The sequence below is a fragment of the Helianthus annuus genome, chromosome 7, assembly GCF_002127325.2.
Source record: "Helianthus annuus cultivar XRQ/B chromosome 7, HanXRQr2.0-SUNRISE, whole genome shotgun sequence".
NCBI lineage: Eukaryota > Viridiplantae > Streptophyta > Magnoliopsida > Asterales > Asteraceae > Helianthus > Helianthus annuus.
Genome location: NC_035439.2, coordinates 41,601,255 through 41,673,343, shown reverse-complemented (window position 1 = coordinate 41,673,343; position 72,089 = coordinate 41,601,255).

The window sequence follows — 72,089 nt, the reverse complement described above, 5'->3', positions numbered from 1 at the left end:
ATTATCCTTGTGTGATTTTTGACCAAAACACTATTTATACAAGTGTGTGTGGTTCTATTTTAGGCAAATCACCTAACTACTAGCTTGTTACCCCTTTAGAAATAGAAGTAAATTTAGCCTAAATAATCGCCCTTGAATTGTGCTGAGTTTCCATATTTGCCATAACGTCCATCTTTGATTATGCATGTGCGAGATTATCGTGACAGATTCCTTGTTTACGTTGCTAAGACCGGATCCAACTCGTAATTCCTGCAAGATAATATTAAGTCCAAAGAGAACAGTCATTAGTATGAGGATCCTTGGAATGATCCGTGATCCTGATCCTGGAGCTCCTCTGAGGATCACTATCTGCCAAAGAAACAAGGATCACTTGTTAGGATCACATGTTAGGATCATATGTAAGGATCATAGGTCATAAAAATCCAGCCCTAACAAGGCCATTGTAAACAATGTGGCAAAAAGTTTTGAAAATAGAAAACCGATTAACGATTTTACAAAGATTTTTAGTATAAGTAGCACCACTTGCCCACGGTGGGCGCCAAATTGTTTTGGTCAAAAATTACCGAAGCAATTTAGTGATCAAATTAGTTAAGTGAGGTAGTGTGCTAATATTACGTGTGAAAAATGTGTTAACCAAATTATTTATGAAAACAGTTTCAGGATACGGCTCGGGATATCGAACTGTATCCACAATCAAACAATGAGCAAAAAGGTAAAAGTTGACACGTGATGTACGAGGAAAGCCCTTGATCAATCTAGATCACCGGCATAAAACCTCGGGAGCTGACAATCGCAACTGCCTTGTTCTTCTATTGCTTCAAATATCAGGATACAGTGCAGGATGTGGTGCGGATCGACTGCGTGTTACAATGTAGTTCGAATACAAGCGTTGTGTGTAGTGTTTGCGATGAGCTAGAGAGAAAGTGTTCGAAAATGTGTAAGTTGAGTGCCTTAATCTGACCGCCCCCATCTATTTATAGTAAAACGAATGCAACTAACTATCCTATATAACCGGGATCCAACGAACATTCCTTAGCCGAACGTTGTAGACCTAGTCTTTCGGGTTCAACGTCTCTCTTGTAACTGGTTTGCCCGAGTCTTAAGGAGAAGAGTTCCACTCGACCGTTAGAGACTTGCACCTTCTAATCTGCACATGGTTAAATTAGTCACTACCAGGATATCGTATCAGGATGTTACCAATATCCTGATCCGGTATCCTGATTACAAATAAACAATCACAATCAGAATATTAGTCAGGATATATGTTCAGAAAATGGCCCATAACATGTGTGTTTTGTGTAAAGGATGATACTTAGGGGTGTTTAGTGGTAATAGTGAAAATAAAACAAAACCCCTTAACCCAAATCATTCTCACCAATTTCAATCATACGTCACTTCAAATCATTCTCTCTACAATCATTTCTCTCATCATTCTTGGCTACACAAGTTCTCTTGCATCAATCTTGACCTTCCAATCCATCTAGAATCAATCCAAGGTAAATGTTTAATGATTTTTGTTGTTAATCATTGGTTATTTGATTCTTGGAAACCCTAGTTCTCCAAACAATGGTTCTGTGTTTATTGATCCTTCTGATTGTTGTGAAATAGTTTATGAACAGTTGTGTAATCACTTGCCTGATGTTAAGATGCCTGATATGTTAGAATTGTGTGATTGTTGATTAGATTACAGCATTGCCGATGTATGAAAATTAGGGTTTTTGATCGTAAACGTAACTGTTCCATTGAAATTCTGTAAAATGGGTTTTGGAATTCACGCATGTGATAACTCGGAGATTGTGTCAGGGTTTTGTGAAGTCACAAAATCCGAGTTTTAGGAAGATGCACTGTCCGAATTTTGTAATGCTTGTAAAGGTCCGAATTTTGTAAAGCACACAAACACAAGGTCTGAGTTTTGATGATTTCTCATGAGGTCCGACTTTTGATTATTACATGGTCCGAATTTCTGTTTAGATGGTAATGGTCCGAATTTTTGCTAAGTATGGGTGGTCCGAACTTTTATAAGGGATGCTTGGTTGGTCCGAATTTTCAAAAGGGGAGTGTTTGGTCCGAAGTTTTAGAAGGGGAATGATTTGGTCCGAATTTTTGTAACATGACACATGATTGACTTTTGTTGATGCTATTAGGGTCTGAGTTTCATTGATATTGCCCTGTCCGAGTTTTGTGGTGATGTGTAGTCCGAATTTCATGTATATATAAGTGTCTGAGTTTATTGCAAACACCAGTGTGTTAGAGCCTAATGTTAACACTAGGGATTTAAGTTTACTTATGATGCCAAGTTTAAAACCCTGAATGAGGAACACCATGCTACTGTATGGTACTGTATATCACTGTATGTTACTGTATGTTACTGGATGATACTGTATGTATTGTATGTATGAACAATCTATGTCATGTCATTCTGTACTCGATTATCACACGGAACACAGTTGTTTGGACATCAAGGAATTGTAAACCCTAATTGAACGTAAACACTTACATTGAGTTTATGTGCAATGTAACTTAGGTCGTGTGTAACGGACCTAACCATTAATTAACACAAGAAGCAATAACATACCGAGCAAACCAAGGTGAGTTCACACTCTTACCAAGGCACGGGATTCCCGGTGGGAAGGGAATGGGATTGAAGGAAAAGGATTGATGAGTTATTTGGATTTACACTGTTACTAGACTATCTACCATCGTCCTCGGTTGCGAAGGACCCTTACGTAAAACCTACGTAATACTTGTGCTTACTACTGTCCTCAGGATTCGAGGGACACTTACGTAAAACCTACATAAACTCATACATACTACTGTCCTAGGGTTATGAAGGACACTTACGTAAAACCTACGTAAACCCCTGCGTACCACTGTCCTTGGGATCAGAAGGACACTTACGTAAAACCTACGTAAACCTCGTACGTACTACTGTTCTCGGGTTAAGAAGAACACTTATGGTTACCTCTAGTCTAGTACATACACACATGGGAAGCCCCCACTAAATGAACATACAATTGACTTAGTTAATACCGCATGGTGATGCAACGAACTTATATTGCAAACATACTTACTGTGAACTCGCTCAACTAGTTGTTGACTCTCTGTTACATGCCTTGCAGGTCGTTAGGTAGACATGGAGCTTGCACTGGGAGGCGCGATCGTTGTGGACAAGGATCGTGAATGCTTTGATTAGACATTTGACATTTCATACTTTACTTATGTTTGGGCTTTTACTCATATGCTTCTGCTAAACGTTGAATTTATATTTATGTTTTGAACACCTTTCATATGGATTGGTTTGGTTAAATTACATTTACTTTTACTATTTACGTTGTTCTATATGATTGGTGGCTTGATCCTGGTCAGTCACGCTCCCAAGCGGTGATACTCCGGGGTGGATTTTGGGGGTGTAACAATCCAAGTTTTTGAATCACCCGTGTCCAAAACCGATCAATTCTATTCCAATAAGTGACAATGTCACAAATTTTAACAAAGTCAAAATTAAAGATTGCGATGAGAAATCTGATGATGAAAATGAAAAAATTGAGAAAAAGAAATTATTTTTGGAATTAAAAGAAAAGTATCAGAAAACTAATTTACATTCTACAGAAAAAGGTGAATGTTCAAAACAGAAACCTTTGGAAAAGAATGTAAATCAAAAACCAAAAGAGAAAAATTTGAAAAATGTTCAAAAAGAAAATAAAAGTTCATCAGATCAATCTTCCAATTGCAATCAAAAACCACAAAAAATAAAAAATCAAAACTCAAAAATAGTTGGTAATGAGTGGTGCAGGTTTGACCACAGTGCTTCAAAGCCAAATCCAGCTTTCAGGAGGAGTGATGATTACCACAAAGCCAGACAATGCTATGATCTGAGCATCTGGTGTGAAAGTGGTGAATGGTATGATAACAGAATGTGTTACACTTGTGGTGTGAAAGGACACATTGTTGTTAACTGCCAGAGTTGGAGTTATGAGATGAGAAGATGCTATAACTGCCAAATCAGAGGACATATTGCCAGAGATTGCCCAATGAGATCAAAGGGAAGATCGAGGGCTGAACCTCAGAAAATGGCAAAGAAACCAGTCAATGTCAAGCCCAAAGAACAGAAAGTTCAAGAACAGAAAGTTATAGAAAAGAAAGTTAAGCTTTCTCAAGGGCAAAAAGACAGACTGAGGAAAAAGAGGAAGAAAGCGAGAGAGTATCTCGAAAGGATTTTGTCCTCGGGTATATCAGGAAAATCAAACAGCAGTTCTGATAAATCGTCTTGCTATTCAAATAATGACAAGTCTAGCAAAACGAATTCATCAGATACAAATCTGAGGACAGAAGAGAGAAAGAAGAAAAAGAAAGTTGCTGGCGATGAATCTGTTTCTTCAGAAACAAAGGAGCCACATGTCGGCGATAAATCTGACTCATTAAATTCAGACAAGCCACATTCAGGCAATGAATCTGGTGTGGTAAAGCCAGAAGAGCCATGTGTTAAGGTAAAATTGGAGAAGTCTAGTTTAACAATGGATGATGCAAATTTTCCACCATTGTTGAACAAGAATTCAAAATCACCCAAGGACCGTCAGGCTTGGGTGAATCTGTTTAAATGAAAATCCTGACTTGCGGGGTTCTCAGGCTGGTAAGTGTGGAACATGAATCGACATCTTTCTTGAGAAATTCACAGGTTGGTAACTGTGATATTTCGATCGACAAGTGGTTAATCAAGGACATTAAATTGTACTTGATTTTCTACAAGTGGTGTTGAGGTTTAAAACCGGAAATGATAAATCTTTCATGTGTTTAAAGAGAACAAAGTGATGAAGTGACCCCGAACCTACAAATGGTTGGTAAACAAACTAATTTTTTCCGAAAAAAACCATTTTGATTAAAACAAACGTAAGTGTTTTGAAATCATAATGGGAAAATAGTTTTTTGTGAGGGGGAGTTCTGATTGTTTACGCCAAATGGATGGAGAATTGAAGTGATTCTCATCAAGTTGTTAAGTTTGTACAGGTTGTTTCAAATTTTCCTAGAAAATCAAAATTGAAACATATTTTGATTTTAGGGGGAGTAAAAATTTTAAAAAAAAATTAGAAAATTTGAAAATTTCAAAAATAGTGAAAAATTAAAAAATGAGTTTTGTTGATACAAGATGAAATGATAGGAAATCAGTAGACTATCACAGCATGCTAAAGAAATGTAATGACAAAAAGTGATAAATGATCTCACTAAAGATGTGACGATAGGCTCAGCTAGACTAGTAGATTTACGATAACGATACAAACATAAATGAAAAAGCCTAGTTCTAGTGGAAAACATGATTGAAAGCATAGTACTTAGTTTTGTCCTTCTTGATTGTGTGCCTGCTCAGTAATTGCTGAATGCCAAAAAGCATAAAAACTAGTTAAGTTTGTGAGTTTTCACAACTTTACTGAAAATGACACGGTGATTGTGTATTTCATTTTGCAAAGATTTAAACTTGTTTTATTTCTTTATTTTGCTTAAGCATTGGACATCCTCTGCGTATACGTGAGTATCGACCTGGATGTTAGTGCCTAAACGTTCTGCTTTATTTTCTTTGGTGTTTCGTTTAAGCTGGATCACCTCTGCGTATACGTGAGTATCGAACTGGTGGTTAAAGCCTAAACAATTTCAACTTGTTTTGAGTTTCTTCATTTTGTTTAAACATTGGACTTTCTCTGCGTATACGGAAGTATCGACCTGATTGTTAATGTTTAAACATTCTGCGTTGTTTTCACACAAATCACAGTTGATCAAAGTTTAAAGGCATTACTTGAGTCAGTGTATTGCATGATGAGGGGATATGCTGAGATTGTGGGGTCCATAAGAACTTAGTGCATAATTAATATACCTTAACGTATCGGTAAGCATTTCGAAAGTTTTAAGATTGAGTTTAAGTGGACAACAATATCATCAATCTATGTGAATCATTTAGAACTTAAAACGATTAAAAGCTTAATGGTGCTAGTGATGTGTCTCAAAACTGATATAATCCTCTTTCACAAGCTCACAAAAATAATGTGTGTACATATTTCATTTCTGCATTTAAATTTCTGTTATATTTTGAAAAATCCAAAAAGATTTTCGACAACTGATGATGAAGAGCTGATTTTCAAAATTCAAAGGCTAAACATGACGAACTGAGGGTTTGGAAAAGAGTGTTTGTGTTGAAAATTTGAAATGTTTAAGATGATTCATTAGTTTGAATCAGAATTTAGAATGTTTCAAATTTTTGATAAGAATTTAAATGAGAAAATGTGTTTATAAGTGTTTGAGATGTGTGTAGGTGAAAGAAAGGTTTCTGATCCTGTTACTACGGAGAGCCAGGATGCAATTCAGAACCTGTGGAGAGCTTAATCAGAGATAAAGCCAGGGATTGATCTCAAGGTGATAGCAAATTCCAGACAGCGATCCCAGCATGGTGAAAGGGGGAGTCTGACGAGGTTAGAGCCGAAGAGAAAATCCTGGTACATGTTAAGAAAGAAAGAAGACCGATCAAGATTGAAGAATCATCATGTTGTAGACTCTCACTGAAGATTCCGTCAACATTCAAGGGGGAGTCTGTTGGTGCAGTTGTCTGTCGACTTCATCTTCGTTCGAGTCTTAGATTAGAACTGATTGTATAGTGCACGAAAAACGAGAAATATGATATTATAGGTAATTCCGCTTGAAATGACATTGAGTCATTTCAAGCGAAATCAGATGATCCATTTCAAGCGAAATCTAGAGATTGAGTTAAGATGGTGATTCCGCTTGAGATGTGATTCCGCTTGAGCATGTTTAAGTGGAATCACATGCCTATATATATCTTCCTAAGTGAAATCAGTTGTACAGTTCTTGTATTCGACGGCGAAGCCTTGTCAAAGTGTCTCCAGCTAGTAAACTATTATCAGATCAATAAACTGAGACAAATTAGTGATTTCTAGTGTTATCCAAGCTAAACAAAGACAGAATCAATGAATTCCGCCTCTGATTCTGTCTGAGCACTCTTCTGATCGACTTGTTAGGTCGTTTCACGATCCGACAAGGGTTAGACCACCGCCCGTATTTGATCCCTCCCGTCTTCCGTTTCCCGCCCGTTTTAAGCAGCAGCAATGCGCTAGGGAATACGAGAAATTTCTTGAAATGTTCACCCAATTAAAAGTCAATCTTCCGTTCATCGAGGCCCTGAAATCCATGCCCAAATACGCCAAGTTCCTTAAGGATTTTCTCAAGCGTAAGGATAGGTTAGGTGAGTGTTCTAATACTCCATTGAATGGAGATTGTTCTGCGGTGATCTTAAACAAACTTCCTGAGAAACTCACTGATCCGGGCATATTCACGATCCCATGTTTGTTTGGTGGTTATGTTAAAAACCACGCGTTGGTAGACCTTGGTGCTAGTATTAATTTGATGCCATATTCATTTTATGAAAAACTAGGCCTTGGTGATTTGAAGCCAACTCGTATGACCCTCTCGTTAGCAGATAAGACAGTTAAGTACCCTAGGGGGATTGTAGAGAATTTGTTAGTGAAAGTGGACAAGTTTGTCTTCCCGGCGGATTTTGTAGTGCTAGATATGAAGGCCAATGAAAATCTGCCGTTGATTTTAGGGCGCCCGTTCTTGAACACTGCTAAAGCGCTTATAGATGTCTTCTTAGGCACAATCACACTTAGAGCGGGCGACGAATCGGTAGTTTTCAAGGTAACGAATGCAAGAGGGTCGAGTGATAGAGTCGAGGCGGTAGCGTTAGTGGGGGAGAGTGAGAGGGTTGAGAGTGATGAAGAAGAGGTGGTGTGTGATCCAAGTCTAGAGAAGGTGATAAAACCCAAGTGTGGGGATCCACCTGATAGGAGAGTAGAGGAATTAGAAGAGAGAATGCTGAGATTAGAGTCTAAGATAGAGACACTGAGTAAGGCTCAGTGTGGGGATAGGTTTAGCTATGAAACATCTAGATTCAAACCACCCGATGATGAGTTGAGAGGTTGTGAGAGAAATAAGAGTGTTTGGGGCGATATGGGCAATAATAGGTATAATGGTGCTACAGCCCGTGAGTGCGTGTTTGGAGGTGAGCAGCATCTCTATGATCCCCCATAAGTAATGTGAAAAGTTGCTACCCATTTGTAGAGTTTGTATTTTGAGTCTTTTACTTTGTACCATGAGTCTAAAGTAGTAGTTTCTGAGTCGTTTTTAGAATTGGTACTGCTTTGAGTTTTGTTTTGATGTGTTTGTGCAGGTTTGGATTGTACCACCCGTACTCAATCTCCATTCGGGTGCTTTCGGAACTGCCATATTGATAAACCCAAGCAGACTAGGCAACGATCGTGAACGAAATGCTATACGATCATTCGTTGGATTCAAGATTCGTACGGTTGGCAGTGACTTTTGTCCTATCCAGCTAAGTCTTTTCCAACTCTTTCAGTATTTTATTTCTTGCTTTTTTATTGTTAGTTTCCGTCTCTGCATTAGGGACAATGCAATCCTTAAGTGTGGGGATGGAAAACTATCGTTTAGGTCTTAGTTAGTAGAGTCTTGAGTCATAAAATATAAAAAAATACAAAAAAGTTAAAAATTTCAAAAATCCAAAAAAATTGAAAAAATTAGAAAATGCCTTTTGAAATAAGAAGTTTGCAAACTAAAAAACGGAAAATGATAGAAAAGTCGGGTTTTTGGTCGGGTTCAAATAATAATAATATGAGAATAAATAATCGAGCTTGTGTCTAGTTTGGGATGTGCGGGTAGGCTCGATTCGGTTCTAGGTTCCTTTGATCTTAATTATACCTAATTGTTGGTCTACTAGTGGGTTCTCATCTAGGGAAAGTGGGGAAATTGAAACCGTCAATAATAGTATAAGGGATGCCGTTATAAGCTAAGATCGTTAGAGTTTCTTGTCATTATCTCGTTGGAAAGGAAAGATGAAACAAAAAAAGAGCTAGAAACTAAATGAAAGTAGCCATTTCTATGTAGTCTCGGTTGGGGATAGTGACTCTACAGCCGGATTACCACTAGATTGTGTGAAATCGACCTTGCAAAGAAAATAAAAAAAGTACCGAAGCCTAAGTAATCCGAGTTGGGGATAGTGACTCTATAACCGGATTGCCTCTTGGTTAGGGAAAGCAACGTCTATGCTTAAAAAAAAAAGAAAAAAAAATGAAAAAGTGATGAAAAGAAAAAAATGAGGAAAAAAAATGGAAAGAATAGATTTGATTTTAAACTCTCTTGATATTGGTATAAGGAGGTTAGGAAATAACCCAGTGGTTGTTCCTTTTGTCCTATAAGCTTGAAGGGGGATTAGGTGTACTTGCGATTCTTAGCGTGAGACCCTAGGTGGATTGACCATAATTGAACTAAATTGCATGATAAGAGATTGGAACCGGGTTTTGGTTTAACAGGATCAAAATACTTGCAATCGCGACTAACACAAGTTTCAGTTTTTAATAAGAAATCTAAGCTTTTTGTTCCGAATGATTATCCCAGCTATGATTCCGTTTGCATAATTCTTTTTCGAGGACGAAAAAAGGTTAAGTGTGGGGATATTTGATGTAGGGTAAAATACACATTTTTGTCCCGTGTAAAGTGTATAATTATTGTATAGGTTTTATTTGTTTTTATTTAGTTTAAGTATTATATTACATTATATTGTGTTTTGGCAGGTCCTGGTGCAAATGAAAAAAAAAGAGTAGTATGGAAATAACCAGCCAATTGGGCAGAGTGGGGTGCCAGAGACCGAAGTAAAATTGCCGCTATTTTTCTTGATTGGGCCGAACCCGCTATTTCTATAGAATAAGATGCTGATGTCATATTATTATATTTAAAAAGAAAAAGAAAGAAAGAAAAGGGATTATTTGCCAAAAGGCATTAGACGTGAGGGATTTTGGGCGCAAGAGTCAAAAAAGGAATTGATATATTATTGTTATTTTTTTTATATCTATGGTTGGGCCTGGGCTGCCAAGAGTGGGGGGCCGAATAAAAATAAGAGAAGACAACAACCTTGGACGAATCAACATCAGACGTAAGTGGGCTGGCCCATGCAAATTATAAAGAGAAGACGGCTATTATTTTGAGGAGATACGCACGACTGGGGACGAACATTTGACGAACTTTGGGCATCTTGGAGGCTGTTTTGAAGCTTGTTGAAGGTTCGGGTTGCTAGGAATCGTCGGGGAACACTCGGGAGCACTCGGGATCGAAGTTTACGGGTTCTATCATCTTGTTTCTTTGTTTTTCGTTTGTTTTTGATTGCTCAATGATGAATTCAGATTTGATCATGATTGTTGCTATTATGTTAGACATGATTATCGGCTAGAAACTTTAAACTACCTAGGCTTTACAATGGTTTAACAAAGATTGGATTTTTATTTGTTTATGATATTGGTTATGGGTTATCTTGAATTGTAAACGGCTTTGGAATCTTTGATTTGGTGTATATGCGTGCTTGTGATTGTTTGATTGTTTGATTATTTTTTCGTTCGATTCTTGGTGACGGTCTTTATCACATAATAGAGTCGGGCTAGGGTTTTAGGTTTTGGTGAGTGTCTATATCACATAATAAACCTTTAATTATTCAGGGTTAATTGGCCATCAAACCTTAGAAACAATATTCGGTAATCTTGTAAAATCAAGTGCTCTACTAATTCTTGTCGCTGTGAGGCTCGAGATTATTAATAGGTCTTGGTTTGGTAAATAGCTAGGATTATCGGTCTTAGTTCCTTAACCATTCTCTTGTCTATTAAACCAAATTAAAATCCGTAGTTGCCTTAGACTTTCACGCTGTAAGGTAGATTGTCATATTAGGGCACTTTCAAGATATTAGAGGACTGTGAGGAAATCTAATAACCGGTAGGATTAACAGCCTAGGTAGTGCCACAAGAATCGCCTCGAGAGGGTTTGAGGGGCATAGTTGGTATCTTAATAGGTTTAGTATCATAAGATCTCGGTTCCATACCATGTCAGCTTGGAATAGAAATCCATTTCAAGTTAAACAGGAGTCTAGCCTAGGTAGCTTTCATCATCTCTTGAGTTCAGTCGTCGTTCGAGTTTGCGTCTAGTTCGTCTAGTTAGTATAATTTGAATTATATTTTTAGGATATTTAGAACCCCCCCATCAAATAAACAATTAGTTAAAGTTCGTGTCAGTCTAAGTCTAGATAGAGTCATTAGCGTAATTTAGTAGAGTCTCTTGGGTTCCATACTCGGACTTCCTTAGGCTATATTGCATCGATCGGTACACTTGCCGGTCGTGTGGTTTAGGTTTTAGAGAGTCTTAGTTTTATAAATTTAAAACTTAGAGAGTCTAGTTTAGGGTTTAATTTAGTTAATTTAGTTAAACCACTTTTAGCACATCAAGTTTTTGACTGCTGATGGCTTTCTTTTCATTTTGTTCATATTCACACACGTGTAACTGTTTGTGCTATTCTTTTGTGTTATTGATGCCAAGTCTTTATCATATCATAATCCGATGTTCCATATATTCTATTTTATGTTATTATAGAGCCACATATACAAGATTTTCAGGAATCGGTTCGTAGTACTTTTTATGATTCACCGAATGGCACTAGATATTGGATACCCAATGTAATGGAAGCGTATAGGCCTGTTTTGGGTACGGTATTTGCTAAAGAGGAAGATGCAGCTTCCATGTATCAGTCATATGCTGAGAAAGCTGGGTTTGATATTCGGTTGTCGACAACTAAGAAATCAAAAACTGTTACACTTAGGTATATTGTTTGTAGTAGATCGGGAAAGCCCAATTGCCAAAATGTTGATTCAATGGTTTTGAAGTCATCTTCCAAGTTGCCTCGTAGCATTAATTACAAGGTCTCAGACTGCAAAGCTAAAATAAAAGGTTAAAGTTTTCAAGGGTTATCCTTGTTTACGGTTATATGAATTTGTTGAGTTTCATAATCACCAGTTAGTTTCAATTGAGAACATGGATTTGACACGCAAGAGGCGGCAATTAGAATTTAGCGACCAAGATTTCATTCATAGGCTAAGTTTAGCTAAAGGATGGTCCGTCAACTGCCTTTAAGATGCAAACTGTTTCGAAAAGGGGACAACACAACGTCCGTGGTACCATGATGGAATATAAAAATTTCAGCAAAGATTTTAGAGCTTTCATTGGTAAAAGAGATGCTCAAATGGTGGTAAATATGATGGATAAATGTAAAGTTAATTTAGAAAATTTCTATTGCCAGTACATAATTTGTCGTGGAGAGCTTAGGTCCTTATTTTGGGCAGATAAGGTTATGAAGTGCAATTACAGAGTTTTTGGCGAAGTGTTAGCTTTTGGTGCCACCTACAGTACTAACCAGTAAGAATTTGTTTGTTTTTTTTCATTTTCAGTTGTGTATTTTTTTATTTTTTATTTATCATTATGTTGTAGGTATAATATGATTTTTGTTCCTTTTACGGGGGTTGATCACCATAAGAATTGCGTAACATTTGCGGCTGCTCTTCTTTATGATGAAACTATTGAGTCGTTCACGTGGATGTTGGAACAATTTCTTGAAGCACATGGTAAGTGTTTCTATTTTACACATGTGTAACTTTTCTTCACAAAGTTTATGTTTTACACCACAAGAATAGCGTAACTTTGTTTTATAAATTCTCATGTAAACAACCGAGGCTAGTGTTAACCGACCAAGACCCGACAATGAAATAAGCCATAGCTAAAGTTTTTAATGAATTTGTCCATCGTCTTTGTATGTGGCATATTATGGATAAACTTCCTCAAAAGGTACATTTAATTTAAAAATAATTAATCTTGTCAGTTTTACACATGTGTATTTATGTTTTTCTAGTTTCTGCTTTTTTATTAAACGTGTGTAATAATGGTATTTTATTTTTAAAAATTGTATCTACAGATTGATGGGGATGTGTTACAGAATACCAACTTGAGGGTACATATACATAAGTTGGTCTAGAATGTTTTTATCACTCCTGCCACGTTTGAGAAGCGATGGGAGTTATTGTTGAATGATTGCAACTTGCAGCATCACAAGTGGTTGTCTGATATGTTTTCTATTAGAGATCAGTGGGTCGCAGGTTATTTTAGGGACATACCAATGTGTTGTTTAATGAAAACAACGTCTAGATGCGAAAGTTCAAACGCACTTTTTAAGGTATACTCTAGTGCATCGAATACTTTGGCTCAGATTATGTTGTGTTTTGACATAGCAATTGATGGTCAACGCTACCGGCAACGGGTTTTTGAGCATAAAACCGATTCAACATTTGTCGTCTTATCCACTCCGTTACCTATAGAAGCACATGCAGCACTTGTATACACCAGAAGCATTTTTAAGGAGGTCCAAAAGGAGATATCTAAAGCCTTATTATCATGTATGAATGGTAGACCTGATGTCGTTGATGGTTATGAACATTATACGGTTTCTCACTTTGAAAAAGGGACCGTTATTGGTGATTACACGGTAATTTTGTTTGTTTCATATTTTTATTTCTGCTTTATCCTTCATTTGTTTAGATATATACCATTATCAATGCGTCATAATAGAGAGTTATTATATTTGTAGGTTAAGATCAATATGAGTGATAACTCAGTTACATGCTCATGTATGTTATTTACATGCATTGGATATCCATGTCGTCATGTTTTTTTCTGCATACCGATTTCGAGGCATAAACAAAATTCCTGCCAAGTATATAGCACCAAGGTGGAAAAAAGATGCATTGCCTAAGAAAGTGTTCAACCTTGAATTCCGTTATGGTGTTGACAACTCAGAAAGCTTTAAGCTTAGGTCAGAGGCGCTGAATTTAGCTCAGCAATGTGGTGATCGATTACGGGGTGATTCAGTAAAGCTTACTTGGTTTTTGGAACAAATCAAGGCTATTAAGAACAAAATTTTTGAAGAGGTCCCAAGTGATCCAAGTTCTAAGAATAAAGGTGGCGTATTTGAAGAATTGGTTGGAGAATCACAACCTTATAGTGTTTCTTTTGTGGCTCCCCAAGGTATTAGGAATAAAGGATGTGGGACATCTCGTCGTTTGATTGGCCCGGGAGAGAAAGCCAAGGTTAAGAGCAAGAAGAAAAAAAAGGAATCGCAAATTGTGTGGAAAACGTGCCTACCATGATTCTCGTAACTGTCCTACAAAAAAAAAAGAAAAACAAAAACGTAAACAAAGTCACAGTGACGAAGATAATGATGAAGAAAATGATGAAGATAGCGATGAAGATAGTGATGTAGATAGCGATGAAGATAGCGATGAAGATAGCCACGAAGATAGTGATGGTGAATGAAGTTTTTCTTTTATTTTCTTTTGGTTTTGATGTTGGATTTTAGAGTTTTATATTTTTTATTTCAATATTTTAATATACACATGTGTAAGTTTCTGTTTTACACATGTGTAAGTGTTCAGTTCGACTTTTTTTGTTTATGATTTACATATGTTAAGGGTTTTTACATATGTGTAAGTTTCTTGTTCATACAATGCCTGCAAACATGACACCCCTAGTTACCGACACTAGTCCTTCAGCCGAGTCGTTGCTTGGGTCAGCTGTGGTCCACAGAATCTGACCATTGTTTGCATCTAAAGCCACCCAACCAGTTGCGGTTGTGGTCCGGTTAGATGGTGCGAGCGTGAACGACATAAGAGTCGAATGTAATTCTCTTGGTGTGATTAGGTTTGGTTCGGTTCGGTTATTCTAGTCGAATTATAGAATTAAGTTTTTACAACTATAATAATAAAACAAGTTATATCAGTGACTTTTTATTTGTCTAATCACTAGTTCAAAACTTTCACCAGAATGAGTAAGAAACTATCAGTTCAACTGGAATAGGGGGTACTGATCAGTTCAAGTACAATTACAAATCATCAAGAAGAAACTATCAGTTCAACTGAAATAGGGGGTACTAGATTCCTACGGTTCAAAAACCTAAAAACAGATCAGCATAGCCAAAGAAAGTTGTTTGGTATGACCGATAACCTAAAAACCTAAAACAAACGGTTCAAAATATCAACTAGTTTTCTAGATCACAATATCTCTATGAAGATTTGCTTTCGAAAGCAAAATCTTTGCAGCGTACTTTTGTCTAAGCAAGCTAATTTGTGCGTCCTGTTTCTTGCTTTTTTCTGTTTTGAATCCACATTCCCGGTTCTTGACACCGCTTTCCTTGTATGCCTCCATATGTCTCATAACAAATACTCCGCAGTCTATGCTGTTTTTCTTTGTTTTCCAATTCAGCTTCAGTTTTTGTGGTTCCACGGATTTCATTTGTTTCCATTTTGCATTACGCATTGCTTTTAGGTAGGCTACAAACATGTGCTTCTGTTTCAACAAAGAGAATTTGTAAGTTTTATTATTTATATCTTTGACAAATCAGAAAAACTAATTCTGTTCACACAAATATCCGTTCAATTCACAGAAACAAATCATAAAACTAATTCAATTAAAGCCCGGACTACTTCTTTCATCAAACAGAAACTACATGACATGAATCTGTATCTGAACCAAAGATCTAACATTAAGTATTCGGAAAAATCATAAACTAATTCAATTAAAGCCCTAACTACTTCTTTCATTAAACAAAAACTACATGACAGTAATCTGTATTCACTATTAGAGATAAAACACAACTGAGTATCGATTCAAATATATTGAACTTAAATATTAATCACAAATTTCAAGCAAGATATTTATCATAAATAGCTACAATCAAATCCGAATAGTATGCATGTTACCAGATTCACAACTTAGAATCACATATTTTAGATAAACTCGTTCGATTCATAGAAAAACTCGTAACTCTTTTTATTTACAGAAATACACGTTCAATTCAGAGAAATACCAATTAGACTATAAACGGATAAAAGTTCTATTTTACACATGTAAATAAGACTTACCACTTTCAGCACGGTATCTTTTTTATTGTAGTCATCATTATCTTGCAGACCAACAAAGCTTTTGGTTTCATCAATGTTGTCAATAACTTCAATTGCTGGATTTTTCAAACCGAAACATATAAGGTAGTAGTGGCCATTCTCAGCAATCGAAATTAACACCACTCTAAAAGCCTTTAAATTCGGTTTATCTTCTGATCCTTTTAACAACTCCTTAATGCTTGATGCAATCACATCCAGTCGTCCAGCTTCATCCATTTTTTTGTGTTCAAGAATACCTATAGTCTATGTCGACAAAAGTATTATTATTCTAAACTATTTTCTTGGTTTAAGATAACGTTATACAAAACGAGTAAAAACGTTTAACTTACCATTACATTTGTATCACAAAAAAGTCTCTTATCTGAACCTGGGCTTCGTAATTTTTCATCATGATTTAAAACTGCAGCCCAGCAGTCTATGACATTGCTTAGCAATATCTGACCTGGTTCTAAAGATCTTAACAAAAACTTTTTTGTTGCAATTCTAGAAGCACTCTCGAACACATCATCCCTGTCATAGCATATCCATCAAAAAAGTATACATAAAGCTTTAATATAATTGATTAAAATTGATTATGCATACCCGAAATCACTTTCAATCTCCATTGCTTCCTGACATAATTTGGATGCATCTTTTTCCATATTGTTGGTGCACTACATTTGTTGATTTCGTCTTGGATCGAGTCTTTCATTGTATTGTATAGATTAGGGCGCGTTTTATGAGAAAACTGGAGAGTTTATGTATTTTAGAGAGTAGGTCCGCTTATGTGTCATGTTCGTATATGGGAACCTGTTAGGTTCGCTTATTTGAGCATGTACGAATATGGGAACCTATTAGGTTCGCTTATTTGAACATGTACGAATATGGGAACCTGTTAGGTTCGCTTATTCGTACATGTACGAATATGGGAACCTACCAATAGTATAAATACCCATAAGCGGATCTCATTTGTAACTTTCCGGATTTCCATACCGAGGTGCTGCCTATGTGAGAATTGAATGTAAACGTTGTCAAATCAATCAAAAAAGTGATTTAAGAGAATATCTAGCTGTTTCTACGTCAAGTACTTGTTTTCCGCACCTGTATCTGATCAAAACTCCTCTGATAGACTCGTTCGGGTCAAAACACGATCCTACAAGTGGTATCAGAGCTTCAGGAGGAGGAGTTCTACAAAAATTTGTTGGATTTCATCACAAATTCTTACTTCTACACCTTCTTTCTTCATCAGAACGAGATTTTACGGTCGGATTTCGCTCAAAATTTCACAGATTGTGTGTTACTGATCATTGTCAAATCCCTGAAAGTTTGAGCTTAAAATTCACATTCAAAATGGGTCAAATTAGCTTCCGAGTTAGATCCGCTTTTATGGCATCATATAGGTTCGCTTTTTAGGTTCGCTTTTAAGATCGGTTTTGTCAAAGGTTCGTTCTAAAGATCTGCTTTTAGGGACTTATTGTGTATAGGTCCGCTCCAAAATTCAAAGAGGTTCTCTCCAAAGAGTTTGTTTGGTTCGCTTCATTGTTACATCATTTGATAGATCCGCTCATAAGACACCAGGTCCGCTCCAAATAGCATCCGCTCCAAATAGCATGTAGGTCCGTTCCATATAAACACATGGTCCGCTCATAAGACAACAGCTAGGTTCGCTTTTATAACCATCAGTAGATCCGTTTTTTGGTCATCATTAATCCAAGATTCGCTTTTATGACCATGTGATTCAATTGTCTGTGTCAAATGAAAGGTCCATTGGGAGTTGTTTAATAATGACAAGTCTGCCAGCCCTTATATCAGAACACATGTTATCGGCCCAATGAGTATTAAACATTTCTTGGATTTGTCTGCTTGTGTGTCTCGGGTATACAAATTGAACATAGTTTTCGGGTATTGTATGATGACAGTTTAGTGAGTGTCGGCCACATTTAAAAAATATATCGGTCATATTTTTTTACATATGAACAAAGTTGCGGCTCAATCAAGGTGTGTTTAACAAAAACAATTGTCGACCACAGTTAATAGAAGGTGCGGCCCAATCCTTCGTCAGTTAGTGTTTGAAGCCCATGTGAAAGTTGTCAGTCACATAATTGCAGTTGTTAGCTGTAATTGAATTTGCATGTGATTGTTGTTCCTTAAAAAAAACACGATATAAACTGCTTTGAGGATATTGGTCCAATCCCATGTCAACTTTTGTAGCCCAATCATTGATTGTCAGTTAGTTGAACAAAGTCAATTGGTTATATGGTTGGTCCTATAAAAATAAAGGGTGGCAGGCCACTTCATGACATCGGTCCAATCATTTTTTTTCAAACTGTTGATTGCATGTGAAAAGGTTCATCAGCTCAACCATTGGTGTTAGTTAACGGCCCAATCACAGTTTGAGGTTTAAAACTCATTTAAAGGTCACGGCCCGTGTAGTGTGTCTTTAGTTATCAGCCCGTCACATGGCCCAATCTATCACGATTTAAGTTTGTCGGCCCTTGTAACTTTGATTGTATCGATCAATGAGATTTTACAAGTTAAAAAAAATTTGTCGGACATGTGATTTGGGATTGATTTTATAAGGCGGCCTAATTGTATTCTATTGGGTATTCGATCTAAAAGTTTGGTTCAATCAACAATCAGTTTGCATATGGGTTTGAAATACAATACAATTCAAAGGTCCAAGTCTCATGGTTTGATCGTTCAAAAGTCGTTTGAAAAGGTCGCTTGAATTCAGTTTAGATTGCTTGAAACTGTACCAGTTCGTACAGTTTGGAGTTCACAGGTTGTCAAAAGTCCAGCAGGTCGTTCGAAAGTTCATCAGATCGCACATTGTGTCAGGTCGTTTGAAATTGATCCGAATCATAGCAGTTCTAACAGTTTGCCAATTTCAATCTTCAATCTGCACAGAATATTCATCAGTTCAAGTGATTCAGTTGATTTGATATTTTTTTTTCTAAAACTGATTGTGTTTTGTTTGTTTGTTTGTGTACATCAGGTAATTCGAGATCGTCAGGAAATTCGAGATCGTCAGGTGATACAAGTGTGAAACATGGATACTGAGTTTTACAACGCGTTTGCTACAACCCCTGCTAGTCCATCCGACATTGCTAAGAACATGACAATGGAGAATTAAACCGGAACAATGCAAAAACCCCCGAAACTTATGGGAATTGAAGATTATCACGGATGGAAGAAACGTTTCGAGAATTGGGTGCAGGCGAATCATCTAAAAGCTTGGGAGAGCATCGAAACTGAATATGTTAGACCACAAAACGCTATGAGAGTTGATAAAATCATTTCTGAGTTCACTGATCAAGTGAGAGAGAGTTATAAAGCAGAAAAAATGATGATTAATTTGCTACAACAAGCTGTTAAGGAGGATATATTTGTGTTGCTTCAACACGATGAAAATGCTTATTCTATCTGGGAAGCTCTTAAAAAGAAATTTGAGGGAAGTACTGAAATGCTACAAAGTAAAGCAGCTTTGTTGAAAAAGGAGTTTGAGTTGTTTACGTGTATGCCTGGTGAGACGACCAAGACTCTTATTGAGAGATACTGTCATCTTGTTCGCACCATGTCACAGTTAAAGATTACAAAAACTCCAGCTGAATGGGTTGAAAAGCTTGCTGGTGCATTACCGCAAAAGGAATGGGGCACATATCTGATGATATTGAAGAATTCCGGACAGTTCAGCAGGCTATTAATTGCACAGTTTATCGAGAAGCTAGAGGCACAAGATCTAGAGCAGCAGAAAATTGCTACAATGAACAGTTCAACTCATCAGCAAGATATCAAACTGTACTATAAAGGAAATGTTCAAACTGCTGAAGCCAGTCCAAAGATACAAACTGCATTTAGTGCTGGAAATCAGTCTCCGCCTAGCAGTTAAGGATCAGTCAACACTAGTGGATTCTCAACGGTAAATCCTCCAAGTGTTCAAAGTGCATCTGCTGGAAATGGGCATTCGATTCAGTGTAATGTAGCTCTACATCTTCAAAATGGTCAAAATTATTCTGAAGAAGTTGTAAAGCATCATATGGGATTACTGGTCACTGCATTAGAGTCTTATGAAGGGTTGATTGCCGGAAGAATTGGTAATCCGATGCTCACAAAGGAAGATTATGACCAGATTGATGCAGAGGATCTAGAATTGATGGACATCAAGTGGGCCTTGGCGAGTGTTTTGAGGAGAGCAGAAAAGTTTAGATTTATTACAGGGAGAACTGATTTCTTGGATGCAAATCTTTCTAATCTTGGATTTGATAAATCTAAAGTTGTTTGTTTTCGTTGCAGGGAGAAAGGCCACTTTAAAAGAGAGTGCAAGAATCAGGAGCCGAGAGGAGAAAAGGAATCGTCTGGGAAAGATGATTATTATAGGAAAACCATTTATCAGCAAATCACTCATCAACCGCATCAACAAAAAGAACCTCAAACGGCACATGGAAGAATGATCGAGGATGCAAACAGGAAAGCTTATTATGGCATCATTGATCAAGATGATGAGAAAATGGCTGAAGGTTTTAGCTGGGACAAGTTTATTCCAACTGATTCAAATGTTCATGCTTTCATTGCACATATTATTCGAAAGCCAGAAATGCTGAAGGAATGGATGGAAGTGTTATCTGATGAAGAGAAGAGTGAAGATGAAGGAGCTGTTTCTTCTGAAAACAGTTCATCAGAAACAAGTGATGATGAAGAAATGGAATAGATAAATTTGGGAAAAACTCATTTATCTTCTGACACTTTTGAATTTTATTTTGCAGAAAAATTGAAGAAATTGAAAGAGAGGAAAGCTGCAAAGGAAATGAAAGAAGTCAAAGTGATTGAGAAGATTGTGGAAGTTGAAATCGAGAAGATCGTTGAAGTCACAAAACCTTGTCTTACATGTTTAGAGTCTTGTAAACAATGTATAGAAAAAGATGAGAGGTTTAGTGAGTTAGAAAAGTTGAAAGAACAAATGTTGTTTGATGTAAAGAATTTGAAAAAGTCATATGATGTATTGAACAGGCATGTGAATAGTCTGGAGAAGACTAACTCTGAAAGAGAGAAAGCTTTGAAGATGATGAATGCTACAATGATGACAAAACGGAAAGAGATCAACATGTACATAGAAGAATGTGCAAAGAGGAAGAAAGAGTTGGAGAATGAAGCAGCTGAGAATGAAAGAATCAGAAGATTGCTCCAAAGTTACAAAGGTTGTGACTACGTAATGGATAGAATTTATCCAACAGTTGAAGGTTTTGAGGCATTTAAAGATGAACAGCCAAAGAAGAAGAAGGATACTGGTAAGAAACAGGGTGTCTGTTATAATAAGTGTCCGCCTCCGATTTGGGAAGAGTACTCGCCTAGAAAACCTAATGAGGAAGAACTAAAACAGGCGGTCAATATAAAGCTAGAATCCGAGATAACCGATGTTTTACCAGACAATATTGACGTCACGTTCACAGCGTCCGACACAGATCATGAGTCCGAACTGATAAAACGAGTGGTCGATCAGGTGTTGGATAAGGATGAGGAGTCAGAGTCAAAGTCCGAGTCCGAAAGTTCGTGTCAGTCAGTCAGGAGTTCGAGTTCGTCTGAAAAGAGTTCTAAATCATCGGGAAAACGGGTTTACAGTAAAGAGTTTTTATTGTCAAAATCCAATTTGAATGATGAAACATTTGAAGTTGTGTATACTTTGAATGGTTCTGACAAATTATATTTTGATAAAGAGTTTCCAATAAGAGGTGTTAAAAATGAATTGATTAAAAAGGTTTTCAAACTAACAGAAATTAATATTTCTGAAATAAAAGATTTAAATCTTAATGGTAAACCTAAACTTTACACCTCAAGAGTTCAATAAAGGTTAAAGAAGAAAAAGGGTTACAATTCTGGTTCGGGTTTTCAAAAGAAACCAAACCAAAATTGTAGCTACAAAAAGAAAGGACTTGGTTTTACTCCACCAGAAAACTATAAAAATGAAAAAATTTCTAAAACAAATACAAAATTTGTTTCAGGTACAAGCTCAGAAGAGGAAGCAAAAAGCCCATTCTGGAAACAATCTAACCAAGAATTTCTAGCCGAGAAGAGAAAGAATGGAGCTTACGTGAAGAAAGAAACCAGAACCTGTTTCCGATGCAATGAAGCTGGTCACACTTCATGGAACTGTCCGAAAGCGACAAACACAAAACAGGGAGTTTCTGGAAAACTGAAAGAAGTTATTGTTGATAAAACCGAATCACCAACTGAAAAATTTAAAGTTTTCAAAAATTCAACATTTGAAGTTGGTGAGTGTTCGAAGAGATTTTACAGGCGAAGTGTAAAACTTGACAATCAAAAATGGGTTGTTAAGAAAAATGAAGTAAAATCTGGTGATGAATCTGATTCCACAAAATCAGAGGAGCCACAGTTTGATGAGAGTGATGAAAACTCAGTTCCTTCAATGGATGACGACAACTTTCCACCATTGAGGACTGAGAATTTTAAAAGAAAAGTTGGAAAGAATGAAATCTCAAATCAGGGTTATTCTGAAAAGGATAATTTTGATGTTGAGAAAGCATTTAATGGGAAAGTAAGGAAGATTTTCGGAAAGATGGTTGATGGGAAGGTGAAAGGGGTAAAAGACTTCTACGCTACAAAGAAAGGAACTTACACCCCAACAAAATCTGAATTGAAATCACCCAAGGCTGGTCAGGCTTGGGTGGACATTTTCTTTGCTTGAAAAACCTGATTTGCCGGAGATCCCAAGTTTGTAATCGTGGATCAGAAATCGGCATCATTCATGTATTATGAGTTTGTATGAAAAATTCTTAAAATCGTTAAAACTTTACAGGTTGAATGACTACGCCGGAGCTTCCAGGTTAGTAAGTGCGAAGCAGGAATCGGCATTCTGATTGGTAAAATGGTTTGTGTAGAGGTTTTATTCCTACAAGTGATATTGTGTGGTTATTTTTACAAGTGGTACTTAATTGCTTAATGGTAAATCAGGGACATTAATTTGTACTTGATTTACTATCTCATAATAACACAAAGAACAAGATGATGAACCATATCCCCAATTCTAACAAAGTGATAAACCTACAAATGGTTTTTATCTTAACAAACTCATTTTCCGGAAAAATCATTTTGATTAAAACAAACTTAAGTGTTTTGAAATCTAAATGAGAAAATAGTTTGTGAAAGGGGGAGTTCAGATTGTTTATGCCTAGTGAATGGCGAATTGAGGCGATTTGATATCGGTTGTCATGTTTCTGTACAGTTTGTTTTGAATTTTCTTCAAGTGGGTCAAGAGTTTTAGATAGTTTTCAAATTTTTCGTTAATGTGTTTGCATTTTAGGGGGAGTAGAAATTTTCAGAAAATCCAAAAACATTAGAAAATTTGAAAAAGCCAAAAACATGATAAAATCAAAAATGAGTTTCGTTGAAAAAAGAGGAAATGATAGTACATCAGTGAGCTGTCACAACATGCTAAAGAATTGGAAAGATAATATGTGATAAACAATCTCACTAAGGATATGCCAGTAGGTTTTTGCACGCTTAGTAAATTGTGACGAGATATAAACCAAAATTTCAAACTTGCTTATTCTGTGGGTTAACAAAACTGCTTGGATATAAAGGTAACCCCTGAAATCTTGTTTGAAAGGTCCCTTATTCTGAGATACTAGGTCTTTATGCTCTGTGATATCTGGGGTATTATCCCGGGACTTCTGCTGTATGGAAGTACTGACCTAGTCCCCGGATAATGCTTTCTGCAAAAGCTTGAAACATAGCTTCGCCCTCAGCATGCTGATGAAACAATAAAATTGATAGTCGCTGCTGGTGAAATAAAAAGATCCTCTAAAGGGGACACACCCAAAAGTCGAAGCCGTCATCTCTCTGCGTATACGAAAGTATCGACCTGAGCTCTCACGACCCTTGCATTTAACCCCTGAACAGATATCATCTGTGGTATACTCACCTGTAAGACTAAATATTGGGATCTGGATACGGGAGTATATTCAAGTAGTGGGACACACGGATAAGTTTAAGTTCTTAAAACATTAATATCGTATCTCGGAACAGTTGAACTTTGTGTGAAAATTTTAGTGGACAAATATACTGACAATCTAGGTGAATTGTCTAGAACTTAAAATGAAATGAAGCTTAACGGTGTTGGTGACTTGTCTCATAAACTGATATGATCCTCTTACCCGAACTCACAAAAATATTGTCTGTAAATATTTTCTTTACTGCATTACATTTTCTTTATTTCAAAATCCAAAAAGATTTTCAGTGTGTTTTAGCATAAAGTTTCAGAAAACTCAAAAAGATTTTCGACAACTGATATTGGAAAGCAGATTTTCAAAATTCCAAGTGCTAAACATGATGAGCAATATTTGAGGGGGAGTGTTTGTTTGGAATTAAATGTTTTCATAATCTAACCTTTCAAGTGGTTCATCAAAATCTGTGTTTTTGTTTTGAAAGTGAGTCTATGTTAGTGCATGTGTTTATGTTTGAAATATGTATGTGAGGGAAATTTACTTTGAGGTAGAGTTTTTGCAGGATAAGATGAGAAGCTGTTAGATGAAAAGCCAGACAACGATCCTAAAGTTGATGATGCTGATGAACTGAAGAACTGCCAGCATATCGCAAGGGGGAGTCTGAAGACCTGCAAGAGAAGATTGAGAGAGAGAAGCCCAGAGACTGATCAAGACTGAAGATGTAAAGACATAACATTGTTGTGACTCGATAGACGACTCCATCAACATCTGAGGGGGAGTCTGTTGGTGCACTACATCTGTTGATTTCGTCTTGGATCGAGTCTTTCATTGTATTGTATAGATTAGGGCGCGTTTTACGAGAAAACTGGAGAGTTTATGTATTTTAGAGAGTAGGTCTGCTTATGTGTCATGTTCGTATATGGGAACCTGTTAGGTTCGCTTATTTGAACATGTACGAATATGGGAACCTGTTAGGTTCGCTTATTTGAACATGTACGAATATGGGAACCTGTTAGGTTCGCTTATTCGTACATGTACGAATATGGGAACCTACCAATAGTATAAATACCCATAAGCGGATCTCATTTGTAACTTTTCGGATTTCCATACCGAGGTGCTGCCTATGTGAGAATTGAATGTAAACGTTGTCAAATCAATCAGAAAAGTGATTTAAGAGAATATCTAGCTGTTTCTACGTCAGGTACTTGTTATCCGCACCTGTATCTGATCAAAACTCCTCTGATAGACTCGTTCGGGTCAAAACACGATCATACACATATCACCATCAGATTCCTTTTCAGAGTTGTCTTCTTGAATCCTATATCCAAAGTTTCATAATGTGATGTTAAAACTTGTATAAAATATTCAATCTAGCGTATTTTAGAACTGATAAAATGCTTACAGTTGTTGTTTCTCTGAACCTTCCATCAAATAATCCTAGATCTTCAACTCATCTTTGTTTAACGGTTTGCAAATGTCAACTACTCTTAGTAAATACAGAGATTTGGATGCATATGTTGGATGTTTGATTCTATGCGGTCTCTCCATTACATCCTCCGCATTTTGATTTTCAGCATCCACTTCTTCATATGGAACTTGTATAGGGTTGATTCCTAAACTGAAACTCGGTTGACTCAATACTATCTGATTTGACTTGCTTTTGTCTTCTGTTCCATCGAGATCAACCTTTTGCATAGGTGTATGAGCTTGTATAGGGCTAATTCCTAAACTGAAACTCGGTTGACCCGATACTATCTGATTTGACTTGCTTTTGTCTTCTTTTCCATCGAGATCAACCTTTTATATAGGTGTTTGAGCTTCAGTTTCTTTTGGTACAGCTACTTCAAGAGGTTGATCATTTGTTGTTGTTGTTTGTGGTGTCGGCGGTATTGTTTCATCTTCTTTTTGATTGAAAAGCTTTTTGAGCTTTTCGTTGTAACTTTCTACAAAATTTTTTACTCCCTCCCTTTCTGGGAAGCTTGCCAACAACTTTTCTACTGCTTTCTCGAAATTCTCCTTGTGCGTTTTAATCCAATAGTAATGTGTACCAACCTCTCTAAAGTGTGCCTGGTCAAAGTGATAAATGGCAAAAGTATTTAAGTCATTTCTTTTACATGCCATTATAAAGAGAAGAAAAAACATCTGTTTTACACATGTGTAAATTCTCAGTTTCTGTTTTACACATGTGTAAGTTTCTGTTTTACACATGTGTAAGTGTGTAAATAAGAAACATAAACAAATAAAAAATAACTATGAGTGGAATCAAACTAAAATTATTTGGAATTAAGGCAAAATTATCCGGTTCTGGCTCAAACCACCTCTTAAATATGAAGTCACGAACTGGTTTGGCAGCTGGGTTGGGCCCAAACCGGTTTGGGCCAAACCAGCTTTTTCAGTAAGTCAGGTCCGGGTCGGTCCTCAGGCTAGACGACTTGTAGTGTAGAAATGTTGTACTAAATATAGGATTTTTAGAAGTGTGAATGAAATGAGAAGAGCTATGTGATTTAACTACTTTATACGGTTTTGTCAAAAATCTAAAAGTTACCCTAAAATAACTCAAACTTCCTATCTTAACTTATGTATAATTGACATAACTACAGGATATCACGCAGTTTACATTAAAATTACATAAAAATGAAGACTGGAAAATCAAAAAATTCAAGGGATCCGGACATAGTTGCGCGAATTGTTTGAAATTTTTTGGTTTTACAAAGGCACATCCTATTCCTATAAACTCAAGGCATATCGATCCTCAGGCTAGACGACTCAACAACAACATAGAAGTAGCTAATTCCTTAAACATGTGAAACTGAGGAAACAACATTTGTTGCAGATCGCCACATTCTTCATCTCCGAGAATGCAAACAAAATAATTAACAATGATGTAAAATGAACTAGTTTTTTTAGAAAATATTGTTTATTACAGTTTGGTTTTTAAACCGGTTTGAAGTGATGGAAACCCGGGCTAGTAACAACCAGTTAAAACCGGTTTGGGCCAAAAAAACCTGTTTAACCGTTTTTTTTTTTTTTTTTTTTTTGCAACCGGTTTAGGTTTTAAACCTCTTTCAAAGATCTAAAATAGGAACTGGCCTACAAAGGCCTACAAAATGCTGGGTCGGGTTAAGTCCGGGTTTAAAAAAACCTAATTCGTTATTTCTTCAGGTTTCAAACCACAAACCGGTTGTTTTTTGCCCATGTCTAATTCTGGTCATTTAATCAGAGATTTCGGCACACCTGATTATCTGACACTACAACTTTAAACAACAAAATGTACATTTCATTTATCACTCAGTTGTGCCAAATACCTCCAAGCTGCTTGGATCTGTCAAACCTGGTCCACTTTCTTCACTTTCTGTTTTCTCGGAGTTGGTTTCTTCACTTGGCTCAGCATCAGAACTTTCTTCAGCAACAAATAACCCCCTGAAATCTCCTCTTCCAAACCCCCCTTGTTCAATCTCCATGTCTTCTCTCAGCTGCTGTCACACCCCAACCGAAGGCGGAAACCTCGCGGCATGGCACTGAGCGAAACAGATTGTCCAGGAGAAATCCATAACAACTAAATTTATCAAATATTTAAGTTAAGTCCCATACCATAACATACTTAGCAAATCAGGTAATACAGACATAATATCTCACAGACAAAATAAATTGTTTCGACAACTCAGATTTCAAATAAAAATAAATTGTTTGTTCATTTCTAGACTCATCCTAACTTGATTCCTCATAGCAAGCATCCTAGCAGATAGCATCCTAAACACCTGTCACATACGTTGAAATACGGGTCAATACACATAGTGTAAAGGTAAGCATACAAGTTTGATAATAATAGTAATAGAGTGTGAAATAGTTTACGCATAACCAGCATGTAACATGTACAAAGTGAAAGCAAGTAGGTTATCGACAGAGAAATATGCACAGACGTGACTGCGAGTTGTAGAATGCGCAACACATATCCCCACTGGGACACGTGAAGTAAAGCCCTTAATAACCCCTGTCCACGACAGGTGCTGAGTCCAAACTATAGTACTATCGTTGCTAAGGTGTCAGGCAACAATCGCTGTGTTAACATAACATACTAGCATTCATCGGATAACACATAACATGCAATAATCGGTCAGCGTGTAAATAGTGTTTGCGTTGTGTGTAGATTGTGATTTTGAATAAGTAACGTATGTAACACCAAAAAGTGCATAAAGCAAAAAGGGATCGAGTATACTCACAGATTGTGTTTAACAAGTAAACACGCTCTTGGATTGAAGGGAGCGCTGAGAGAGATTAGCATGAACAGTTAACGATAGCATAAACGATAAGCGGCGCGTAAAATGGTGCAAAGTGATAAGTGTCGGATGGTAATCCGATCGGGTGCCAATCCGATCGGATAGCCAGTCGATCGGATGTCAATCCGTTCGGATGATCATCCGATCGGACGGCCATTCGATTGGATTGACACCTCGTTTGGTGAAGACGTGTTTGTGTATGATGGTTTGTCTTTTGAAGTTTTCGTTATAGCATTTTGAAAACAGAGAAGTATCTCTACCCCTTCAGGTCGATCGATTGAATGACAGTTCGATCGGGTGACGATCCGTTCGGCGAGGTATTTCTCAGAGAACAAGTTCACAGCAGTGTTGTCACTCGATCGGATGGTCTACCGATCGGGTGGCAATTCGTTAGAACGGGTAGTGCATTGAACATGTTGAAAATTGTTTAGTGTTTAAGTTCCAAACATGACTTAGTCGGATGGTCGTTCGATCAGATGACTATCCGATCGGACGACAATCCTTTCGACGTTCAAAACTTTGAATAATCAATTAAAAAGTTTAAGTGTGGGACCAAGTGTTAGCCGATCGGGAGGCTGTCCGATCGGATGGCAATCCGATCGGACGGCAATCTGTCCTAACAACTTGATCGTCTTGACACTTGATTGTTTTTGAAAGTTCTGCAGTTTTGATCGAGACGGTGTGATAACGTGCTGAACAACAGAAACCTCGTTAAGACTCAAGTGACCCGATCGGATGGAATCACCCTAGTCTGATCAGTTAACTGTTCGAGACGGTGGTTCACATTCAACACGAAATCGGTTGTCTCTTGGATAGAATTCAGATCTTGAACCGACACATCACTAAGAATGAGTAGAAGATCAGAACGAGCTCCGATTCTATCGGTTTTGAGTGCATTGAGTGTAAAAGAGTTGAAAGAAGGTTAGAAAACCATCTTTCAATCCTTTTCACCATGAATATGTTCAGATCTATGCAAGATCCTTGTTTATTCATGTGGGAATCGTTCAGATCTAAGTTGTTCTTGGTCGATTGAAGCCAAAACATGAAGTTCATAAGAACTCCTTGATGAAATCACCCTAGAACACCTCAAATCCACTGATTTCATGGTTAAAAGTTAAGATTCAAAAGAGAGAAAGATGAAGGAGTGTGTGTAGATCATAGAAGTACAAGATTTAGGTTGAAAACTTACAAGAATCGCGAGAAATCGAGAGAAAGGAGAGCTTGAGTGTGGATGGGTCGAGTGAGAGCTATCACATCACAAATGATGTGACAGGTTGGTATTTATAGGGTTTCCCAAAAAGGAAAGTGTAATGGGTCGAGTGGGTCACCGATCGGATGGCTGTCCGATCGGTTGGCCATCCGATCGAATGGTCACTCGATGGAGTGGCTCCGACGATTGAGTTTCAGTGTTTTGATTCACGTGTAGAGCGTTGCGATGCGTTGCGGGTGAGCGGTGCGATACTATTACCCATTAGTTACACAATTAATCCCAACTACTATATCTAACATACAATCACTATAATTAACTTGTGTTTAGCGTCTGCGTTTTGATTGCGATAGAATTGTGATTGCGTTTCGATTAATCACCACAATATAAACATAAGTAGACATGCACAAGTAACACCTAAATAACACACACACGTAAAACAATATTCAGAATCTATAATTCAAGGCGCGAATGCGATTGCGATGCGATAAGCGATAAAGCGGTTAAACCATGTGATAAATAGCGATAAATCTCGATTAATAACAAGTACTCACATAATACAACTAATGCGATAAAATAAATAGATTATTAACAAGTCAAAGAAGTCGTTAAGGAGTTGAGCAAGGAGTGACAAATCGCAATTAGCAATCTTTTCTTCCTTTGACTTCAATCTTGACTTTGACTTTGAATTTCGAAACACGGGGTGTTACAGCCTCCCCTACTTAAGGGAATTTCGACCTGAAATTAGGCTTTAGCTATAACAAACAACTGTGGGTACTTCGCTTTCATGTCGCTTTTGAGTTCCCAGGTGAACTCTGCGCCTCGTTTGCCTTTCCATCGGACCTTCACAATGGGAATGTGTGAGCGCCTGAGCTGCTTGGTTTCTCGGTTCATGATTTCGACAGGCTTCTCCACGAAATGTAATGTTTCGTTCACTTGAAGATCCTCTAACGAACTTGTAAATCATGCTCAGCCAGGCACTTTCTAAGGTTCGATACATGGAAAGTCGGGTGGACGTTAAGTTCCTCCGGTAGTTCGAGTCTGTAGGCCACTTTTCCGATCCTTTCCAGAATCTTAAAGGTCCAACATATCGAGGCGCGAGCTTTCCTCTCTTACCGAATCTGACCACACCCTTCCAAGGTGATACCTTTAGGAGTATATGGTCGCAAACGTCAAACTCAAGGGGCTTGCGTCGTCTATCGTCGTAACTTTTCTAACGACTCCGAGCTTTCAGCAGGTTGTCTCGAATTTGGAGGTTTTTGTCAGTCGTCTCTTGCAGTAGCTCAGGACCGGTTAGCTGCGCATCTCCGATCTCATGCCACACAATCGGCGATCGACATTTTCTTCCGTACAATGCCTCAAATGGTGCCATTTGTATACTAGAATGATAACTGTTATTGTACGAGAATTCGACTAAAGGTAGGTATGCGTCCCAATTACCACCGAAATCTATGACACACGAACGAAGCATGTCTTCAAGGGTACGAATCGTTCTTTCAGTCTGACCGTCGGTTTGGGGATGGAATGCGGTACTTAGATTAAGCGTAGTACCGAGAGGAGATTGAAACGTTTCCCAAAGACGCGAGGTAAACCGACCATCACGGTCAGAGATGATGTCGCGAGGCGTCCCATGTCCACAAATGATCTCGTTGGTGTAGATTCGGGCTAATTTTTCTAGCTTGTAGTCTTCTTGAATTGGCAGAAAATGAGCAGATTTAGTCAAACGGTCAACGACAACCCAGATGCTATCGTGACCTGAGATTGTACGCGGGAGTTTTGTAATAAAGTCCATGGCTATGCTCTCCCATTTCCACATGGGAATCTCGGGTTGGACGAGTAAGCCAGAGGGTCTTTGGTGCTCGGCCTTGACTTTCGAGCAAGTCAGGCACCTTGAAACATAGAGAGCGATATCTTTATTCATGCCCGGCCACCAGTACTTGTAGCGAAGGTCCTGGAACATTTTATCGACACCAGGATGAATAGAATATCGAGACTTGTGGGCTTCGTCAATAAGAATCTGTCGTAAATCGGTCCGCTTAGGGATCTAGATTCGGTCCAGATAATGGAATATCCCATTCGACTTATTCACTAGCTGGGCTCCATCGTGGAGAATCCTTTCCTTCTTCAAAGTGCGCTCGGTAAAGCAAGCATGTTGGGCTTCGCGGATTAGAGTTTCGAGATGATGCTGGGGTTGAACATTACGAACGCTATGCAAATAGCTTCGTCTGCTGAGTGCGTCGGCAATGACATTTGCTTTGCCAGGATGATAACGAATCTCATAGTCGTAATCGTTGAGAAGTTCCACCCATCGGCGTTGACGCATATTAAGTTCTTTCTGGCTGAAGATGTGTTGTAGGCTCCTATGGTCGGTGAAGGCCGTACACTTTGTACCATAAAGGTAGTGTCGCCAAATCTTCAATGCAAAAACAACCGCGCCTAGCTCGAGGTCGTGGATTGTATAGTTCTTCTAGTGGATCTTGAGCTGATGAGATGCGTAAGCGATAACCTTGTCCCGCTGCATGAGAACACAACCAAGACCAAGGTTTGAGGCATCACAATAGACAACGAAATCATCATTTCCGTTGGGTAAAGAAAGAACGGGAGCATTGCAGAACATGAGTTTGAGAGTTTGGAAGGCAGACTCTTGTTCAGTTCCCCAAACAAAAGGCCTGTCTTTATGCGTGAGAGAAGTAAGCAGCACGACGATTTTAGAGAATCCTTCGATAAATCGACGATAATAGCCCGCTAGTCCGAGGAAAGAACGTGTGACAACCCGAAATCTCAAGGTCCTTTTCTACGTATAACTTGCTGTTACAATTCGTTTTATATCGTAACTTGAGTGTGTTATGTGAATGATTGCAATATTTAATATGTCTGGGCTTATAATTGAGTTGTTAAATGTTTCGGAGTATCATGGTTAGGCTTTGCAATAATTGGTTGCACACACTCGAATCGCGCACTTAGCACACTTAGTTTGCGGGCCAGACACACTTCCTTCCTCTCCTTCCTACTTCTCGGCCCAAAGATCTTGAGCCCAAAAAGGAGGGGTCCGGCCCAGCTATGTTAAACGCATGCAAACCCTTATACGTGTATAACTTACTTTTATCACAAAACCACAAATCCCCTAACCCAACCCCTCATGTCTCTCAACGACCTACATCTCGGAGCTCTCTCCATCCATCTTTTCCGCGTCGACACTACATTAGCTGGTATGATTGATTTACGATGTGATTAGTTTCTTTGATAGACATAACTTTGTGCTAGTGATGTCATGAATATGATTGAATTGATCTTTGTGAGTACATGATCATAACAAACTGTGTGATGGATCTAGACGGATATTTAGCGACCAATTGATTACCTAGGTCTGTTTGTAAGTAGACTTTTGATAACCAACGAGAATGGATTGGCCGTTTCTTTGTGGCCGTGATGACACAAGAGGGTTTGTATGCCACAAGGATGATATTTCGAGTAGTTTAGTAGGAAAAGGGATTCCCGGATCTAGTGTAATGTCATACATGAAAGAAATAACTTACTGATTGATGTGAATTGCCGATTAAGGTGTATATTATGTTATTTGTTTGATGTTGACAACATGATTCATAATCAGTGATGACAGTGAATTAGGGCTGCATAGCTAAGAATATATGTGTGCTTGATATCGATGTGTGTGCATGTAGTCAATGTGTGATTCATAATCAATCTTGATGTAACAGTAGTGGATATCCTAATCAATTTTGATGCTAATCAGTTTTAGTGGCCCAATAGAATTGAAGGTACATGGTTGGATAAAGCTTGATAACTTTGAACAAGAAAAATGGCGGCCCATGTGTTGAGTCTTGATCTAATCAAAGTGGATATCCTAATAATATTGTCAGTGATAGATGTTATGGGATGCCAATAGTTGTTGGTATGACATAATACACACATAATTGTTATATAATTGGTAGCAAGCTTTAGTCCATGGATTAGTTATGTATGATAATGAACAAGAATTGAAAGTATTATATTATTTGATTTGATTGATATTAATTTTGATGATAATTGATGGTATGTTAATATTTAGTGGGCCGATAATAACTTTGAGTGGGCCGCACATGGTGCTTATTAAATTGTTAGAATCTAATGTTTGTGTATAGAGCATAATTTATAAAATCGGTGGTCAACACCTACGTTTACTAAGTGAGAGTTTAGGAAAGGTTTGGATATTAATAAAGGTTATGCATGTGCATGTGGTAGGCATTGATGTTTACAAAAACAAATATAAAATATATGTGAATTGTAGTGATCAGTATAACAACTTGAAATGATTGTGTAAATTTTGAATGGTGTCACATTGGGGAGCACATAAGGATTTGAATTCGTTGACTAATATCAGCCGAACTTATGTTCCTTTTAAGGAAGTGATGTCATAAATCAATTTAGTTTACATGATGTGGATTGAATTAAATACATGTATGCTAGTCAGAATTTGTTTAGTATGAGTATGAATGATAGGATTAACTTATTAAGAGAAGTGATTATTCATTTACAATATATGTAACAATGTGGGCCTATTATTGTAGGTCCCCTATCCCGTGCGGATCGTAACAGAATCGTCGATCTAACCTAGAGTGCGGAATCCTCTAGATCAGATTTCACAGAAAACGAGTAGAACAAGAATCAAGAACACGATACACTTTCAATCCGGTCTTCTATTGATTATCCAACACGAAGTTTACAATCAATTCAAGACCCACTAGAAATCTCTCAGCCAATCTCTGTAGATTTCTCTAACTCTCTTTCAATTCCTCTTTTTGTGTAACCTAAACCCTAATGCTAAGCCTTGTTTATATAGGACAAGGTTAGCACATGGGCTTTGGTCTGGGCCAGGCCATTCTCCAAGCCCATAACACTAAATAACTCCCTAACCAATACTGCTAAGCCCGATACAAAATATCCAAAGACTAAATAAACAAACTATTAAGCTATTAACACAAAACATGCACCAACAAACTCCCCCTTGACAATAGCTTATTAGTGTAACTTTGTCTTTAAACATCTTGCAGTCTTTTGGTCTTTGGATAGCGTCAGCTACACAGTTTTTGACATCAACAAACTCCCCCTTAGCTGATGCTTCCAATCTCCAAAACTTTCATTCATTGTAGATCAGCGAACTAGCAATCTTTGGTTAAACAAGTATTCAAGTCTTCCATATCTCTCTCTTTCTCTTTCTGCAATGTAGTAGAAGGATCCTACCATGCATCTTCACACATTCTTCACTTTACTCTCAATCTGCACTTAACTTGTATTTTGCACTTCATTTTGATTACTGCATCAATCTGTTTAGAAACACAAGCAAGTATCTCGAAAAACCATTAGCCTTTTTCACATTTAAAGATAAACCAATATTTTATCTTAGATTGCAAAAACAACTACCTGTCAGTTCAAAATGGGAGATCTTTTAAAAAGAAATCTTTTTGGTATTTTTGATATTTTTCAACACACACTAAACTTACTAAACTAAACTCAAAAATATTTATAATTACTTCTTTTTGTGAGAATCATGTGCAAGAAGATCATATCAGCAAAATCAAACTGTTTCACACCATTAGATAATTCTTTATGTAATTTTCCGTGAAAAGCAGTTCAAGACGATTACTAGTATTGTTGTCCACTTAAACAAAATGCATGAACATTTCAAGTACAATTACCATATGATACGTTAAGGTAATATTATTATACTGAAATATGAGCGTGTCCCACTTCAGGATGTACCCCCGCGATCAAGGTATGCACAAAGATTCATCGTAGTAGGTGAGTATACTGAATTCATCCATTTTGTATTTCAACGATAGATAATTGGTGAACAGGTCAGTACTTCCGTACAGCAGAGAGACCAAAATATCTTATCGAGGGCTAAGACAGATACCATTTTTGGTACGAATTGTGCATTTTGCACTTATTGAATGACTCTCTATGAGAGCTTTTTCATTCTCATGGTTTTGGCATTTTTAGCTCTTTTAAGATATCCTGGGTGTGTCTAGGTCAGCATGTATCTGGATGCAGCAGAAGGACACCCCTGATATCCCCGGATGAAATAACAGTATAAAGACCCAAAACTTCAGATTTTGGCAATCTATCAACGCAAGATTTAAGGTCATTAAACCATACACCACTGATGTGTTCCCCACTCATACTCAGTGCATTTAGGTTTATATCACTTTGGTAAGTTGATTATTTCATGCTTTTGCCTACTGGTACATCATATGATGAAGCTGCTATCACACTTAAGCAATTTAATTCAGTTTCAGTGTGACAGTCTAACTTGCAGATGTACTATCATTTCTTCTTTTTCACACCATGAACTCATTTTTGATTTTCTATTTTTTATGTTTTTCATTTTTAAAATTTTACAACTTACTCCCCCTAAACTCACGCACTATCTAAACTCTTTTTTTTGGCTTAGAGGAATTTCTCCCCCTAAATTTTTGTTTTTATGGAGTAAGTTTTAAAAACACAAATTTTAAACAGAAACAGACTCCCCACTTTAAATCTAACAAAAGTTTTTAACACATCAAAACAATCACAAAAGTAAATAGTTCGTTACCCATGTTAACCGACTATTCACCTCAGTTGCTTTACAGGAATAACCACTGTCGAACACATCAACAGTCCTTCTTGGTCATCCTGCATTCACTCAACAACTCAGTTAGTTTTGAGAACCGAAGCCCTGATGGTCTTGGGCTTTCCATATTCATCCAATACAGGAACATCCATCCAATATCCATCACTCCTTAATGGAGTCTTGGATTGCTTATCTTGATACCTCCTTCTCCCATTATTATACCATGAATTCTGGAAAAATTTTGGATGTTGTTGAACATTTGAGTTACTAAAACTCCTATGTTCGTTTCTTCCTTGAAAATTTCGATTACTAGAACTCTGGTATCGATTTTGATATCCAAAATTTCTATTTTGACTTTGAAAACGATTTGATTTACCATTATATTGACTAAATTGTGGAGAAATACTTCTTGGTCTATCAAATCTTTTCGAAGTTGAAGGTTTAGATTGAAATTCAGGTTTCTTTGTCTGACAACTAGTTTTTACACTCTTGTTTAACTCAACCTGATTTCCATCCTTAACCTCATCAACCTTTTGTTTACCTTTCTTCAAAGGACAACAGCTCGCCACATGTCCTTTGTTGTGACATTTAAAACAGGATATTTTCTTATAAGTTTTCTTTTTGTTTGATCCCTTTTTAAATGAGTTGGTCTTTTTGTCTTCAGTATCCTCATCCACTTTATGAGGTGTACTGTTAGACCCAACGGATTCTTTCAAAGAAACTGGACTATTTGGCAAGTCCACAGCTATCGGATCCACTACTACTTGTTCAGTGGTTACAAAATCAGTTAGCTCATCTTCAGTTGGTAAAAATGAGTAGTCTTGATTTCCAGAAGATGAAGCTTTAGTATACCCCACCCCTGTTTTATCGTTACTCCTTTTCAAACCTTTTTGAATTTGAGTCCTGACCAACGAAGAATTCCCAAAATTGTGTAACTTCCCCTGAAGTTCTACAATTTTGGCTTGTGCATCAGCCAATTTTGTGCACTTTTCTGAAAGCTCATTAGTCTTTTCTTTCACAGTTTCACGAGCCAAATCAATGACTTGTAACAGTTCATTGACTTTGCTTGTTAGACTGCTAATTTCCTGTTCATTTGATTTGAGTTTATCTAAACAATCTGACTCTCGTTTAATCAAAAGAACATTTGACTCTTTCAATTTTTGCAATTCAGCTAACTGAAATTTGTTTTGCTCCGATAGTTTGTTAACTTTACCTTGTAGCTCAGTGCAATTTGGACATGTATGACTTACAGATTCTGATGATACCTTTACCTCTACTGTAAGTCCATTCACATCAGCCAAGCTCTTTGAAACTTCTGCACCCTGTTTTTCAGCATTCTCCATCTTCTCTTCTACCTCAGCAGCTATCTCTCCAATCTTCACAGCTTCAAACTCAGCTACCATTGCTTGATCACAAGTATTCACTTTTGAAGAGATCTAATAACGTTTTTCCAAAGCTTCCCACAGATCTCTAGAATTCCCATAGTTCTTGAAGGTATGCTTTATGCCTTCAGGTAGGGATTTCTTGATCACTACTAAAGCTCTCTTCTCAGCATCAACCACTTGTCTCTCAGATTCATCCATCTTCTCATAAGAAATCACTTTAACTCTTCCTTCAACACGACGTGTATGAGCAACATATCCATCTATCATACAGCTCCACATTCTCGTATTTCACTTTTCACAAATTCCTCAAACTTCTCTTTCCAGTCAGCATATTCTTTGACGTTTTTAAGCTTAGGCCAGTTTTTAACAACCTCACTTCCATTATTCATCTTAGCCATCACGCAGCGTAAAAGTTTAAACGGATTCTGGTAACCTGTGTCAAAATCCAAATCTAACTTCTTTACTGGTCCTTTTCAAGCTTTTACCGTAAGCGAACTGATAAAACCGTACAAATATTTTCTGAAATCTATTTTTACCAAATTATATCGTTAGATTCGTCTCGAAACTACGATTCCAATGATATATAATGTCAAAAACCTATTTCGGGATTTTCTGAAATCTGTTTTTTTTTTTGTCCTAAAAATCCAAGGATTCCAACGGTGCAAACGGTTTACTGAGATGAGTTACGGATAATTTTCTAAACGTGAAACTGTGAAATTTTTCTTATGCAAGCCAAGAAAAATTCTACCTTGTCCGAAATGGTTCCTTTTCGTCCGAAATGAACAAGTCTGATCCGAAATGATGTTCTCTAATCCGAAATCAACACCCTCAGATCCGAAATGGACAAAGCTGATCCGAAATGAGTACCCTTTATCCGAAATCCCTTTTAATTGATCCGAAATGCAACTATCTGGTCCGAAATACACTGTTTTATTCCGAAATGCAACGTTATCTATCCGAAATGGATCCAAAAAACCTTGATTTCTATCCGAAATGGTCCGAAATTTATGCTGTTTTGTCCGAAATCCAAGCTGTTAGTCCGAAATGACAGATTTTGGTCCGAAATCCAAGTCTTCTGATCAGTAATGATCCGAAATGCTTGATTTTTATCTGAAATCCAAGCTTTTTGATCAGTAATGGTCCGAAATGCTTGAATTTTATCTGAAATCAGCAGCAGAATTCAAGAACAGCCTAAAAAACGCATCCAAAAACCCGGATTTTCTGCAGAAACGATTCTGAACCAAGAAAATCAAGAGCCTAATGCTCTGATACCAAATGTAGGTCCCCTATCCCGTGCGGATCGTAACAGAATCGTCGATCTAACCTAGAGTGCGGAATCCTCTAGATCAGATTTCATAGAAAATGAGTAGAACAAGAATCAAGAACACGATACACTTTCAATCCGGTCTTCTATTGATTATCCAACACGAAGTTTACAATCAATTCAAGACCCACTAGAAATCTCTCAGCCAATCTCTGTAGATTTCTCTAACTCTCTTTCAATTCCTTTTTTTGTGTAACCTAAACCCTAATGCTAAGCCTTGTTTATATAGGACAAGGTTAGCACATGGGCTTTGGTCTGGGCCAGGCCATTCTCCAAGCCCATAACACTAAATAACTCCCTAACCAATACTGCTAAGCCCGATACAAAATCCAAAGACTAAATAAACAAACTATTAAGCTATTGACACAAAACATGCACCAACAATTATCTCGAATTATAAGAGAAATTCGTTGTGTGTTTTGTGTTACTGTGTACCAAAATTTATTAAGCTGATTCCATTAGACATTGGGTTGTTTGGACGTTTAGGGTATTGCTTAACCCTTCATGCACACTTACTTACATTTATTATACCTTAGGTCGTGAGTAACGGACCTAACAATTAATTAACGATAGAAGTACGTTATCATACCGAGCAAACTAATGTGAGTTCATTCCTCTTGAGCATGCGTCCCGGTGGTTGGGACAGTCAGTGGGTATCCCGGGGTGTCACACCCCAACCGATGGCGGAATCATCGGGGCGTGGCACTGAGCAAAACAGATTGTCCAGAAGTTTCCATAACAACTATCTATGTAATCCAGTTAAAGATACGTCCCATGCCGTATCCCGAATAAACAAATACATTATTACAGATAACATCCAAACAAGTAATTCTGTTCCGAAAACTCAGATTTAATTTAATGCAAGACATAAATATTGTTCAAATGCCCCTAAAGACCCAGCCTGACAAGATCTACAGACAACTATGCTCTAGTTGCTTTTTGCTTTTTCCTGACAGACAACTATTTGTTGGGGGGCCTCTAGAGCTTTATTCTAGCTTCGCTTTCCTAGAAAGCAAACATCTTAAACACCTGTCACATACGTTAAAATAAAGTCAATACATATAATGTAAAGGTGAGCATACAAGTTTGATATAGCATATAGAGTTCGAATAGTTTACGCATAACCAGCACGTACATAGAGGAAAACGAAGCATGTTAATTATCGACATGGACCTATCGATACCAATGACTGCGGGTTGACCGTCCGAGACGGTTCGCAATACATGATTACCACCGTAATCCATGCAAGTAATTGTCCTTAAAAACCCCCGTGTGAACGGGTGCTGAGTCCAAACTATAGTGAGCATAACGATGAATACACGAATAATGGAAACAAGTGTAAGGGATCGAGTATACTCACAGCGATTGGTTGATGGATTGAAGGGAGCGCTTGAGAGTAGGGTTAGCCTGAACAGTTCGATAGCATAACGATGAATACACGAATAATGGAAACAAGTGTAAGTGGGTCGAACAGCCTGGTCGATCGAACGGCAGGTTCGATCGAGTGGGTTGTTTGTTCGGCTGGACAATCCGTTCGGACAGCCTGCTCGATCGGTCGGCAAGCTCGATCGGCTGGACTGTTCGAGTGGATTGTTTATTCCTTTGGGTGGGATGTGTTTGTGTATGATGGTTTGAACTTTTGAAGTTTTTGTTGTAGCATTTGAGAACAATGAAGTGTTCTTACCTTTCAGGTCGATCGATCGAACGGTCTGTTCGATCAGTCGGCTAATCCGATCGGCTAGGAACTTCAGTAGTAGTCCTCATCAGGTTGTCACTCGATCGAGCAGCATATCCGATCGAACAGCCTGTTCGTTCTGATAACATGTTCGATCGGGTGGCACCCCAATGCGTCGAACGAGTTGAAAATCGATTAAGTGTTGAAGCATAGTATCTCATGATCCGAGGAGTAATGTTACCAAACAGCTCGTTCGATTGAACATCGCCTCGTTCAATACCATACTTCATGAATTTGTCAAAGTGTGGGTCCACATGCTAGCCGATCGGCTGGCCTGGTCGATCGGCTGACAGGTCCGATCGGTTGGGCTGTTGGTTCGGTCAGCATCCTGACCTGGTCGGCCTGTTCGTCTAACACTTGGCTGTTCTGATTATTTGACGTTATATGGAGGCAGTTTGTCAACGAGTTGAACTATGACACTTTCGTTCTTACTTGTTTCTCCTGCTCGGACAGGAATCACCCAAGTCCGGCCGGTGAACGATTCAGAACGTCGGTTTAACGTTTAACCCGAAGTCGGTGAACCTCGTAGATAGAACCCGAATCTTGAACCACACAACCATTGGAATGATCGGTGAGTTGGCTCAAGCTCCGTTTTTACCGGTTTGAAGGCATTGAGTGTAAAAGAGTTGAAAGAAAGCTGGAAATCCTCCTTTCAATCCTTTACATCATGTGAATGTTCAGATCTCTGATAGTTCTTGACTTGTTTATGTGGAAATCGGTTAGATCCGAGCTATTCATGGTGGATTGAGGCCAAAACATGGTGTTCTTGAAAAACACCATGATGACATCATCCTTGAATGCTTAGATCTTAATGATTTCACGGTTAGAAATCAAGATTTGAAAGATAGAAAGGTGTAGGAGCATGTTTTGATTAAGAAAGTACAAGATTTAGGCTGGAAACTTACCGAAATTGGAAGAAATCTGAGGAAAAAGGGGGAGCACGAGCTGGTCGGTCAGAACTTTCCAAAAGTGGTAAAGAGTGACAATGACAGCCCTATTTATAGGCTCCAAAAGAGGAAAGGGCTGGCCGATCGGCCAGGCATCCCGATCGGACAGCCTGCTCGATCGGAGAATCTGTCCGATCGGCTGGGTTGTTCGATCGGCTGACAGCCTGATCGATCAACAACCTGGTTCAAGTGTTCGGTGCGACGATTTTCGATATTTCGATTTCGATTGAAGACGAGACGAGCACGATAGAGTTTCCTACCCAAATTACTTTTTGTCCCAACTACTATATCTAACATACAATCTCCTATGATTCACCCTATCCTTACGTTACCATTCGTCGTAGTTCGATTTCGATTGTATTCGCTTTGAGTTTCGAGTTTCGATTCGAGTTTCGATTGAGTAACACACCAAACATGAATTAAACACGCACAGGTAACACATAAGGCACACACACACACGTATACAACAACCAAAGTTCGCATAATTCGAGATTCGAGTTCGATGATAGTTAGATCGGTTTGATTATAGATTACTTAAATTTATCGCATTGTTATTTCCTACTATTCGCAGTCGTAAATTGGTTCGCGTTGATAAAACATTGGGTTACTTCAATTCTTCCTGATTACAACACTTACTCCACATAATACAGCTAAAACTGAAAATAGACTATCTATAGTCAAAGAAAGTCAAAGTTGACTTTGACATTCGAAAACACGGGGTGTTACAGCCTCCCCTTGTTTAGGGAATTTCGTCCAGAAATTAGGCTCGAAGCTGCACAGCACCGTGAATTACCAATTTGACGCTTCAGATCTTTATTTGAACAACTGCAGGTACTTGGCCTTCATGTCACTTTCGAGTTCCCAAGTGAACTCCGCGCCTCGTTTGCCTTCCCATCGGACCTTCACGATAGGGATTCGAGTGCGCCTGAGTTGCTTGGTTTGGCGATCCATGATTTCGACAGGCTTTTCCACGTAGTGTAGCGTTTCGTTGACCTGAAGATCGTCGAGAGGTACAATCAAATCATGATCAGCCAGGCATTTTCGGAGGTTTGACACATGGAAAGTCGGGTGGACGTTACTGAGTTCCTCCGGTAGTTCGAGTTTGTAGGAGACTTTTCCGATTCTTTCCAGAATGTTAAAAGGTCCAACATATCGAGGCGCCAGTTTCCCTTTCTTGCCGAATCTGACTACACCCTTCCAAGGGGATACCATTAGGAGTACGTAGTCGCCAACGTCAAATTCAAGGGGCTTGCGTTTTCTATCGGCGTAACTTTTCTGTCTATCCCTGGCCTTTGCCAAGTTGTCGCGGATCTAGAGGATTTTGTCAGTTGTTTCTTGTAGTATCTTGTGACCGGTTAATTGTGAATGACCGATCTTGTGCCACACAATAGGCGAACGACATCTTCTTCCATACAGGGCCTCGAATGGTGCCATTTGTATGCTGGCATGATAGTTGTTGTTGTACGAGAATTCGACTAGCGGCAGGTGTTTGTTCCAACTACCACCGAAATCTATAACACACGCGCGGAGCATGTCTTCAAGAGTACGGATCGTTCTTTCAGTCTGTCCGTCAGTTTGAGGATGGAATGCAGTACTTAGATTAAGCGACGTACCAACGGCCGCTTGAAACGTTTCCCACAGTCGCGAAGTAAACCGAGCGTCACGGTCTGAAATGATGTCACGAGGCGTACCATGATTACAAATGATCTCGTCGGTGTAGGTTTGGGCTAGTCGTTCTACCTTGTAGTCTTCCCATATTGGCAGAAAGTGGGCTGATTTGGTCAGGCGATCTACTATAACCCAAATGCTGTCGTGACCTGATGGCGTGGGCGGAAGTTTGGTTATGAAATCCATAGCTATGCTCTCCCACTTCCATATAGGAATTGGAGGTTGTTCGAGTAAGCCGGAAGGTCGTTGATGTTCAGCCTTGACTCTTGCACAAGTCAGGCAACCTCCAACATAGAGAGCGATATCCCGTTTCATACCCGGCCACTGGTACTTGTAACGAAGATCTTGGTACATTTTATCGGCGCCGGGATGAATAGAGTATCGGGACTTGTGGGCTTCATTCATTATATTCTTTCATAATTCGGTCCGCTTAGGGATCCAGATTCGGTCCAGATAATAGAAGATCCCATCTGCTTTGCTTATAAGCTGAGCTCCATCGTGGTAGATTCTTTCCTTCTTCAAAGTGCGTTCGTTAAAACAAGCATGCTGAGCTTCGCGGATAAGAGCTTCGAGGTTGTGTTGGGCTTGGGTATTGCGAATACTAAGCAAATAACTCCGTCTGCTGAGTGCGTCAGCAACAACATTTGCCTTGCCTGGGTGATAACGAATCTCACAGTCGTAATCGTTAAGAAGTTCTACCCATCGGCGTTGACGCATGTTAAGTTATATCTGATTAAAGATGTGTTGTAAACTCCCGTGATCGGTGAAGATCGTACATTTGGTACCATACAGGTAGTGTCGCCAAATCTTCAATGCAAAAACAACTGCGCCTAGCTCGAGATCGTGGGTTGTATAGTTCTTCTCGTGGATTTTGAGCTGACGAGATGCGTAAGCTATAACCTTCTCTCGTTGCATGAGGACATAGCCAAGACCAAGGTTAGAAGCATCACAGTAGACAATGAAATCGTCATTTCCGTCCGGCAGCGTGAGAACGGGAGCATTGCAGAGTTTGCGCTTAAGGGTTGAAAAGCAGACTCTTGTTTAGTTCCCTAAACAAAAGACCTGTCTTTATGGGTAAGAGCGGTAAGCGGCACAGCGATCTTAGAGAATCCTTCGATGAATCGTCGATAATAACCCGCTAATCCGAGAAATGATCAGACTTCAGACGAGTTCTTTGGCGTAATCCAGCTTTTAACTGCTTCAATCTTCGCGGGATCGACATGGATACCCTGACTATTCACGATGTGACCCAGAAACTGAACCTCCTCCAACCAGAATTCGCACTTGGAGAATTTGGCATAGAGTTGGTTCCCCTGGAGTAACTCGAGAACCAAACGTAGATGTTGCGCATGTTCGACTTTTGATTTGGAATAAATCAGGACATTGTCGATGAACACAATGACAAAACGGTCAAGATAAGGCTTACACACACGATTCATAAGATCCATAAAAACCGCTGGTGCATTGGTTAGACCAAAATGCATAACAACGAACTCATAGTGGCCGAATCGTGTGCGAAAGGCTGTTTTATGTGTACATCTTCTTCTTGAATGCGCAGCTGATGATAGCCTGAACGTAAATCGATCTTCGAGAAACACTTGGCACCTTGCAGCTGATCAAATAAGTCATCGATTCGAGGCAAGGGGTAACGGTTCTTGATGGTCAGCTTATTCAATTCCCGATAGTCGATGCACATCCTGAACGACCCATCCTTCTTTTTGACGAAAAGGAATGGTGCGCCCCAAGGAGAGGTGCTCGGGCGAATAAAGCTTTTTTCATGTAACTCCTGGAGTTGGTTTGAGAGTTCCCTCATTTCAGATGGCGCGAGCCGGTAAGGGGATTTGGCAACAGGGTTAGCTCCAGGAATGAGGTCGATACGAAAGTCGATATCACGACTTGGAGGTAGTCCAGGAAGATCATCAGGAAACACCTGAGGAAATTCACGAACCACTGGAACGTCTTTGACTTCAACCTTCTTTTTCTTTTCCTCTCCGCTACTACGATGTTGGCCAAGAAAGCATTGTATTCCTTGCGGAGATACTTGCTAGCTTGGATGCATGACATAAGTTTAAGACCTTTCGAAGCTGTCTCACCATACACACACAATAAATCTCCATTCGCAAGCGAGAATCGAATCATCTTTTCGAAGCATACAACTTCAGCATGGTTTTCGCGAAGAAAGTCCATGCCTACTATGACGTCAAAACTTCCGAGTTGCATCGGAATAAGGTCGATTGGAAAGAGGTGATTGTTGAGCTTGAGAGTACAATCACGGAGAACAGAGTTAACCGCGACGGTTCTTCCAGTAGCAACTTCGACTTTGAATGACGAGGGGAGATAAGAACGCTTACGACTAAGGAGCTTCTTGAATTCAAACGACACAAAGCAGTTATCGGCTCCAGTATCAAACAAACATGATGCATAAATATCATTCACTAGGAACGTACCATTAACCACGCTGTTGTCAGCCTGGGCTTGACGGGCATTGATGTTAAAGGTTCTGGCACGGGCTGCTTGCTGTTGCTGCTGAGGCTGCTGCTGCTACTGCTGCTGCTGGGGTTCTTGCTTCACAACCCGGTTTGGGCACATATTTGCAAAGTGGTTAGGGTCACCACAAGCAAAGCAGACTCGAGCATTGACTGCGGGTGCTTGAGCTGCAGGTTGGCCTTGAGGGGCTGGAAGTAGAGCTTGAGGAGCGGCGGCTTGAACTGGGGCTTGACGGGGACCAAAGCGGCAGTTCTCAGTGAAATGGCCGTAAAGGTTGCAGTGGGCGCAGAAACGACAGGCGACTCCCACCGGATGATGGTATGAGCATGTCGGGCAGAGCGGGTGGGGGCCTGTGTAAGCGCGCTTAGCTGGCGACGCATTGCTCACTGGAGCTTGTCGGTGGTGAGACTGTTGTTGAGCCGGTACGGCTTGTAGAGGGGCAGCTGTTGTTGTCACATCACAGTTCTTGTTGCTGGAGCTGTTGTTGTTGTGCTTCTTCTTTCTTCTTGATGACTTGGAGGGTTGAGCAGTGGTGGTGTCGACGGTTGACATGGCGGTGGCTTGGTGCAGAGACTTGGATGGCTTATCCCAGAAACCAGATTTTACTCGCTTGTCACTGATCTCGGCGGCAAGCAAGTAGGTCTCCTTAATTGACGATGTCTTGGCGGCGTGAACAAAGTCGGCTACACAATCGGGTAGAGCTCGGATATACTTCTTGATGGCCATGTCTGGAGTCTTGACCTGATCGGGACAGATGATGCTGAGCTGCTTAAAGCGTGCAGTTAAGGCAACGTTGTTTCCATCCTTCTGCTTGATGTTCCAAAACTCGTCCTCCAGCTTTTGGCGTTCATGGGGAGGGCAAAATTCGTCCATCTTAATTGCCTTTAACTCCTCCCAAGTCAGCTCATAAGCTGCATCATTTTCGCGCTTGTTTCGTTCGGCCGTCCACCAGTCTAGAGCTCGGGACTGGAAGACGCCTGTAGCATTAAGGATGCGGAGATTCTCAGGACAACCGCTTTGGCGCAGAGTGACTTCAACTGAATCGAACCATTGAAACATGGCGGTAGGGCCATCTTCTCCGGTGAATTCCTTGGGTCCGCATGCTTTAAACTGTTTGAAGTTAAAACCAGGCTTGCTAGCATCTTTGGGAGCGTTGGTTCGCGACTCTTCGGATGACTTGCTAGCGTTCTCATATGTATCGCTTAAAGCTTTTGCCACACTCTTGGTGATGAGAGTAGCGAGACGCTTGTCTCTCTTCTCTTGGCGAGTCAGATGGTGTCGGGATCCAGACGATGGCATGGTCTGCAACAGGCATCGTCACAGGACTCAACACAACGTAATTGAATCTCACCTCACACGTCTACTACTTACTAAAGCTTAGGAACACGTCGAAACATGCATCACACAAACATGTAGGCACATAACCCTAGATCCACGTAATCACAGAAGCACATAGGCACATAGAGCACAGAAACACATAAACACAGAAGCACATACACATTTTAAACACAGAAGCAGTCAGAATGCAGAAACCTATTCTTCAAAGCTCGCTTGTCGTATAGTATTTCTAGTAGTTTCGTATGATTGTATAGCATGTCGAGTATAGTATAGCGTATATCGTATTATAGTATCGTATAGAATTGCAACAACTTGTTAGCGTTTTGAGGTAGTATAGCAATACGAGTCATGTGTGTTGATCGAAGTGATAGAAAAAATCGAGCGAACATCAAAATTAAACACATAAACAGGCAAATACACATAAAACACATAAAAATCGACGAAGCATCAGAGTAGGCAGTTGCGGGCTTAGAATTGGAACACATAAAATCGGGGAAATGGATTGTCTTCGGCTACTAGACATTGACTACCTAAAGCGATTCGACTATTCACAATAGACTTGTCGTCACTTTTCGACTTTTGGGATCGCGTTTCTGCCTCGTTTCTTGGGCATTCAACGCGTATTCCCTAGGCCATACTCGTGAGTTCAGGCCATTGGAGTCCGTCGAGGCTTTGGTGAGATGAGTAAAAGTTGGAATAAGTTGCCAAGGTTCGGGTTTCACCCCTGGCTTAGCAATTTCTTCCTTGTTTTAGTAAAAATTGAGGAGATTATGCATCAAAATATGGATTTCACTCCTGATTTGGTACAATTCTCCTCGTTTGTTGTTCGAAAATCGTGAGAAAATCATAGGTAAATTGATGAAATCGGCATTAGTTAAGTAATCTAGCCGGGAGTTTGCGGCTTTCACACCTAGTCCTGACTAAATCGCTCGACCCTAGTCATAAATTCGAGTGCAGTGCTAGCGAGGGTATCTGGTTATAACACCTAACTGAGTCTTGCTGGTTCCTAACTATAGTCTAGGTCTCTAAGACAGCGACCCGGACTAGGTCGTGTCTTGCTTAATTCCTTATAGTTATGGCTCTGATACCAATCTGTCACACCCCAACCGATGGCGGAATCACCGGGGCATGGCACTGAGCGAAACAGATTGTCCAGAAGTTTCCATAACAACTATCTATATAATCCAGTTAAAGATACGTCCCATACCGTATCCCGAATAAACAAATACAATATTACAGATAACATCCAAACAAGTAATTCTGTTCCGACAACTCAGATTTAATTTAATACAAGACATAAATATTATTCAAATGCCCCTAAAGACCCAGCCTGACAAGATCTACAGACAACTATGCTCTAGTTGCTTTTTCCTGACAGACAACTATTTGTTGGGGGCCTCTAGAGCTTTATTCTAGCCTCGCTTTCCTAGCAAGCAAACATCTTAAACACCTGTCACATACGTTAAAATAAAGTCAATACATATAATGTAAAGGTGAGCATACAAGTTTGATATAGCATATAGAGTTCGAATAGTTTAAGCATAACCAGCACGTACATAGAGGAAAACGAAGCATGTTAATTATCGACATGGACCTATCGATACCAATGACTGCGGGTTGACCGTCCGAGACGGTTCGCAATACATGATTACCACCGTAATCCATGCAAGTAATTGTCCTTAACAACCCCCATGTGAACGGGTGCTGAGTCCAAACTAGAGTACTATGTCGTTAAGGCAGGTAGACAACATTCCACATGTAAACACAATCAACAAGCATTCATTTAGTCATGTAATACATGCGAATCGGTTAGCGTTCAAATAATTGAGTAGTGTGTTCGAAAGTGATTTTGATAAGCAACGTATGTAACACCCAAAAGTGCTAAAAGCAAAAAGGGATTGAGTATACTCACAGCGATTGGTTGATGGATTGAAGGGAGCGCTTGAGAGTAGGGTTAGCCTGAACAGTTCGATAGCATAATGATGAATACACGAATAATGGAAACAAGTGTAAGTGGGTCGAACAGCCTGGTCGATCGAACGGCAGGTTCGATCGAGTGGGTTGTTCGTTCAGCTGGACAATCCGTTCGGACAGCCTACTCGATCGGCCGGCAAGCTCGATCGGCTGGACTGTTTGAGTGGATTGTTTCTTCCTTTGGGTGGGATGTGTTTGTGTATGATTGTTTGAACTTTTGAAGTTTTTGTTGTAGCATTTGAGAACACTGAAGTGTTCTTACCTTTCAGGTCGATCGATCGAACGGTCTGTTCGATCGGTCGGCTTATCCGATCGGCTAGGAACTTCAGTAGTAGTCCTTATCAGATTGTCACTCGATCGAGCAGCATATCCGATCGAACAACCTGTTCGTTCTGATAGCATGTTCGATCGGGTGGCACCCCAATGCGTCGAACGAGTTGAAAATCGATTAAGTGTTGAAGCATAGTATCTCAAGATCCGAGGAGTAATGTTACCAAATAGCTCGTTCGATCGAACATCGCCTCGTTCAATACCATAGTTCATGAATTTGTCAAAGTGTGGGTCCACATGCTAGCCGATCGGCTGGCTTGGTCGATTGGCTGACAGGTCCGAGCGGTTGGGATGTTCGTTCGAACAGCCTAACCGTTCGGTCAGCATCCTGACCTGGTCGGCCTGTTCGTCTAACACTTGGTTGTTCTGATTATTTAACGTTATATTGAGGCAGTTTGTCAACGAGTTGAACTATGACACTTTCGTTCTTACTTGTTTTTCCTGCTCGGACAGGAATCACCCAAGTCCGGCCGGTGAACGGTTCAGAACGTCAGTTTAACGTTTAACCCGAAGTCGGTGAACCTCATAGATAGAACCCGAATCTTGAACCACACAACCATTGGAATGATCAGTGAGTTGGCTCAAGCTCCGTTTCTACCGGTTTGAAGGCATTGAGTGTAAAAGAGTTGAAAGAAAGTTGGAAATCCTCCTTTCAATCCTTTACATCATGTGAATGTTCAGATCTCTGATAGTTCTTGACTTGTTTATGTGGAAATCGGTTAGATCCAAGCTATTCATGGTGGATTGAGGCCAAAACATGGTGTTCTTGAAGAACACTATGATGACATCATCCTTGAATGCTTAGATATTGATGATCTCACGGTTAGAAATCAAGATTTGAAAGATAGAAAGGTGTAGGAGCATGTTTTGATTAAGAAAGTACAAGATTTAGGCTGGAAACTTACCGAAATCTGAGGAAAAAAGGGGGAGCACGAGCTGGTCGGTCAGAACTTTCCAAAAGTGGTAAAGAGTGACAATGACAGCCCTATTTGTAGGCTCCAAAAGAGGAAAGGGTTGGCCGATCGGCCAGGCATCCCGATCGGACAGCCTGCTCGATCGGACAGTTTGTCCGATCGGTTGGGCTGTTCGATCGGCTGACAGCCTGATCGATCAACAGCCTGGTTCGAGTGTTCGGTGCGACAATTTTCGATATTTCGATTTCGATTGAAGACGAGACGAGCACGATAGAGTTTCCTACCCAAATTACTTATAGTCCCAACTACTATATCTAACATACAATCTCCTACGATTCACCCTATCCTTACGTTACCATTTGTCGTAGTTCGATTTCGATTGTATTCGATTTGAGTTTCGAGTTTCGATTCGAGTTTCGATTGATTCGATTGAGTAACACATAAGGCATACACACACGTATACAACAACCAAAGTTCGCATAATTCGAGATTCGAGTTTGATGATAGTTTGATCGGTTTGATTAAAGATTACTTAACTTTATCACATTGTTACTTCCTACTATTCGCAGTCGTAAATTGGTTCGCGTTGATAAAACATTCGGTTACTTCGATTCTTCCTGATTACAACACTTACTCCACATAATACAACTAAAACTGAAAATAGACTATCTATAGTCAAAGAAAGTCAAAGTTGACTTGGACTTTGACTTTGACTTTGACATTCGAAAACACGGGGTGTTACACGGGGAGGGATAAGTTTTTCGGGTAAAACTGGAATGTTGCATAATACTCTCACCCTATCACTCTTAAGTCCCATCTTTTTGTTACCGGAGAGGTAACGAGGTATTAGTTGGTAGTGCTACTTAGGTTTGGCACCCTCACCCCGTACCGGAGAGGACGGGTGTGAACTAAGGACCCAGTCATGCCCAGTGCTTTGATAGGAGCACTGGGGAACGGGCAAAACATACATCAGGAGCCGTCTTGTTCAGTATCGAGATATTATCAACATTGCTTTCGGAATTGTAATCAATGAACTGAACTAAACACTTGGTAACTAAGGTTTTCGTAAAACTATGAACTCACCAGCGTTGTCTGATACATGTGTGTGCATGCTCGCAGGTTATTGATACGTGTGGATGTGGAACTTGCTGTCTGGGATGCTGGAGTGGTCATGGGTCGAGGAACATGGATACTTGACACGAGACTAGCCGATTTCATACACTTGGGTTTTAGTTAAACTTGTAGTATGCTTCCGTTGAATACGATGAACTATAATCACTGTTTTGTAACTCTTTCTGTTAACGAATGAAAGCTTTATTTTAAAATCTTGAATGAGTTCAATGTGATCGGTGGCTAGATCCTGGTACGTCACATGCCTCGCGGGGTCTTCCGCATGTGGTATTTTGGGGGTGTGACAGTTTGGTATCAGAGCCAGGTTATAGTGAACTTGGTTTTAAAAACGCTTTTATAAAACCAGACTATAACCGAACAGTTCTGAATACGTGAATAGGACCATGACACTCAGCTCCAGATTGCAAGGTTCGTCTTTCTCAATTGTTGCATACATTACATGGCTAGTACACATTTGTTTATGATGTAGCATACGAACACACAATCGTCACTATAGCATGAGTATATGAATTGCTTGTTTACATTATGATGCATCGATAGTATGTCGTAGTCCTTGGGGACTCTGTGATCTTATCATCTTGATAACCTCTGTTTGATATCTGAGTTTGAAGAACCATTTGACATGAGTTAGGGAGAACTGAGACGAGCATGTAAATCGCAATATTATTGTGGGTGCACACATAATAATAATGTGGGGTGTATGCGAGTCCCAGCGAGCCCTAACAAGTGAAAAAGGGGTTCTGTCCTGTTAATTAATCAATGAGAAACGTAACAAATCTATAGGAGTCAAAGCAGTGATTGTCTCCTACTCGAACGTGATCTTTTCACTCCTCTCTGAATCCTTATGAATCTCGATGCTATCGAGTATTACCTGAACACCCATCTGAACACCTAGTAAACTGGATAGAATGTTAGGTGCTTGTACGAACGTCCCTAAGTTGGATGTTGTAGCGTCATGATTGGTCTATACCTCTCTCACTCCTCTTTGTTTGCTGGAACTCAATGTACTGACATCTTAGACCCCGAAGTGCGACCGCTTCTGCAACGCTCCGGAAACATACCGTGTATTACTCAGTCAACTTGCAAGAACGATGGACAAGAGGATGAGCGTAGTGCCTTACCAACCTCAGTATTAGAATGACCCTGATTACCGGCAATGAACACCAGCAAATTGACTTCAATCGAATCCTTAACCCTAGTCAGCGACTTATGGGAGCCAACTCTTACGAATCAATAGGGACATAAAACAGTGACAATTGACTATAGTGTAGTATAGTGTGTAACTGCCAGCACAACGAGTAGTGCCTTAGGACGTAACCCGGAATATGAAAGGATGGCCCCTGTTGGTGAAAGGCCGCAAGACACCGTTACAAGTAGCGACATTAGAGGCAACAGTCACGGCGACATCAAGGAACTCGTAATCGTAGCCTACGGTATGGAAACGAAGGTGACTTCAATAAGGATTGACTGTTCTTAAGTCAAAATGTCAACAACTAAGAAATCAATGACAGTATTGGGAACCCACGTGACCGTAACAACAACACTGGTAGGGGTGCTCGTGGAGGGGCATCTAGGATTGGCGTGGGGGACGCCAGGATTATCATAACATGGTGGCTTGCGCGTTCTAGGTAACTAATCGCTTTGCCTCTGTTCTGTTTAACCCTGATGCTTCTTGAAACCGAACCTGTTGTGGAATCACCTGATGGCAAGACAATGGAAACATCCTATGTTCGTTGGGTTGCAAACTCGACCTTGTGGGACAAGTGTTCGACATCTACCCTTGATGGTTTTGTTGTAGTAGATAGTATGGATTGGTTATCCAGATATCGCGTAGACATACCCTATGAGGAGAGAATTTTGCATATCTCTCTCTAGTGGAGAATCGTTATCTGTTCTAAAGCGTTAGAGTGGCGTAAGGGTTAGTATCATTTCAGCAATGAAAGCCCGGAAGTGTCTACGGAGGGATTACCTCGCTATGTTAGCAACCGTTATTGATGATAAGTTTAAGGAAAAGAGGATTGAGGATCCACCAATTGTTCGTGATTCCTCTTAGTGTGCTACCAGAGGAACTTTCAGGTTTACTTCAACAACTGATTAGGTAGAATCTCAGTTTGATTTCGCGCGAGAGGCAGCCCTCATTACTTGCACCTGTTACCGCCTTGCACCAGGAGGGTTGCAAGAACTGTCTAATCAATACCAGGAAACTACAGGATGGGAGTTTTATAGATCTAGCTCCTCATTTTGGGGAAATGCGCACTATGGAGGAAACGAAGGACGAGTCCTTTCGCACGTGTACAGACCACCACAAGATAACTATCATTGACCGTCACTCCCTGTCTCGCATCGACGACCTATTTGACCCGTCACAATAATCAAGAACCTATCCAGAAACTGACTTAAGACCTGACTGTCATCTGATGGAAGACCATGGGGAGGATGATTCCTAACCCGGCATTACAGATCCAGTATGCCACTACGATTTTCTGTTCAAGTTATTTAAGATATCCGACACACCAACAGCCTCAGGGATCACATGAGTAATATGCGTCAACCTCGTTTCGCCAGATTCGTTGACCGCATTTACCTGTGATGTTTAGAATCACTGCCAGGGGAAATGACACCATGAACAACACCTGTATTTTGTCCCAGAGCTCCTAGGGGAGGAGCAACTCCATGCGAAGTCTACCTAAATGTGACTTCTGGATTTGAGAGGTACATTCTTGGTCATGTAATCAACGAAGTGGAATACACGTGGATCTCGCCAAGATCCATTTTGTTAGAAACTATTTGGCACCAAAGATTCTTTCAGGGATACAACAATTTCTTGGTTTCGCGAGATGCTATCACAGATTCATCACAGAATTTTCGAAGATTGCGCAGCTTTAACCTCTATAGTACAGCAGAGTGCTGTGAACTCATAGGAGACAAAACAGGAGAACGCCTTTTTAGCTTCTGAAATTCAACTTTACAATGCACTGAGATCTAGTGGTATACCATGATGGTTCGAATCAGAGTCCCAGTTACACGCCGATGCAACACGAGAAGGTGATGACATACGTAGTGGATTTACGAAGGGGAATTGCACGAGTCACAATCTCCGGTGGAAACCATGGTCTTTGGATTTAAGTTGGAGGCATTACTTGGACGGTACCAAATGCACTACTTAGACCGACCACAAGGGCCTCCCGTGTACCTTTGTTTCGAAAGAGCTAAAAACGTGTGATGGCATCGCTGGAAGGAACTTCTGAATGGTTTCGAATATGGAACCTAAGCGCGTATGAGCTTGCAGCCCACCATCGACTCTAGCCTACACGATCAGATTTGCCCTGTCCAAATCGAAGCACTGAAGGAAGAGAATTTTCAAGTTGAGTTCATGCGGGGCATGGAGGAGCAACTTTTGGCAAGTTGGACGATACTCGCTACTTCATGGAACGGATATGGATTCCACTATACGACAACCGTAGGGAACTTGTGTTAAGCAAAGCACACCGGCCTTGATGTTCCAGTCGTCTGGGTTTTGATAGGAGATATTAGGATTTATGAGTCTTGTACTGGCAACCGGGCATGAGGGCCCACATAGCCGAGTAGGTAAACGATGTTTGACTTATGCGAAAGTCAAGGTGGAATATCAGAAACCTTCTGCTTTGTGCCAGCAACCGGAAACACCCATATGGAAATGGGAACAGACTATCATAGATTTTGTCACTGTCCTACTCGAAACCCGAAGCGGAAACAATATCACCTGGGCGACCGTTAATCGTCTCATGTAACCGGTACACTTTCTTGCAAACAAGGAAAAATTGACAAGTCTTCGCATCTTGTGAATAATTACCTGTGAAAGGCGGTTTCTAGGCACGGGATGCCAACTCCTGTTACCTCTAATTTTGACCTATACCTGATTTATGGCAGGCAATACACAAAACCCTTGGCTCACGTCTGGACATGAGCACTACTTATCACCATAGGGCAGACGGTCAACGTAAACGAACCATCCTGACACTCGAAGACATGCTGTGAGCATGTGTGTGATTGACCTTAGTGAAAGTTAGAAAGCACTTGTCTCTGGTTGAGTTCTGCTGCAATAGTTACCATCCTAGCATTCAGACAGCTCTGTTTGAGGCATTGCATGGATGATAATGCCAATCTCCTTGTTGGACTAAAGTGGGTGACAACCTAATCACAGGTCCAGGACTTGTACTCGGAACTCTTGGGAGGATTGCTTAGATCGGAAATCATTTGGCGGCAACGCGTGACCGCCAGGAAAGCTGATAAGCTTAGGAAACAATAGGAGTTCGCTGCAGGCGAGCGAGTCATGTTGAAAGTTTCACCCTGGGAGGGTGTGGTACACTTTGGGAAGCGTGGCAAGCTTAATTTACGTTGTGTTGGGCCATTCAAAGCTTTGGAAAAAATCGGTAGCGTGACCTGCAAACTCGGGTTACCTGACGAATTGGGTAACGTTCACGATGAAACACTTGTGATACCTTTATTAGACAAGTTGCAGTTGTCGAAGTACCTATCAAGATCATGGATCGGGAAGTCAAAGTTCGTAAGCATAGTCGAATCCCGATCGTGAGGGTTCGTTGAAACTCAAGACGTGGACTGGAGTTCACGTGGGAGCGCGAGGATCAGATGAAGCTCAAATATCCTCAACTCTTCCCTGGTGATAAATTGACCTTACTTGAAGAGATTCTATCGGTCACAATTTCCGTATAACGAGTTGGATTGTTGGTTGATGATGATCAGAATAGGATATGGATAATGTTGATCATGTGATTGTAATTCTCATGCAATGGTTAAATTATATACTTGATTGTCTAAAAATTGACCCATGATTATGTTATGATTAGTAAGATATGAATATTGTGATGTCTGAATGATTACCGTATGATTTCTAATGATGATGATTGATAACAGAGTGTAACGGCTGATCGATGATAAGGGTTCTGTGATATTTTTGTAACTGATATGTATGTGATGTAACTGATGTTTTGACAAAACACCGGACGACGAAACACATATGGCGAAACAAATGTGTTTCGCCGAAACCAATCTTGACGAAACAAACCCGACGAAAGAGAAGTGTTTCGCCAAGACCATCACGACGAAACAAACGGGACGAAACGGAAGTGTTTCGTCGAAGGGTTATACGGCGAAACATGGGTGTTTCGCCGATTGGGTAATTTTGCACAGTAACTTAATTTAACTCTGTTAAGTGTTAACTGGATTAAATAACTACTGTTAAATGTTTAGCATGACTTGTATGAACTTGTATACGTGCTTTGTGTTATTCATGGTTGCTGAATTATCACCACTATGATTGAATATGCAAACGTGGGCTTAGTAAATGGGATTCCCGGGGTAGGGAATGGGATTGAATGGTTATTTGTACTTACGTTGTTATTGGGAAATTATGGATTACTGACCTCGGTTGGGAAAGGTCACTTATAGATACTGCTAGACTAGTGATACATGGGGAAGCCCCCACTACTCTTCGCACACATGCCTGGAATGGCCGCGATACTGATACTGATCTTCGCACACATGCCTGGAATGGCCGCGATACTGATACTAAACTTCGCACACATGCCTGGAGGGCCGCGATACAAATAAAACTAGTCTACAATACATGGGAAATTCCCACTAATCTTCGCAAACATGCCTGGAGGGCCGCGATGTAAATTATATACGATACATGGGTTACTAAACAAACAAACAGTTTATGAAATGAACATTATTACTAAACAACCCACTGTGAACTCGCTCAACTAGTTGTTGACTCTCTGTTACATGCCTTGCAGGTCGTTAGGTATACATGGAGCTTGCACTGGGAGGCACGGTCATTGTGGACAAGGATTGTGAATGCTTTGTTAAACGTTTATGACATTACATACTTATACTTATGTTGGGTTTACTTTCATGCTTCCGCTAAACGTTGATATTATACTTATGTTTTGAACACCTTTCATATTGGTTTGGTTGAATTACATTTATATATATATTGTTCAATATGATTAGTGGCTTGATCCTTGTCAGTCACGCCTCCAAGCGGTGATACTCCGCGGGTGGGTTTTGGGGGTGTGACAGATTGGTTTCAGAGCCATTGGTTATAGAGAACTTGTTTTTAATTTGGGGAAAACGTTTTTATTAAAACCAGACTATAACCAGTACAGTGCTCAACGATCCACAACGACGCTTCGCTCCACGTGCATGGCTCAACACTAGGTACTATTATTCATGTTTACATTGCTTACTTGCTAGAATTACATAGAACTTTGCTCGTGGTATGTTTAGATTACATTGCCTACTATTCGTTGTTGCTTGAGAACACTTGTGTGCTTATCTCTTCTGTCACCGCACTATTCGCGAACGCTCTCTCAGTTACGTTACTTTTGCTATGAAGATCATGGATGGATGCATTAACTTGACACAAGCCCAGTTGACGGGTCTCATTAACGAACAAGATGCTGCGGCACTTGCAGCTGCACAAGTAGGAGGTATACCCTGCAGTTGTAACTCACACTAGGACCTTTAGATCCTACACTCCTAAACCAACTCTTGTGCTTAATCTTGTCCTGTTCTTATACACAACAGGTCAACACGCTCAGCCACCTGTTTGCACTTTCAAGAACTTCATGGACTGTCGTCCTAGCACATTCAGTGGCACAAAGGGAGCAGTGGGACTCCTCCACTGGTTTGAAAAGCTCGAGTCGGTGTTTGAGATGTGTGAATGCCCTGAGGCTCGCAGGGTGAAATACACCACTGGCACACTAGAAGGAATTGCGCTGACTTGGTGGAATACGTAAGTTCAGCTTTTAGGGTGCAGCTGCTAACGCCACCCCTTGGAATGATTTCAAAGAGCTGATAAAAAAGGGGAATATTACACACGTGATGACATCCACAAGTTAGAAGTGGAGTTCTTTCATCTGAAAATAACGGGGTCGGAAATCGAGGCGTATACTAAACGGTCAAACGAGCTGGCCATCCTGTGTCCAACTATGGTGGACCCTCCTATCAGACATATTGAGTTGTATCTCAAAGGGCTGGCACCAGAAATTCAGAGCCACGTGACATCAGCCAACCTTAATAACATCCAGGATATCCAGCGTCTTGCTCATCGCCTCACAGATCAGGCAGTGGAACAAAACAGGCTGCCTAAACGTATCAGTGCTACCGATGCTACTACTTCCGTTACTCCTAGTGATAACAAGTGGAAATGGGATGGGGATTCCAGCAAAGGTTCAGCTACAGCTCAGTCTCAAGTTCAGCAGCGCAAGACTGACAACCACCAGAGCCCTGGTCAGCAATCTTCGGGTAATCAAAGACAGGGAGGATATCGAGGAAACCTCCCAAGGTGCAACACTTGCAACAAACACCACAACGCCAGTGCAACAAGGGTCGTTGCCAGCGGTGCCTCAAGATGGGTCATGAGGCTAAAGATTACAGAAGCTCACGACCTGCGAACCAGAATCAGCAACAACAACCACCTGCTCCACGAAACCAGCAACAACAACAGCAGCGAGGCAACAGAGGATGCTATCAATGTGGTGCTAAAGGCCACTTCAAACGTGACTGCCCCCAGTTAAACCAGAACCAGAACAACAACAATAACAACAATCAGGGCAACGGGAACAACAATGGGGGGAACAATAACGGCAACGATGCTAGGGGTCGTGTGTTCGTGCTGGGGCAGGGTGACGCAAGGAATGATCCTAACGTGGTTTTGGGTAAGTTTCTTCTCGACGACTTTTATGTTACTGTATTGTTTGATTCGGGTGCGGATACCAGTTATGTGTCTCTAAAAGTTAGTCAAATGTTAAAATGTACGCGAACACCCCTAAACACCAAACATGTCGTAGAGCTAGCCAACGGTAAAAGTTTAGAGGCCACACACATAGTCAAGGGTTGTAACATTGTCTTAGCGGGTCAGACTTTCTCCATCGATCTCATCCCTATAGTTCTGGGTAGTTTCGACATCGTCATTGTTATGGATTGGTTATCCCAACAACAAGCAGAGATCTTATGCAAGGAGAAGATAGTTCGTATTCCCCGTCCTGGTCAAGAACCTCTCGAAGTACAAGGCGACAAGAGTGGTGCCGTTGTTGGCATCATCTCCCTTCTAAAGGCTCAGAAATGTTTGAGAAAGGGACACACTGCCATCTTGGCACTTGTTACTGATGCATCAACGAAAGATAAGAGATTAGAGGATATCCCAGTTGTACTGATTTTCCTCAAGTGTTTCCTGAAGATTTACCTGGGCTACCGCCACATCGCCAGGTCGAATTCCAGATTGAACTAGCTCCAGGAGCAGCACAATAGCTCGTGCACCATATCGCTTAGCTCCAACTGAACTTGAAGAACTGTCCAAACAACTACAAGAGCTCTTGGATAAGGGTTTTATACGTCCTAGCTCTTCGCCCTGGGGAGCTCCAGTACTTTTTGTGAAGAAGAAAAACGGTACCTTCAGGATGTGTATTGACTACCGTGAACTCAACAAAGTGACTGTGAAAAATCGCTATCCTCTTCCACGTATCGATGACTTATTCGACCAGTTGCAAGGGTCGAGCTACTATTCAAAGATAGATCTGAGGTCAGGTTACCATCAGCTGAGAGTCCGGGATGAGGACGTCTCCAGAACAGCATTCAGAACTCGTTACGTCCACTACGAGTTTCTAGTCATGCCATTCGGGCTAATGAACGCGTCGGCAGTCTTCATGGATCTTATGAACAGAGTGTGCAAGCCTTATCTAGACAAGTTCGTCATTGTTTTCGTCGACGACATCCTGATCTACTCTAAGAGTCAGGAGGAACACGAGCAGCATTTACGACTTATCTTGGAACTTCTTCAAAAGGAACAACTGTACGCCAAGTTTTCAAAATGTGACTTCTGGCTTTGTGAAGTCCACTTTCTAGGCCATGTGGTAAAAAAATTATGGGATTCATGTTGATCCATCCAAGGTAGACTCGATCAGGAACTGGCCTGCACCGCGTACACCAACGGAAATACGCCAATTCTTGGGTTTGGCGGGTTATTACAGACGGTTCATCAAAGACTTCTCAAAGATCGCGCAGCCGCTTACATTACTGACACAGAAAGGTGTTACTTATCGTTGGGGTAATACACATGAAACAGCTTTCCAACACTTAAAGGATAGACTATGCAGCGCACCTATTCTCTCATTGCCAGAGGGCACAAACGATTTTGTGGTCTACTGCGACGCGCCGATTCAGGGTCTTGGTTGTGTATTGATGCAAAGGGATAAAGTCATTGCCTACGCATTGCGGCAACTTAAAATTCACGAACGGAACTACACCACACACGATTTAGAACTGGGAGCTGTTGTTTTCGCGCCTAAGATATGGCGACATTACCTGTACGGTACCAAGTGCACCATCTACACCGATCACAGGAGTCTCGAGCATATCTTCAAGCAAAAGGAGTTGAACATGCGACAACGCCGATGAGTTGAGCTGCTTAATGATTATGAATGCGCCATCAAATACCATCCAGGCAAAGCCAATGTTGTGGCTGACACCCTCAGTCGGAAAGACACTACGCCTAGACGCGTGCGAGCACTACAACTTACTATCCAGTCTAGTCTTCCTGCACAGATACGAGATGCTCAGGTAGAAGCATTGAGACTAGAAAACGTCAGGGCTGACGCCCTACATGGCTCAAGGCAACGATTAGAACAAAGGGAAGACGGCGCCTACTACGTCACAGGACGCATTTGGGTTCCACTTTATGGCGACTTACGCGAGCTTGTGATGGATGAAGCTCATAAGTCCCGCTACTCAGTACATCCTGGTTCGGATAAAATGTACCACGATCTCAGAACTACATATTGGTGGCCTAGTATGAAAGCCCACATAGCAATGTACGTTTACAAATGTTTGACCTGTGCGAGGGTCAAGACAGAATATCAGAAACCATCAGGTCTACTCCAGCAACCAAAGATACCACAATGGAAATGGGAGGAAATTTCCATGGATTTTGTTACTGGCCTACCTAGATCTCAGCGTGGAAATGATACTATTTGGGTGATCGTGGATCGACTCACAAAGTCTGCTCACTTTTTGGCTATCAAAGAAACGGATAAGTTCTCTACCTTAGCAGACGTATACTTGAAAGAAGTTGTCTCGAGGCACGGAGTGCCAACCTCCATTATTTCGGATCGTGATGCACGATTTACTTTAGAACTGTGGTAGGCGATGCACAAATCTTTTGGCTCTCGATTAGACAAGAGCACAGCTTATCACCCTCAGACGGATGGGCAGTCTGAGCGCACTATTCAAACTCTGGAAGACATGTTACGTGCATGTGTTATCGACTTCGGAAACAGCTGGGAAAAACATCTCCCGTTAGTGGAGTTCTCGTACAAGTTACCACACCAGCATTCAAGCCGCTCCATTTGAGGCATTGTATGGACGTACATGTCGGTCACCTCTTTGTTGGGCAGAGGTGGGGGATAGTCAAATCACAGGTCCAGAAATGGTAGTTGATGCTACTGAACGGATTGCGCAGATACGACACCGCATGGCGGCGGCTCGTGACCGTCAGAAAAGCTACGCTGATAGGCGCAGGAAACCACTCGAGTTCCAAGTTGGGGATCGAGTGCTACTCAAAGTCTCACCCTGGAAGGGTGTGGTTCATTTTGGTAAACGAGGCAAACTTAATCCGCGGTATGTCGGACCATTCGAAATTATTGAAAGAATAGGCAAAATGGCCTACAAGCTGAACCTACCAGCAGAACTCGGTGCAGTTCACAACGTTTTCCACGTGTCGAATCTGAAGAAGTGTCTGTCAGATGAGACCCTCATAGTTCCTTTGAAGGAACTCACTATCGACGAACAATTGCATTTCATCGAAGAACCAGTTGAAATCACGGACCGGGATGTTAAGGTCCTCAAAAACACCAGAATACCTCTTGTTCGAGTTCGTTGGAACTCCCGTCGTGGCCCAGAGTATACCTGGGAACGAGAAGACCAGATGGAACTCAAGTATCCCCAGTTATTCCAGAACAATGCAACTACTACTGAGGCTGAAGCTACTACCGAATTTCGGGACAAAATTCCAAATCAACGGGGGGATGATGTGACACCCCAGGAAAACCAGTAAACGATACAACTTACCTAGCCTCCTCAGTAACCGCATGCTAAATTTCGGGACAAAATTTCTTTCAAGTTGGGGATAATGTGACAACTCGAGTTTCTGAGATTCCACTTTCGCATTTATTGCACGTTGACTGTCTAGTTGTTTGCTTAATTGACTTGTTTGCCTTGTAACTATACACGCTGTGTTATGACAAATGTATTAGGATTATTACATGTTTATGTGTTTGGTGATATAATGTGGAACATGTTGAAAGACTTAACTATTTGAACCATGAAATGGCCTGACGAAACAGAGTTGTTTCGTCATGAACATATCCGACGAAACAGAATTGTTTCGCCATAACCTTTAGCGATGAAACAAGTTGTTTCGCCGAGCCCAGATTCGCCAAAGCCCAGTTCGGGCCCAACACGTTAGTTCGAGTATTAAAACGTGAAGCAACCTCAGTTTTACATCTTTTAACAAAAATCAGAAACCCTAGAGTTCCTTTTCTCTGTGATGGTAATCTTGTGTTCCCGAAGCCCCGAATCGATCTCGCTAACATCCCGTTCATCGCGGTTAGTGTTTTACTCTTGCATGATTGTTTCATTTGTATCAGTGTTAATTGTTTTGCTTGAAATCATTAGGGTTGATGCTATATAGCGTTTGTATTCATGCTTTTGCTTGATAAATTGACCTTACTTGAAGAGATTCTATCGGTCACCATTTCCGTATAACGAGTTGGATTGTTGGTTGATGATGATCAGAATAGGATATGGATAATGTTGATCATGTGATTGTAATTCTCATGCAATGGTTAAATCATATACTTGATTGTCTAAAAATTGACCCATGATTATGTTATGATTAGTAAGATATGAATATTGTGATGTCTGAATGATTACCATATGATTTCTGATGATGATGGTTGATAACAGAGTGTAACGGCTGATCGATGATTAGGGTTCTGTGATATTTGTGTAACTGATATGTATGTGATGTAACTGATGTTCTGACAAAACACCGGACGACGAAACACATATGGCGAAACGAATGTGTTTCGCCGAAACAAATCCTGACGAAACAAACCCGACGAAAGAGAAGTGTTTCGCCAAGACCATCATGACGAAACAAGCGGGACGAAACGGAAGTGTTTCGTGGAAGGGTTATACGGTGAAACATGGGTGTTTCGCCGGTTGGGTAATTTTGCACAGTAACTTAATTTAACTCTGTTAAGTGTTAACTGGATTAAATAACTGCTGTTAAATGTTTAGCATGACTTGTATACGTGCTTTGTGTTATTCATGGTTGCCGAATTATCACCACTATGATTGAATATATAAACGTGGGCTTAGTAAATATAAACTGGTTGTGTATGCGTGTATACTCTAGGACTTGATTGATTAACTGTGAGCCCATATCTTAGCATACCGAGCAAACCAAGGTGAGTTCACACTCTTACCAAGGCATGGGTTTCCCGGGGTAGGGAATGGGATTGAATGGTTATTTGTACTTACGTTGTTATTGGGAAATTATGGATTACTGACCTTGGTTGGGAAAGGTCACTTATAGATACTGCTAGACTAGTGATACATGGGGAAGCCCCCACTACTCTTTGCACACATGCCTGGAATGGCCGCGATACTGATACTGATCTTCGCACACATGCCTGGAATGGCCGCGATACTGATACTAAACTTCGCACACATGCCTGGAGGGCCGCGATACAAATAAAACTAGTCTACAATACATGGGAAATTCTCACTAATCTTCGCAAACATGCCTGGAGGGTCGCGATGTAAATTATATACGATACATGGGTTACTAAACAAACAAACAGTTTACGAAATGAACATTATTACTAAACAACCCACTGTGAACTCGCTCAACTAGTGGTTGACTCTCTGTTACATGCCTTGGAGGTCGTTAGGTATACATGGAGCTTGCATTGGAAGGCGCGTGTGACAACTCGAACTTTCGACTTGCTTTGATGTAACGTTACGTGCTTATGAGAACTGAATTTTATGATTTTAAATGAATATTTGTTTACGTGTGTTATGTGTGTATGTATGTTATGTGTTGCACGAGCCCAAACTACACAAACCGATCACACAAGCCCGTTTGGGCCACACTTTGGAATCGGATCCATTAGGCAGCCGAGTTGGGCTCGGCCCACCCCTCTACCGTGTAAACACCTTAGGGACTTGGTTATTTTCTCATTTGTTACAAAACATATCACACACACAAGAACCCTAAGAGCTCTCATTCTCTCTCCCTCGTCTCCTCTTAGAACCGGCCGAGACCTTTCATCCTACAATCCGGTAAGTGTTTCACTAATGGCTAGTATCATGCTTGTTGTTGTTAGTAATCGGACTATACGATCGGTTAGGATTATGTTAGCTTTCGGTTGATATGTGTATGATATGCGTGTACATGATAAACGGATTGATGTTACTATCTTTGTTATTGATCTTGTTGTAATTCAGATTGTATGATTAGAACCGGATAAAATACTAATCGGCTATTTTGTATTGTTTAATCGGATACGTTGATATGATTCGTGAATGCATGATCTAGTCTAATCGGGTATGATGTTGTTTGGTAACCGGCTGTGATTAAAGAATTAGGTTGCATGCTAGTATGATGATATGATTATGATTCGGTTTAGTTTTGATGCTGTTCTTGAATATGATATGAACAGGTTGAATGTGTTTTGAAACTGATTAAATTATGAGTTTGATCTGATTTCCGAAACTGCCAAACTTGTTTGCTGAATTTACGGTAGTGATTGGGATTGAATTTAGGAAATCAGGAAATCAGTTACACACAGGGTTGCGACTCAGATTGCGAGTCGAAACCTCATGGTCACGACTCGAGACCACAACAGCACCAGCCGAGACCATGGTTGCGAGTCCCGTTGCGACTCGTAACCAGACCATGATGAGCCGAAATCACCATTGCGACTCGCAACCTCCTGTTGCGACTCGTAATCTCCTGCTGTGACTCGTAACCCCCGGTTGCGACTCGAGATCACGGGCCCAACCGTTTGGGCCAAATAAATGAATTTGTGAACTGTTTGTTATTGGACTAGTATGCGTTTACTATTTGGGCCGGGTTATGTTGGGCCAGGGTTAACACGCACAAGTATGCTCTTGACTGCTAATTGGACTGCTTAGCTGTTTGGGCCGACTACTTGGACTCGTTACATGATTTGAACTGCTGATACGTTTATGTGATTTGCCATGATCATACTCGACACCATACGTGATACAAACATGCTATATACGAACCTGACTTGCATAATAACCATGATAGGACGTGGTTGACCATTTACTTGCTACCTGTACTCTTTGTGTATCTGCCGAGCAAACCAAGGTGAGTTCACACAGCCAAGGCATGGGATTCCCGGGTTGGGAATTGGGTTGGATATGTTGTTATTGAAAGAGTTACTTGTACTTACGCATTCACTAGACTATAGACCATCGTCCTCAGGATAGTCAGGACACGTTACGTAAAGCCTACGTAACCCAGTAATTTCCATATGTCTCCCGGGTCGGGAGGACACGTTACGTAAAGCCTACGTAACCCAATACCATCCACTGGCTTCCAGGTCGGAAGGCCACGCTGCGTAAAGCCTACGTAGCCCCCACACGTACCACTGTCCTCGGGGAAGGGCACGTCACGTAAAGCCTACGTGACCTTGTACGTATTCCTGTTCTCGGAAAAGAAGAACACATGGTCGGAAGTTAGTCTAGTAAGTACCGTTAATGAGAAGCCCTCATTAGCCAGGATAAACGTGGGAAGCCCCCACCAGTAATAATGAACACAAGGTTTGGGAAGCCCCCACCTTTAGTACACACTAGTATGGGAAGCCCCCACTAGTATACTTATGCACTATGCTATGAACTTACTTTCTGTGAACTCGCTCAACTAGTTTGTTGATTATTTGCTGCATGCCTTGCAGGACCTTAGGTACTTTATGGAGCTTGCACAGGGAGGAGCAGGTCGTTGTGGGCAAAGGATCGTGAAGGCCATTTGAACACTTTTTACATTCACTTATTGATACATTTATTGGGTTTTACATTTAATGCTTCCGCTACATATACAACGTTTGGTTTTGAAACATCAGTTATATCTACTATTATTACTCAATGCTATGTTTGATATAATTGGTGGCTTGATCCTGGTCAGTCACGCTCCCAAGCGGTGGTACTCCGCGGGTGGATTTTGGGGGTGTGACAGCGCGGTCGTTGTGGACAAGGATCGTGAATGCTTTGTTAAACGTTTATGACATTACATACTTATACTTATGTTGGGTTTACTTTCATGCTTCCGCTAAACGTTGATATTATACTTATGTTTTGAACACCTATCATATTGGTTTGGTTGAATTACATTTATATATATATATATATTGTTCAATATGATTGGTGGCTTGATCCTGTTCTGTCACGCCTCCAAGCGGTGATACTCCGTGGGTGGATTTTGGGGGTGTGACATAACTTGAGTGCGTTATGTGAATGATTGCAATATTTAATGTGTCTAGGCTTATAATTGAGTTGTTAAATGTTTCGGAGTATCATGGTTAGGCTTTGCAATAATTGGTTGCACACACTCGAATCACGCACTTAGCACACTTAGTTTGCGGGCCAGACACACTTCCTTCCTCTCCTTCCTACTTCTCGGCCCAAAGATCTTGAGCCCAAAAAGGAGGGGTCCGGCCCAGCTTTTTTAAACGCATGCAAACCCTAACTTACTTTTATCACAAAACCACAAATCCCCTAACCCTACCCCTCATCTCTCTCGACGGCCTACATCTCGGAGTTCTCTCCATCCATCTTTTCTGCGTCGACACTACATTAACTGGTATGATTGATCTTCGATGTGATTAGTTTCTTTGATAGATAACTTTGTGCTAGTGATGTTATGAATATGATTGAATTGATCTTTATGAGTACATGATCATAAAAAACTATGTGATGGATCTAAACGGATATTTACCGACCAATTGATTACCTAGGTCTGTTTGTAAGTAGACTTTTGATAACCAATGAGAATGGATTGGCCGTTTCCTTGTGGTCGTGATAACACAAGAGGGTTTGTATGCCACAAGGATGATATTTCGAGTAGTTTAGTAGGAAAAGGGATTTTCGGATCTAGTGTAATGTCATGCATGAAAGAAATAACTTACTGATTGATGTGAATTGCTGATTAAGGTGTATATTATGTAATTTGTTTGATGTTGACAGCATGATTCATAATCAGTGATGACAGTGAATTAGGGCTGCATAGCTAAGAATATATGTGTGCTTGATATCGATGTGTGTGCATGTAGTCAATGTGTGATTCCTAATCAATCTTGATGTAACAGTAGTGGATATCCTAATCAATTTTGATGCTAATCGGTTTTAATGGCCCAATAGAATTGAAGGTACATGGTTGGATAAAGCTTGATAACTTTGAACAAGAAAAATGGCGGCCCATGTGTTGAGTCTTGATCTAATCAAAGTGGATATCCTAATAATATTGTCAGTGATAGATGTTATGGGATGCCGATAGTTGTTGGTATGACATAATACACACAAAATTGTTATATAATTGGTAGCAAGCTTTAGTCCATGGGTTAGTTATGCATGATAATGAACAAGCATTGAATGTATTATATTATTTGATTTGATTGATATTAATTTTGATGATAATTGATGGTATGTTAATATTTAGTGGGCCGATAATAACTTTGAGTGGGCCGCACATGGTGCTTATTAAATTCTTAGAATCTAATGTTTGTGTATAGATCATAATCTATAAAATCGGTGGTCAATACCTACGTTTACTATGTGAGAGTTTAGGAAAGGTTAGGATATTAATAAAGGTTCATGCATGTGCATGTGTTAGGCATCGATGTTTACAAAAACAAATATAAAATATATGTGAATTGTAATGATCAGTATAACAACTTGAAATGATTGTGTAAATTTTGAAAGGTGTCACATTGGGGAGCACATAAGGATTTGAATTCGTTGACTAATATCAGCCGAACTTATGTTCCTTTTAAGGAAGTGATGTCATAAATCAATTTAGTTTACATGATGTGGATTGAATTAAATACATGTATGCTAGTCAGAATTTGTTTAGTATGTGTATGAATTATAGGATTAACTGATTAAGAGAAGTGATTATTGTAGGATCGTTTTCAGACCCGAACGAGTCGATCAGAAGAGTAATTCATCAATACAAGAGGTGGAAACAAGTGTATTGATGTTATTTCAGCTGTATTCACTTTAACTTGTCGATTTTATTGATATAAAAGCCTTTTACAAACACAACGAAACTTCGGCAGCATTTCGTTGCAAACCAGAAGACTTCACTAATGATTTCGCTCCAACTTCACCTATATATAGGCGACCATATTCCGCTTGAACACGTTCAAGCGGAATCACTACAATTCATCTCAAGCGAAATCAGCTACTTTAGTATAGAGCAGAATCTGAATAAATGAGATTTCGCTTGAAATGACATATGGTCATTTCAAGCGGAATCACTTACAATAACCATTTTCTTGGATTCCGAGCCCTAAACTATCTAAATCTATACAAGACTCGATATAAGACGAAGTCGACAGACGGATGCACCAACAAACTCCCCCTCGGATGTTGACGGAGTCTTCAGTGTCGAGTCTTCGATTGTCAAACCTTCAGTCTTTATCAGTCTTCGTGCTTCTCTTCGAAGTATTCTCCATTGTCAGCATCCTTACTCAATCCTATCTTGATGTCTTCAGACTCCCCCTCTCAATGTGCTGGGATTGTAGTCTGGAAATCACCATCTGCTTAGATATCGAAATCTGGCTATGGTTAAGCTTCATACCTGCATATTCTCTATCACAAACATAAGTTTCTCAAAGATTAAAGATTTAAAATTTAGAAAATATTTGCAAGAAACATTCAAAATGATTTATTCTCTGAAAATCACTTGTAAAATACAATCATTATCACACACTCTTTATCCAAACCTAATCTTCATGTTTAGCACTTGGGATTTTGAAAATTACCTTTTCAACATCAGTTGTCGAAAATCTTTTTGAATTTTTCAAAATTTATGCTAAAACACACTGAAAATATTTTTGGATTTTTGAATATAACAGAAATGCAGTAAAGAAATATTTACAGACAATATTTTTGTGAGTTTGTGCAAAAGGATCATATCAGTTTTGAGACAAATCACTAACACCGTTAAGCTTAAAACATTTTAAGTTCTAAACAATTCACCTAGATTGTCAGTATACTGATCCAATTTAAATTTTCACACAAAGTTTAACTGTTCCGAGATACGAAATTAATGTTTTAAAGACTTAAACTTATTCGAGTGTCCCACCACTTGAATATACTCCCGTATCCAGATCCCAATATTCAGTCTTACAGGTGAATATACCACATATGATATCTGTAAAGGGGTTAGATGCGAAACCGTGAGAGCTCAGGTTAGAACTTCCGTTCAGCAGAGAGATGACGGTTCGACTTTAGGTGTGTCCCCTTTAGAGGATCTTTTCTTCAACAGCAATGATTATCAATTTTATTGTTTAATCATTTTTGGGGCTGCGCTATTTTTCAAGCAATTTGCAAAGTATTATACGGGGACTAGGTCAGAATTTCCATTCAGCAGAAGTTCCGGGATAATACCCCAGATATCACTGAGTATAAAGACCTAGTATCTCAGAAAGAGGGACCTTTCAAACAAGATTTCAGGGGTTACCCATATATCCAAGAAATGTTCCCCACAAGATAAGCAAGTTTGAATTTAGGTTTATATCTCGTTACAGTTTACTAAATGTGCAAAAACCTACTGGCACATCCGCAGTGAGATTGTTTATCATATTTTTAAACTTTCCATATCTTTAGCGTGTTGTGATAGTCCACTGATGTACTATCTTTCCTCTATTATGCAACAAAAACTCATTTTTCATTTTATCATGTTTTTGTCTTTTTCAAATTTTCTAATGTTTTTGGATTTTCTGAATTTTTTTTAAAATCTTACTCCCCCTAAAATTCAAACACATATATAAAGAAAATTAAAAAAAAACTGTACAAGAACATGACAACTGATATGAATCGCCTCAATTTTCCATCCACTTGGCATAAACAATCAGAACTCCCCCGCACAACAAACTATTTTCCCATTATGATTTCAAAACACTTAAGTTTGTTTTAATCAAAATGGTTTTTCCAGAAAATAAGTTTTGTTGACTTTACCATTTGTAGGAAATGGGGTAATATCATCATATTGTTTGCCAATCTTTTGAATGATAGTTAACTCAAGTTCAAATTAATGACCTTGATTAACCTCTTGTAAAATCAAAAACCAATCACTTGTAAACATGCTTTTCAACCAATTACCACTTGTTGGTTGAATTCTCAAGATGCCGATTCCTACTCTACACTTACCAACCTGGGAGTTTCGGCAATTCCAGCAGTATGACTTGCCAAAATCTTAAATTTTTTCAAAAAACATTTTCAAGAAAGATGCCGATTCATGCTCCGCGATTACCAATCTGGGAACTCCGGCAAGTCAGGTTTTTATTCTTTGAAAAATATGTCCACCCAAGCCTGACCGTCCTTGGGTGTAACAACATCTTCTTCACCATTACTTTCAACAGACTTGTGAACATTCATTTTGGAAGCATAGAATTCTTTCACTCCTTTGGCCTTACCATTGACCATTTTTCCAAAAATGTATTTCACATTTCCGTTGAAAGCCTTTTCAACATCAAACTTATTCTTTTCAGAATAAAATTGATTTGAAATTTCAACTTTCCCAACTTTCTTCTTAAAATTTTAAGCCCGCAGAGGTGGAAAATTCACATCATCCACCGTTAGAACTGATTTTTCAACTTTTTAATCAACACGTGGCTCCTCTGATTTTGTGGAATCAGATTCATCACCAGCACTATTTCCTGAACCCTTAACCACCCATTTCTGATTTTTCAGATTTTCTTTTCCTTTTAAAACATTCCTTAAACATTCACCAACCTCAAATTTTGAATTTTCAAAACCTGTAAATTTTCTGGTTGTAAGTTCAATTTTTTGAACAACTTTTTCTTTCAGTTTATCAGAGACTCCCTGTTTTATCTGTATTGCCTTTGGACAATTTCTGGTAATATGACCGACTGTTTTACATTGAAAACAGGTTCTCGTCTCTGTCTTCTTCTGAGTAACACTTTTCTTCATGTTCTCTTGCTTCTTTGCAAGGAATTCTTTGTTCGTCTGCTTTCTGAACTCTTGCTCTTTCTCAGCCTCTGTCGTTTTTCCTGAAACAAACACAGTTTTTGGTTTATAAACTTTTTCATTTTTGTAATTTTTCGGTTGATTAAATCCAAGACCTTTCTTTTTAAAATTACCATTATGGTTTGGTTTCTTTTGAAATCTATAACCACAATTGTAACTCATTTTCTTGTTAATTCTTTGTTGATCTCTTGAAGTGTATTGTTTAGGTTTTCCAGAAAGATTTAAATCTTTTATTTCAGAAATATTAATTTCTGTAATTTTGAAAACCTTTTTAATCATTTTAGTTCTAACACTTCTTATTGGAAATATCTCATCAGAATATAATTTGTCAGAATCTTTCAAAGTATATGCTACTTTAACCGGTTCGTCATTCAAATTAGATTTTGATAGCAAAAATTCCTTATCATAAACCCGTTTATCCTTTTTTATTGTTGACTTTGTCATGTCGGACTCAGACTTTGACTCGGATTTGGACTCTGTTTTTTACTCCTCAATGTCATCTTTATCTAACACCTGATCGACCACACTTTTTATCAACTTGGACTCATGATCAGTGTCGGACGATGAAAGT